Source organism: Pongo pygmaeus, chromosome 16 (assembly GCF_028885625.2).
Source record: "Pongo pygmaeus isolate AG05252 chromosome 16, NHGRI_mPonPyg2-v2.0_pri, whole genome shotgun sequence".
Lineage (NCBI taxonomy): Eukaryota > Metazoa > Chordata > Mammalia > Primates > Hominidae > Pongo > Pongo pygmaeus.
Window position 1 is genome coordinate 2,034,993 of NC_072389.2, and position 72,089 is coordinate 2,107,081.

The 72,089-nt window shown below is 39.9% G+C and overlaps 1 long non-coding RNA gene across 6 annotated transcripts; it reads right to left on the minus strand.

Moving 5' to 3' along the window:
- Positions 1-8,281: 8,281 nt before the first annotated feature.
- Positions 8,282-39,771, minus strand: LOC134738255 (uncharacterized). 6 transcript variants are annotated; one of them, XR_010123863.1, is made up of 5 exons: positions 32,833-39,771; positions 23,547-23,690; positions 22,568-22,643; positions 20,711-20,814; positions 8,282-10,074 (listed from the first exon to the last, which is right to left on the minus strand). It is a non-coding gene; the product is annotated as an uncharacterized LOC134738255 (long non-coding RNA). The 6 variants fall into 6 exon arrangements; XR_010123864.1 differs by lacking the exon at positions 8,282-10,074 and adding an exon at positions 12,437-19,606; XR_010123862.1 differs by lacking the exon at positions 8,282-10,074 and having other exon boundaries at positions 12,437-20,814.
- Positions 39,772-72,089: the final 32,318 nt, after the last annotated feature.

Sequence of the window (72,089 nt, forward strand, 5' to 3'; positions counted from 1 at the left end):
ACTCACCTATTTCTCTTCTCACTTTATGATATCAATTATATTGGCACAGGGAGAGATACCCTTCGATGGGGTCTCTCAGGAGCAATTAGAGGAGCATACTTCTAGAGAAACTGGTAGGACAGGGCAGGAGGACCAGTGACGATCAAAGCTTCTGTCCAAATTTTTGAGCCTAGATGTGTGTGGCAGATGAATCCAGGAAAGATCCCAGATCCCTGGAAGGGATTATTAGGAGAGGGTCCATTAGATTAGAACGCGAGAGTGGGTGTTCATCTGTCACCTTCTGAGTCAGATTTTCAAGGTTAAGTCTGTGGTAGGGCTGCAGAGAAATGCTCGCCTGGGAAAGCCGCTGATCATGTGCAACATAGGTGGCTCCAGCCCAGGGAGAAGTCCTCTATTTGAGGAACATCATACGTGTGTGGATGTATCTGTGCTCTTCCTCAGCAAAGCACCTTTGACTGAATGATCGTTTGAGAATTACGCGTAAAGAGCCCTATATTATTTTGAATTTAGTAAACATTGGAACAGAAACAAACAATATTATCTACTTTCAAATTGAATAACAGCATGAGCAACTTCCACAAAAATGTCACATGAGGAAATTCCGGGGCCTTGCTCATCCCCGGAAACCTGGAACATCGTGATGCAACCTGTAGGGTTAACCTTATCAACACTTAGTTTTTTAGCATATAGATTTTTCTTTATAAAAAAAAATTTCTTTGGACCTTTATTTTGTTATATGTCATGAAGAATAAATAATGTATTTCCTTTGTGATAAGAACATCACATTTTTACACCTCAAGTATTAATGATGCCATCCTCCATGTAGTTTTGTTGCTATGGCCTGAATGTTTATGTCCCCATTCAAATTCATATGTGGATAATTTTAGGCATGTGGCCTTTGGGGAAGTGATGAACCCAAGAGTTCTTCATCTTCATAAATGGAATCAGTGCTCTTTCAAAGGAAGTTGAAGGGAATGCATCCTCTAACAGGACCTCCTGGCCTTTTCCTCCTTGGAGGAGAGTGCCCAAGAATACGGAATACATGGCCTTCACTCTCACCTGACTTGATTGACTGATGAACTGATGTCTGAGGAGGAAAAATATGTAAGGAAAAGCCTGGGTCTTTTGAATCCCTGTTTCCCCAGCTATGATGTCTGTGCAAATGAAGGGAGAATCCCCACGTATTACTGGGTGGTAGACAGACACTACCTAATAAAATTAAGTAAATGTAAGGTGACTTGAAGTGGAATTTATCATATGTCATATACAAAATTTTAGTTAGTGAACTTTATTTGAAAACAGTCACAATTTGTAAGGGCATTCAAATATAATTTTAATAGGAAGCTATGAAAATTATCTGCACTTGCTATGTAAATGAATGAGTTTGGGTTAACTATCTGAAGGTCATGAGGTTGGTATCTGCTGCTTAAATTCATAAGGCATTTACTTGCCAATGGTTGCCATTTTTGCTCTCACTGTATGGAAACTTTTTCTTCCAGAGAGCATTTCTGTGAAAGAGAAACTAGAAATTTTGACAATTTCGGTTATTAAAACGATAAAATTGGTTTGTTTGTTATTCTTAACCAAATGCTCCTACAGATAGCACGTAATACCTATGGTTTGATTGTTTTTGTTTTTTTTTTTTCACCTTAGGTCAATTGCCTTTCATTTTATTCATCAAACTGTATCTACTGTAGATAGATATTGCAGTTGTCATGTGACCTATTGATTTGTACTTTGTTAGAAATATGAATTTTCAGGCCGAATATATAGGCTCATGCCTGTAATCCCAGCACTTTGGGAAGCTGAAGCGGTTGGATCACCTGAGGTTGGATCACATGAGGTGAGGAGTTCAAGGTCAGCCTGGCCAACATGGTGAAACCCCATCTCTCTACTATTTACAGTTCACATTGTACCTTGCAATGAATATACATTTTATCCAAAAAGCCTAAAAAAATGAAATTGGTGGGGGAACGGCTGGAAGTATAAGTGACACAAAAATTACACATGACTAGTAGCTGTTAAAGCTGGGTGACTGGTCTGTTATACTTTTTTTGTATCGTGTATACGTTTTTAATGTTCTGTAATAAAACACTTGTACAAAATGACAAAGTTTATCTGCACTTATCTCTTAAGGTCTTGCTTACCTTTTGGAAGGAGAAAATGTCAAGGGCATGAACAAATCTGATTCTTAGATACACAAGAGTATTTATTTTGTAATAACTCATCAAGTATTCCATAAATGTTTTGTGCTTATATTGCGGTATGCATGTTATACATCAATAAAAATTTAAATTGTACATATTTGCATAACAATCCTAAATTAATATTTTAGAATAATAGTAATGATTTTTTTGTTTTAAAGTGGGGCATGTTCACTCAGGACATCATCAGGTGTATATGAATGTTCCAAGTTATTTATTTATGTTTTAACTTTTGGGTGAGTCCCCTAGGTCTTTTAATTTTAACCTCAACACAGTAAGTAGCATGGTTTTAACTTTTTGGAACGCAGCTTTGTTTTCAGCAAGGTTCTCCCCGAAGAGTGATGCTCACCCAGGCCAGGGCACACAGCACAGTGACCCGTGCACAGGATGCACTGAGCACACACGGCACTCGGTGAATCAGGAACAGATCGAGCAGCACTGCCTGGGTCTGCAAAATATACTTTGTAGGAAAAGCAAGTAAAATTGAAAGGTAACAATTCAGCAGCAAACGTTTTTACATTCATTTGAGAAATCATTTCTAACAAAGGTTGCTGGTTAAACCCATGGTTTTGTGGCCTGCCTACACATTGTAATCACCTGCACAACTTTAAACCATATTTTTTTCAGATCCAACTCCAAGGATTCTGATTTAATTGATCGGTTACAACTTGGGTTTAAGGGATTTTGAAAATTTTCCTCCCCGCAGGTGATTCTCTCGTGCCAGGGGTAAGAAGCGCTGGATAGGGGTGAGGGATACTTTAGCTGTGAGAGATATCCATATACACTTCAGGATTTGCCACATCAGAAATCTGGAGTTCGCAGTCCTAGAAAACATTCTTACCCTATTAAAAATTAAAAGATAGCTTCAACACATACTTAGCTGTTTGGCTACATTGAAGAAAAAGAAAATGCCTTTCCAGAGATCAGTTTCTTGAGACAGGGTTTTGCTCTGTCAGTGAGGCTGAAGTGTAGTGGTGTGATCACGGCTCATTGCAGCCTTGACCTCCCAGGCTCAAGCGATCTTCCAGCTCCATCCTTCTGAGTAGCTGGGACTGAAGGCATGCACCACCATGACTGGCTAATTTTTCAATTTTTTTTCTCTTTTTTTTGTAGAGATAGCTTTCTCTATGTTGCCTGGGCTGGTCTCAAACTCCTGGCATCAAGTGATCCTCCTACATCAGTCTCCCTAACAGTTCGACCTACAGGCACAGGCAAGCATGCCTGGTGTATTTACTAAAATGTAGCTACTAGAATATTTAAAATTCACATGTGCCTCACATATTATTTCTTAGAGAATTGCCTCATTTATGAAATCTCAGGCTGCCTGCTTTAAAGCCTGGATGTGCCAGGAAAGTAAAACATCTGAAATTTTAAAATAATTGTCATTATATTGTTTCATGTATGAATAACACATATATATTATTCATAAATAAAAATAATCTTACACACAAATGTAAATGCAACTTTTTTACAGGCAGGGCCAGGTTCCAGTGCATGGAGGAAGTCCTGCCAGAAAAGGACCCAGGAAAAACGGATAATTCTTGCTTTATTCAACCCAGTGTCAAATCACATATGTCATTCGTGGCCTGAGGGGGCGGGATGGGGAATTGAACTCTATCCAATCATGGGTGCTGGAGTGGAAAGTATCTAATCAGGTGCACAGCAGGAGAAGAATGGGCAGCTTTTTGGATCTAGGGAGGTATTTGCCTGTCTCTCCACTAAGAATTCAGGACACTAGAGCCACCTCAATGCAATGACCTGTTTTTTTAGTTGTTTTAATACTCCAAAAGAGAATTAGTTTTCTCATGAATTTTCCAAATGTGTGGCAAGCAGGGCCTCAAGTCTACCACCCTGTTACCCTAGCCTAACTCTGGCTTGCAGTCATATTTTAAATTTCCAGTTCTTTCCTGACACTCACCAACATTAACTAAACTTGAGTAACTCACAACATTATCAACTGTTCTTTATTGTACATTTTAGACACACTATTTTAATTCTTCATTTTTTCAAAAAGCAGTCGAAGACACTTAAAAAAATATTTTTCATTTGTAGACATTTTACAGGAGACGAAAGCAGGTAATAAACCCCTGATGTTCCACAGTAAAAGAAAAAAAAAAGAAAAAGAAAAAGAAAAAACCTTTGTGCCCCTTTCTTTAATCTTACCTTGGCACAGACACCCCATCAGAATGTCTTTGGGTTCAGGTTTCATTTCGGAAACTTCACAGTACAATACATCCTCAGCCATCCTGTTATTTTTTGGTTTTGAGTTTCAAAACTGTTTGAGGATTCCCCAAGATGCCAACAGTGGAAATGACTCTTGATGTGTCTAGTAAATAGCACCCCTTGTGTCATCTCCTCTCAGGGAACAGCCCAAGGTATGGGAATGCAGTCTCTCTGTGGAGTGGTTGGATGCACTGTACCTGGAAGGAATCTCCAGGTATACCCTTGTGCTAAAAGCAAACCCCTTAGGACATTAAGATTTTCTTACCCCAATGCTTAGTTTCCATTCCTTAGAGACACATTGCAGTCCAGGCAACTGCAAGCTGATACTGAGGAAAAAATGTTCTCAGATTGGTGAAGGGAGAGAAAATATCTCAAAAGACAAAGAGACCCAACCCAGTGAGGCAGTGCAAAAACCCGCAAAGTAAAATCCACCTCACAGACACAGTGGAGCACAGCGTCGCGGCTCCTGGTGGGACGCTCATGACCCACTTCACTGAACAACATAGGAGCAGGGAAAATATCCCAAGTCATAGAATGGCTTGACTTGACCCTTGGGTCAGATATGTCTGCGTTTCAATTGGCATTGTCACCTTCTAATTTTGTCACTTTGAAAATATTATTGTATTTATTTTAACTTCTCTTTTTCATTAACTATAAATTATGTTTTGTCAGTGGAGCTTCAAAGGCATGAAAACATTTATAAATGCATTAATTTGGTGGATTTTGAATACAATTAAGTAGTAATATATTTCATTTGCTAAAAATTATTACTTACCAAATTCTTCAGCAGAATGAGTGTAGCACATTTCCCAAGTCTGTTTTTTATTTGTTTGAGAGGTGATTTCAAGCAGACTCTCACAGCTTACTGTTGGAAATGCTACCGGGTGTAAAGACAGGGATAGTCTCTCTTCCACTACAGTGGTAGGAAATGAAAACATATCCACAAGCAAGTGAGGTAGATTAATTGTAAAATTACATAAATTTATCACATCAGTTATTCTTTTTTTCAAAACAGAGAACTTGTGCAAGTGAATATCTCTGTTCCATATGCTGCCATCTGGGTGTCTGAGGGTAATGCTAAGTTTTAGGAGCTGAGACTTGGCACCCCCTGGAAGTGTTCACATATGATTAATTGTTTACTAAATGATTTGTTATGAACATAATTAAATTACATATTTATTTTCTGAAAGCGATAGACACTTTGGCTTTTCTTGATGAGTTATAAGATGTAAGCCCCTTATAATGTTCTTTTTTATTTTATTTTATTTTTTACATGTAGTTTCACTCTTGTTGCCCAGGCTGGAGTGCAATGGCACGACCTCGGCTCACTGCAACCTCCACTTCCCGGGTTCAAGCGATTCTCCTGCCTCGGCCTCCCGAGTAGCTGGGATTACAGGCATACACCAACACACCCGGCTAATTTTGTATTTTTAGTAGAGACGGGGTTTCTTCATGTTATTCAGGCTGGTCTCAAACTCCTGACCTCATGTCATCTGCCCGCCTCGGCCTCCCAAAATGCAGGGATTACAGGCATGAGTCACCATGCCCGGCCATAATTTCCTCTCATTTATACCTTAGTTTTGAATAATTTTTGCTGGATTCTTCACACATGAAGTATTTTTTAAATTGAAAACTAACTGAATGACTCTAACTGGTAAGTAGAGGTCTTAGACCATTGACTAAAAGCTAAGGCCCACCTTGATCCAGCAAAAGGGGACCACTTAAGGCCCAGTTGATTATTCCTGGGTGTCTGTCCTGCAGGTGTCCAAGCCTGCTCACACCAACCATGGAAGGAGCCTTTGTCACTGCCAGAAGATATATAGCCTTGGTAAGCTGGAAGTTCACAGGCAGATGCAGTTGAGGTTGAGATAGAAGAAATGTTGGGAGATTCTTTCTAGAATGGAATTGTTATTGTCCTAAGACTGTTTCTAGACTTGGTCTAAGAAGATACCTAAGAAGCATTGCAACAAAGAAAAACTACAAATGATTAGATCTTTGAGAATCTCAAAGGTTAGGTGGAAAAGGGCTTTATTTCATAGGGAGGAGAAAACAAGTTTACAAAGAAGGTAGGAAGGGAAGCACAGGATGGAGGGTAGCAAAATCTGATCCCAGATAGAAGTCAGCCTGTTCTTAGGAAGGGTATGTATAAATAAGGGTTGTAGGTTTGCTGAGGCTGTGGGTGAGTCAAAGTTCACGGGCTGGTTGGAAGAAGAGAAACAAGCAAAATTTTTGTAACGAGTACTTTGTTTTGACCACTGAAGACTAAATTACTGAATGATTGTTCATTTTTAAAAATAGGAATTTGCAATCTGTGTCCATCTTCATGAGAGTTTAGAAAAAACAGCGGGGAGCATCCCCAAAGTCATAATGGGAAGCACGTTTCTCTTCACTAGGCTGTTCTTTGAGAATACAAAGAATGGGGGAATTTCTTTGAATATAGCTATTTCCAGGATTACCTTCACACACAACTGTTCCTTGCCCTAGACATCTCTTCCATTTGGCTGTTTCTGAGTTATATTTTTATAACAAAGTGGTAAATATAATTAGAGTTATTTGTTGTTTTTTTTAAGTAATTCTGTCAAATTATTTATCTTGAAAAGGGGTTTATGGGAGTCTCAGATTCATAGGAGGTAGCTCAGAAATATAGATGGGCTTCCGGGATATGTGACTGTCCTCAGCGGTGATGTGAGACTGAGCCCTGAATTTGTGGGGTCTGTGCGAACTCTAACTTGTGTCAGAATTAAATTTTGGGGCAACAAATGGGTGTTGGAGAATCAGTGGGTTTTCAGGGAACTTTACACCTTCAGGATCAAAAGTGTTGTAAGAAGAAAGACAATGTGGGGGCCTCTGCTGGAGAGAGACTCCAGGTGTCTCGGGGAAGGTAGGCTCTGCTCTGCACACAGCCTGCTACACCATGCACTGCCCTGTGGTTCCAGGCATCCTCCCAGGGTGAGAAGGACCAAGGACTCTGAGGGAAGAATTTCTGAGAACAGATGCCCTCTTCCCTCCTGCCAACCTTAGGCCACCACATGTTTTTCACCCACCGAAAATACGCACTGCGTGTTGATGTGTTCAAGCCCCTCCCAGGACAGGGCTTCGGCATCAAGATTGTTGCCACGCTACCTTTCCTCATAAACTTTCCCACCAAAAACCCACACACGTGCCTACAAGACTCCTGGCATATGCTCTACCTCAGACACCGTATCTGCAGTGGCAACCTGGTTTTTTCACCATCCCAGGTTTCTGTGCCACCTGATCACAATCTCACCTTCCTGCATGAACATAGAAATAAATCAGAACAAAGTTTCACCTGGGTCAGTATCTGTACCATGAACCAGTCCTTCCACCAACCCTGTACTGTCTCCCAATTGTGGGTTCTTAATAGCACTTTCCCCTCTTTTACCTTCTAGTTCACCTCAAACCTTTTTTTAATATGCACAGAGTGTGCCCAAGGCCACCCTTCAGTTGCCTGAATCCAGCACCTACTAAAATTCAGATGTCCAATAGTTCAAGACCATGGACCTAGACCAACTTTCTGCAGACGGAAATACAAGTTAGAAATGAGAGGCTCTATTCTCCCATTTGAAAATAAAAACAATATAGTTTTTCCTTTTCCCTTTTCTTAAACAATGTAATTTAGAAAACTTTTATTATTAATTTTTTGAGACAGAATCTTACTCTTTTACTTAGTCTAAAGTGCAATGGCGTAATCACAGCTCACTATAACCTTAACCTTTTGGGTTTGAGCAGTCCTCCTGCTTCAACCTCTTAATTACCTAGGACTATAGGCATGCACTACCATGCCTGGCTAACTTTATTTATTTTTTTTTTTTTTCAAGACAGTGTCTTGCTCTGTGGGCCAGGCTAGAGTGTAGTGGCATGATCTTAGCTCGATGCAACTTCCGCCTCCCGGGTTCAAGCAATTCTCCTGCCTCAACCTTTTGAGTAGCTGGGATTACAGGTGCAAACCACCATGCCTGGTTTACTTTTTATTGTTATTATTTTTAGGAGAGAAAGGGTTTCACCATTTTGGCCAGGCTGGTCTCTAACCCCTGACCTCATTATCCACCTGCTTCCGACTCCCAAAGTGCTGGGATTACAGACGTGAGCCAACATGCCCAGCCATATTTATTTTAGTTTATTTTTTTATGGTGACAGAATTTCACCATATTGCCTGCACTGGACTCAAACATTTGGCTTCAAGAGATCCTCCTGCCTTGGCCTCCCCAAATGTTGGGATTACAGGCATGAACCACCTTGTCTGGCCTGGTAAACTTTTATATGTACCTTTTTTTCTCTGCTTTTTGAAATATAAGCAAATCATTTTAACAGCTAAATAAGCCTTTTGCCATTCTTCGTGACACAGAATTGTCTTTATCTAAGACCTGGAAACTATTGTTTTATTTTTTAATTTGGCAAGGATTTATCTATTTTTTTATTTTCTGTCTTTTGAAGTAGGCACAGCTCAGTACAGTGGCTCATGTTTTTATTCCCAGTGCTTTGGGAGGCTGAGATGAGGGAATTGCTTGGGCCAAGGAGTTTGAGACCAGCCTGGGCAGCATAATGAGATTCCTTCTTTATAAATAATTAAAATAAACTAGCAGGCCATGGTGGCACAGGAGGCTCAGGTGAGAGAATCACTAGAGCCTAGGAGTTGGAGGCTTCAATGAGCCATGATCACACCACTCTACCACTATGCTCCAGCTTGGGTGACAGAGGGAGACCTTGTCTCTAAATAAATAAGTATATTAAAAAATGTGTTTTTCCATACATATAAATAAGTAAACAGATAAATAAAATAGACATGGATTTGCTTAGAATAAAGCTAATTATAAGATAACAGAAAAGTGAGCACCAAAGATGGGCTTCACCCTAGCAAATGATTCCAGCCTATTAGGACACTCACAGAATATTCCCTGCAGCATGACGGACATGAAAGTAGAATGTCATCATGTCAGGCTGCACCAGCATCGGAAGACTAAACGCTGTGGGGAAGAACCTCCCTTATAGAATATTATCAAAAGGTGAGAGCCCAGCTCCTGCCCTGATGGGCTACAGAGATGAGTTCTTGAGATAATACATTGCAGAAACATGCATAGAGTAGTTTAACCTTTGTTGTATGTAACACTTTCTCCATTTTCCTGCGAAATCCTCCCTAGTAATACTGTTAGCTTTTAAGTTTTGAGGGTCTGGTAGGACAGAAGCTGCATTCTGCAGGAGATACCTGGGGCAGGAAACTAATACAAACTGCAGCCACAGGAGTAAATACTCATGGCCTAATGTAAAATGAAAACAACACAAAAGTCTTTACTGTTATTCACACAAGAGTGTGAACAGAAACTTTCCACATAACCAATTGCCACTGAGACTGATGAAGGCCAGATCCCACTGAAACAAGACTATGAGTTACTCATGGGAAGGCCGTAGGACAAAGCCCAGAAATTTTCATATTTGAGTCTGGGTCCTGGGTCTGTCCCGGTCTTCTCGGGTTTCTGTCTGTAGAGACTCCTATGTGGCTTCTCTCAGCACAGCCCGGTGCTGGCTGTGGTTGTTGGTTTAGTGCACCTGATCTTTTTCCAAAGAGAGGGAGGAGTTGGCCACATCAAACAGCTCCTCATCAATCTGAATGCATCTTTGTAAAAAGTGCCTAGAAACAACGCAAAGAAAAGTCAGTGGTCTGCCTTGTTTTCACCATATGTGACACCTCCATTAGAAATTCTGCTTTTCTCTACACTCCAGCCAGGGTGACAGAAGGAGAATTCATCAAAAGAAAGAGTGAGAGAGAGAAGGAAAGAAAGAAAGGGAAAGAAAGAAAGAGAAAGAAAGAAAGAAGAAAGAAAGAAAGAGAAAGAAAGAAAGAAAAAGAGAAGAGAAGAAAGGAGAAAAGAAAAGGAAAGAAAAGAAAAGGAAAGAAAAAAGAAAAGGAAAGAAAAGAAAAGAAATTCTGCTCTTCAGATTAGGCACTTAAGGAGAATCTGTATAAATCTCCATCAAGGAAGGAAACCAGAGGACAAGTTAAAGTCTTGGAATTCACATCTGAGTACACAGACTCGTTCTCCAACGCTCTTCTATTTATTCTGCCAGCTATGGCCTGGGTATGAACACGACAGATACACAAGGGTTCCAACACCTGACAATCTGCTTCAGTCCAAGAAGAGTGCCCGCCCTCTTGTTCCCCCTACAACTCATGGTACCAAGAAGTGGTGTGGGACTGCCCAGATGAGTTGACAAGAGAGGCCTGGTGTGGAGGGGCCTGTCTTGGGCTGCCCTGTGTTATTTGTAGGTGCACCCGGCCAATAGCCAGGGGCATGAGGGATGAAGGCTGACTTGACATCCATGCTATCAGATAAGACTTTTACCTTGAGCCTTTGTAAGGCCAAAACTCAGAAATTTCAGGGCACAGTGAAAGAACATCTCACACTCTTGAGCATCTCTCACCACCAGAGGTGGATACAGAGCTGTCTCAAGAATGTGGATTCCTGGTTTCTTAACTGCTGTTGGGTTCTGTCACCAAGAAAGTGTGTTAAACTCTTCAAGATTCCATCTACTGGGCCCCTTGTTTCTGTAAGACCTACCGAAAGGCCCCACTCTGCTACTGATGGCTCAGTCTCCTCTTACATGGCAACTCTTTATTTGTACACAATTAGGCAAACACAACTTCCCCTTAATTCCCTGGAAAGAACTAAATGCAGCCTGGGTTCCAGGATAGAAGACATAGCGGGAAAATAACCTTGTTTATCTTACCATCTCTGGGACCCAATAAAAGTCACTGTGTATTCGAGGCTTCCCCAGCCTCCTAGCATGCACAGTGGGGATGATGCTAACATGTACTTCGTATGCAATGTATTAGGTGTATATAAGATAAGACATAAAAATAATGATGTGGTGTCACCTGTAGATGATGCACACACTTAGAGATGGAAGCATTAGGAGAATAGGTGGGAGGTAGCATGGGCCACAACTCAAACAGGCTTGGGGTCTGGCAGGGTGATCCTGGGAATGTCACTTCTCCACTGGCCATCAGTTTCATTCTGCTCCAGTATGAAGTTGAAATTAAATGTAGATATTGTCCTCTGGTATTCATATGGTTTAGCTGCTTGTCCCCACCCAAACCTCATTGTGTATTATAACCCCCAGGTGTTAAGGGAAAAACCTGAGGGGAGTTGATTGGATTATGGGGACGGGTTTTCCTCGTGCTGTTCTTGTGATAGTGAGTTCTCACGAGATCTGATAGTTTCATAAGCATCTGCTATATCCCCTGCTCTCACTCACTTCACTTGTCAGCCACTGTAATTGGAAGGTTTCTGAGGTGCCCCCCCAATTATGTGGAACAGTGAGTCAACTAAATTCTTTTTTATGTTACCCAGTCTCAGGTACTTCATCATTGCAGTATGAGAATGGACTAATACAGGAATTCAACTTTACAGTGCTTTCTCTTTATATTTAGAATCATATCCATGTGCCTTATCACGCCTATGACAGGGGAAGTCTTCACAAAGTCTCCCAGTACTAGATGGTTAGTGACTCAGTTTTTTATCGAATAAAATGGCCTACTGCCTCATGCCAGTAGTATGGCCCTTCGGTTTTGAGGAAAATATCATCTTGTAGGTTGGCCAACAAGGAGACAGGAGTCCAGATCAAATTTGTTTTGTTATACTGGCTTTAAGGCAGTGATTAGAAAAGGCCTAAGAAGTGGGTTCTGTAGGGGATTGCTGGAAGGGAAGCAGGAATATGGAAAGTCATGAGACATACACAGTCATCTCTTCTTGCTTCCTCACAGGTCACATGCAAATTCAGGGAGAGTTAGTATGAAACACACAACGGAAATTTGGGCTCTAACATCTACAAACTGATTCTTCATGGACTTCTGTTGGCCATATTGGTTCCAACAATTTCAGCCAATGTTTAAAACCTCATAAGCAGATACAATGTTAGTGTTTCAACAAGACTTTTCCTATCTTTCATTCTGAAGATCCGTTTTTTAAGTCATTTTTTTAACAGTGTAGGGAGCACAAATTCATCTTCTGTCCAATGAAATACAGAAAAGGATTTCACTTTTGTATCAGTTCAGGCTGCTATGCCAAAGAACCATAGATAGGCAGCTTATAGACAACAGGACTTAATTTCTCATACTTCCAGAGGTTCAAATTTGAGATCAGGGTGTCAGCATGGTTGAGCTCTGGTGATGACTCGCTTCTGAATTTCAGACTGCACACTTCAGGTTTTATCCTCATTTTGTAGAAGGAGGATGAGAGCCCTCTACAGTTTCTTGTATAAAGCCAGTAATCTCTATACGAGGGTCCCACCCTCAGGGGTTAATTACATCCTACTTCCTTATAGCATTACACCGGGGGTTACAATTTTAACACAAATATAGAGGAAAAATTATTGTAACTCTCAAGTCTTTTTTTCTCTCTTTTTTTTTTTTGTATTTGTTTTTGTTTTTGAGACACAGTTTCGCTCTTGTATCCCAGGCTGGAGTGCAGTTGTGCAATCTCGGCTTATTGGAACCTTCTCCTCTCAGGTTCAAGTGATTCTCCTGCCTCAGTCTCCCAAGTAGCTGGGATTACAGGCATGTGCCACCACACCTGGCTCATTTTGTATTTTTAGAAGAGACGGTGGTTTCACCATGTTGTCCAGCCTGGTTTCAAACAGCTGACCTCAGGCGATCCGCCCGTCTCAGCATCCCAAAGTGCTGGGATTACAGGTGTGAGCCACGGCACGCTGTCAAGATTTTTTTAAAGCTCTCATTTTTCTCCTACTGGGTTTTTCCTGTTTGCGCCCTCGATCTTTCTCTCTGTCTCTTTTTGTGTAAACCTTTTTGTCTAATTCTCTGTCTCTATTGTATTCCTCAAACACAGAAAGCAAGCTCCAATGTTATGAGATGCTCCATGTAGAGACCCACATAACAAAGAGCTTAGGGGGTGCTCAGACCAGTAGAGAGAAGGAAAGTCAGGCTGTCTGTCCACACTAAACCCTGCCAATTTTCACACGAGTCAGCTTAAAGGCTCATACTTTCCCAGTCCAGCTTCAGTTAAGACCACAGCCCCAGTCTCATAAAAGACCTGAAGGCAGAGGTAGCCAGCTGAACTGTGTCCAGATTCTGGTCCACACAAATTATGAGATATTATATGTCGTTGAAAAGTCCCGAGTTTTAGGGCAATGTTGTCAGAAAGGAGCAGATATCTAACCTCATCTCCCAGGTCCTAGGATTCCCCATTCCTCTGCTTATATCTTCCTCAGGCTGTCTGAAGCCAAACTAGTTCCTTTGTAACCTCTGTCAAAGTCACACCTATGAGTCTCTTCACTAAGGGTGGCTTCTCCCTGACACATGCTTGTGCAGATGCCTTCCTGTTGTCATCCTCATCATGGATTAAAAGTCACCCCAGTGAGGCCTGAGGTCCTCCCATGCAATAATTTTCCAGCTGTTCTTCTCAACAATCTACTTTATATTATAGCCCTTGCTCTTTTCTTTCACATATACTTGCTTTAGTGCTTTTGTCCAGCTGTCCTCAGACTGTTTGGTCCTGGGTTGGGGGGTGCAGGCATGATGTAATAATTTTCTCTACCACATGTTGGACCCACCAGGTTAGCTGGCAAAGGGTGAGTGCAAGGGAAAACAGACTGGCTGTGGTTATATGGGGGATCTCTCATATCCCTTCCTCTTTTCACCACATGATAATGTGGAGATCACTCATAACAACATGAGGTGTGTGACTCTTACTTGTTCCAGCTGCTCCAGCAAAGCTCAGTGGGCACCAGAAACAGCAGGCTGTAACCACCTCCAGACCATCACTAACACTACAGCCCCATGAAGGAGCACTATGGAACAAATCAGGTACGTTGATTTTTCTGTCCTCAAGACACTGGTTCTTCAATGTCCTAGGGGAAAAAGTAGCAGGATCTGAAGGTCCCAAGTATAATGAGTGACCTAGGAATCCCCTTTTGCCCTCTCTTTGCCTCCACCTTTTCGGTTGTGCTATTTACTCATGAGGTATCCTCCCCTTATCCAGTGAAATCATTTTCTACCACTTTCAAATGAGGACCTTAAGAACCCAACAGTAGCTGGGAATTTCGTGGACTTCAGCCTCGGAGTCCAATGCTCTGGCACATTTAACTCTGTCTCATCTTCATCTACCCAAGAAGCCTCTCAAATGGCCATGCTTCCCTCTGATTTGAAGGACCTGCAGAGAGTGGATGCATTTTTTCAGTCTCAGAGCAAGAATTCTGGCAGGCAGACACTTATGAGTATGTGAAATCGTCGAGGTCACCCACTTCAGGCACTCCTTTTTATGAGGAAGAAAACAGGCTTTCCTGTAGGCATTGTCTACATTAGGCTGAGGTGGAGCATAGCTCATTTTACTTCCAGGTGCCCTCAGAGCTGGATGCAGAACCCCAGTCCTGTCATCTTGAAACTGACATGGAGAGGTCCCCATGTGAAAAGAACCCTGGATTTGCTCATTTTTTGTGCCCTTGAATGTGTAGCTACAGACTCTAATTTCCAAAACAAACCTGATAGGTGGGATGGAGCCAAGGCCTAGGAAGCTGGAGCCCTCCCTAATGCTCTGGAGCCTGCCTACCTCCTGAGATCTGGACAAGTCCCTGCCCCTTTTGGGACCTCAATTTCCCAATTGTAATGAGAAATTAAATGTAAAACTGCATAAGCATATGCTCTGTGAGAATTTGGTGTCAGAGTCCTCAAAACTGGATGATATATTGGGATGGGGTGGGTTTGGGCCCCATGGGTTCTCAGGCCTCCTGTCATACCCAGTGCAGTAGGTGTAGAGCTCTGGACAGCCAGGTCTTCTTTCCTGAGCCAGCTGATTACAATACGATGGACCAAGGGCTCTCATCTTAAATATGGTTTCACAGGATAACCCACATTCAGCCACCACCTGCTCTGTGCTTCCTATATTTTGGGGAGTTGATGAAAACCCCCAGAATATTGAGGGAGCCCTAGAAACTAGAATTGTGGGCTTGGAGAAAAGAAAAAAAACGCTTTTCTGTTTCTACCATACTGTAGAATCTTTTGTGAAATATTTAATTTTGATTATATCTGAACTTGATAATATGTTCATGGTTTAACAGCTGCTTAAATTTATTTTTTCTGTGAAGTGTGGTATAATGTATTTGCCATGTTTTAAATGAACTTCTAAAAGCTCTCTTCAGAGTGGAAATATGAGCATCTTTGTGATATAAACTGCACAAATTTGTTGCCAGTTTGTTATTTTTGTTTTTGTTAAAATGTTTTGTTTTATTCTGGTTTGGATGTCTTTTGGGGTTTTGTTTTGTGGCTATTTATTACTACAATGTAATTTCTCCTCTAATTGACTGACAGGTTTGTACATTCTCAATAAAATATTTTGGTAAAATCTTTGTAAATACTGTGTAGTCAATTTTACATTACAGAAACATAAAACAGTCAAGACTATCATGATGAAAAAGAAAGACTGAGGACTTAAAAATAAAATATGACACAGCTAAAGTAGTGTGTAAAGGGAAACTTATAGCACTAAATGCCCACAAGTGAAAGCAGACAAGGTCTAAAATAGACACCATAACATCACAATTAAAAATACTAGGGAAACAAGAGCAAACAAATTCAAAAGATAGCAGAAGACAAGATTTAAGATCAGAGCAGAATTGAAGGAGATAGAGACACAAAAAGCCCATCAAAAAAATCAATGAATCCAGGAGCTGGTTTTTTGAAAAGATCAAGAAAATAAATAAACTTCTAGCCAGACTAATAAGGAAGAAGAGAATAATCAAATACATGATAAAGGGGATATAACCATTGATCTCACAGAAATAAAAAGTATCATTAAAGAATATTATAAATACCTCTTTGCAAATTAACTAGAAAATCTAGACGAAATGGATAAATTCCTGGACACGTATACCCTCTCAAGTCCAAACCAGTAAGAAGTCGAATCCCTGAATAGGCCAATAACAAGTTCTAAATTTGAGACAGTAATTACTAGCCTACCAACCAAAAGAAGTCCAGGACCAGACGGATTCACACCCGAATTCCACCAAAGGTACAAGGAGGAGCTGGTACCATTCCTTCTGAAACTATTTCAAACAATAGAAAAAGGGGTACTCCTCCCTCACTCATTTTATGTGGCCAGCATCATCCTGAAACCAAAACCTGGCAAAGGCACAACAAAAAAAGAAAATTTCAGGCCTGTATCCCTCATGAACACCGACGCGAAAATCCTCAATAAAATACTGACAAACAGAATCCAGCAGCACATCAAAAAGGTTATCCACCACGATCTAGTCAGCTTAATCCCTGGGATGCAAAGCTGATTCAACATATGCAAATCAATAAATGTAATCCATTACATAAACAGAACAAATGACAAAAACCTCATGATTATCGCAATAGATGCAAAAAAGACCTTCAATAAAATTCCACACCTCTTCATGGTAAAAACTCTCAATGAATTATGTATTGATGGAACGTATCTCAACATAATAAGAGTTATTCATGACAAATGCAGAGCCAATATCATACTGAATGGGCAAAAACTGGAAGCATTCCCTTTGAAAACCTGCACAAGACAAGAACACCTGCTCTCCCCACTCCTATTCAATAAAGTACTGAAACTTCTGGCAACCAGCCAAAGAAAGAAAGAAATAAAGCATATTCAAATAGGAAGTCAAATTGTCTCTGTTTGCAGATGACAGGATTGTATATCTAGAAAACCCCATCATCTCAGCCCAAAATCTCCTTAAACTCATAAGCAACTTCAGCAAAGTCTCAGGATACAAAATCAATGTTCAAAAATCACAAGCATTCCTATACGCAATAATAGGCAAACAGAGAGCCAAATCATGTGTGAACTCTCATTCGCAGTTGCTACAAAGGGAATAAAATACCTAGGAATCCAACTTAAAAGGGATGTAACGGACTTCTTCAAGGAGAACTACAAACCGCTGCTCAAGGAAATGAAAGAGGACACAAACAAACGGAAAACAATCCGTGCTCATGGATAGGAAGAATCAATATTGTGAAAATGGCCATATTGCACAAAGAAATTTATAAATTCAGTGCTATCCCCATTAAGCTGCTGTTGACTTTCTTTACAGAATTAGAAAAAAAAAAATACTTTAAATTTCATATGGAATCAAAAAAGATCCTGCATAGACAAGACAACCCTAAGTAAAAAGAACAAAGTTGGAGGCATCATGCTAGCTGTCTTCAAACTATACTAAAAGGCCACAGTAACCAAGACAGGATGGTACTAGTGACAAAACACAGGATCTTACTCTATCTCCTGGGACAGAGTGCAGTGGTGCAATCACAGCTCACTGTATCCTCAAATTTCTGAAGTCAAGCAGTCATGCCACCTATGTATCCTGAGTAAATATGACCACAGTTGTGCACACTACCACTCCTGTATAGTTTCTTTAAAAAAAATTTGTACAAACAGAATGTTGCTATATTGCTTCGGCTGGTCTGAAACTCATGGCCTCAGGCAATCCTATTGCCTCGGCTTGTCTCAAACTCGTGGTCTCAGGCAATCCTACTGCCTCAGTCTGAAAGTGCTGGCATGAGCCACCATACCTGGAATTTCTTCTCTTTTAAGAAAAAAGGACTTTAAATAATTAATAGTAAAATAAAACAAAGAAAAATATTGCATAACAATAAAGAGTTCTATTCAACAAGAAGTCTTATTTATCCTAAATGTAGATGCACCCAACTTTGGGGAACATAGAGTTATACAACAAGTACTGCTAGACCTACAATAAGACTCAAGTAGACACACAATAATAGTAGGGGAATGCAACTCGCCACTAAGTGTTTGACAGATTATCTAGGCAGAAACTTAACGAAGAAATTCTGGAGTTTGATTTGACACATGATCAATTGAAACTAATAGACATTTAGAGTATACGCCACACATCATCTATGGAAAGTAAATTCTTCTCATCTGCTCACAGAATATAAGCTAGGATTGACCACTTCCTAGCCATAAAGCAATTATCCATACATTTTTTAAAAATTAAAATTATGCCAACCATACTGTCAGGCCACAATGGAACAAAGATAAAAATCAATGCCAAGAAAGTCTCACAAAATCACAGAATGATATTGAAATTAAACAACTTGCTCCTGAATGAATTTTGGGTAAACAAGAAAATTGAGGCAGAAAATTAAAAAAATTTTGAAATAGATGAAGAGACACAATATAACAAAATGTCTGGGATGTAGGAAAAGCACTGTTAAGAGGAAAGTTGAGAGTGCTAAATACCTACATCAAGAAGTTAGGAAGATCTCAAACTAACAATTTAAAATCACACTTAGAGAAACTAGAAAACTAAAATCAAACTAACCCCAAAGCTAGCAGAACGGGAAAAATATTCACAACCTATGAACCTGACAAAATCTAATACTCAGAACCTATAAGAAACTTAAAGAATTCACAAGCAAAAAATTATCCCATAAAAAAGTGGGCAAAAACAGACACTGTTGAAAAGAATACATACAAGTGGCCAAATAACATGAAAAATGCTCATCATCACTAACCATCAAGGAAATGTAAATAAAAACCACAATAAGACACCATCGTACACCAGTTAGAATGGCTTTTGTTAAAACGTAAGATGATAATAGATGTTGAAGAGGTTTTAGAGGGAAAAAAATCACTTATACACTGTTTATAGGAATACAAATTAGTTCAGCCACTGTGGAGAGCAGCTTGGAGCCTTTCCAAATAACTGAGAGTTAAACTATGATTCAACCCAGCAATTTCACCGCTGGGTATATACCCAGAAGAGAATAAATTCTTCTACCAAAATAGCACATGCACTTGTTTGTTCATCACTACACTATTTATAAGAGGAAAGACATGAATCAACCTAGGTGCCTATTAATGGTAATTTTTTTTTTTTTTGAGATGAAATCTCACTCTGTTGCCCAGGCTGGAGTGCAGTGGCACGATCACAGCTCTCTACAAACTTCGTCTCCCAGGTTCAAGCAATTCTTCTGCCTCAGCCACCCGAGTAGCTGGGACTATAGGCCCATGCCACCACGCCCGGCTAACTTTTATATTTTCAGTAGAGACGGGGTTTCATTATGTTGTCCAGGATGGTCTCGATCTCCTGACCTCATGATCCACCTACATCAGCCTCCCAAAGTGCTGGGATTACAGGCGTCAGCCACCGTGTCCAGCCTATTAATGGTAAATTGAATATAAAAAGTGTCACATGTACACCAATACTACTTAGCAAAAAAAAAAAAACAAAAAACAAACAAAAAAAAACTTGTACTTTGCAGCAACGTTAATAGAACTAAAGGCCATTATACACAGCAAATGAATGCAGAAATGGAAAACGAAAATACTGCATGTTCTCACTTATAAATGGAAATTAACACCAGGTACAAATGGATATATAAAAAAAATAATAGACAACTCTTAGAGGGTGGAGAGAGGGAGGAACCAAGAACTGAAAAACTGTATACTTAGTACTATGTTCACTGCCTGGGTGATGGAATTCCTCACATTTCAAACCTCAGCATTATAAAAAATACCCATGTAAAAAACCTGTGTAGGTACCTCCTAAATCTAAAATAAATTTGAAATTCTAAAAAGAGGTCTTACTCTCTCACCCAGACAGGAATACAATACCATGATTATAGCTCAATGCTGTCTCATATTCCTGGGGAACTCAAGCAATAGTCTTACATCAGCCTTCAACTTTCTGAGACTACAGGAACATTCCGCCATGCATGACTAATCTGTAGAAATATTTTTTACATACAGCTTCTCACAATATTGCCCAGGGTGGTCTCAAACTCCTGGCCTTAAGTAATTGATATTGTTTGGCTCTGTGTCCCCGACCAAATCTCACCTTGAATTGTAATAATCCCCACATGTCCTGGGAGGGACCCAGTAGGAGGCAATTGAATCATGGGGGTGGGATTTTCCCGTGCTGTCCTTTCAATAATGGTGAGACCTCCCTAACCATGTGAAACTGGAGACCATTAAACCTTTTTTCATGATAAATTACCTAGTCTTGTTTTTGTCCTTATTAGCAGCATGAGAATGGTTTAATACAGTAGTCCTCTTGCCTTAGCTTTCAAAGTAGCTGGAATTACATGCACATGTCACTGTGCCTGGCTAAAACACCTAGCTTAAAGATGCTCAGTCAGCTAAAGAAGGACATAGAAAACTAAACAGAAAAATAAAACAATGCATGAAGATAATGAGATTATCAGCGAAGTGATTAAAAGTACAAAATAGAAACATAAAGTGTAGAGCTGAAAAGTAAAATACCTGAATTTAGAGATTCATTAGAAGGTCCAGCAACAGGTTTGATCTAGCAGGAAAAAATCCTTCATGCTTGATAAGAAGTCATTTGAAATTATAGGCTGTGGAGGCTAAAAATAATTTTAAAAATTAAGAGAGCCTAAGGGACTTATGGGATACCATTAAAATGGCCAATATACTTATAATGGGAATTCTAAAATAAAAAGAGAGAAAAGAGAGCAGCAAAGTTATTTCAAGAAACAAACAGTGGCCGAGAACTCTCAAAATTTGAGGGAGAAAATGACCTAAAATTTAATGAAACTTTACCAACTCTAACTATATTCTTTGTTATTATAATGAAGCTGCACAGAATACTTTAATTCTGCTATATATTTGAGATAACAAAGACTTAAAAATGACTGTAAATCTTTGCCAGTAGATTTACAATACAAAACGATATAACTTGTGACACCAAGAAAACACATAGGGAGCCATAAAGAGGCAGGGTTTTGTATGCAATAGTAGTTATTCTTGGTAATAGCTATAGTAACAACAAAGAAAATACCTATAGTACTTAGGGTTTTGAGACTACTCTGGGCAACATGGCAAAACCCTGTCTCTATGAAAAATAACAAAAATTATCAGGAATAGTGGTGCGCCTCTGTGATCCCAGATACTCAGAAGGCTTTGGTGGGAGGATTGTTTGAGTTGAGCCTGAGAGGCAGAGCTTGCAGTAAGCAGAGATTGTGCCACTGCACTCCAGCCTGGGTGACAGAGCAAGACCATGTCAAAAAAAAAAAAAAAGGAAATACCTATAGTATACACGCACGAAGACACACACACACAGAGAGTAGTGAGAAAAGAATTAAAACATGTCACTACAAAAATCAATAATATACTTAGAAAGAGAACAAGAGAGAAAAACAGGAACAAAATAGCTACAGAACCGGCCAGGGGCGGTGGCTCACGCCTGTAATCCTAACAATTTGCGAGGCCGAAGCGGGTGGATCAACGAGGTCAGGAGATCGAGACCATCATGGCTAACACGGTGAAACCCCGTCTCTCCTAAAAATAATAAAAAGAAAAAATAGCCGGGCGTGGTGGCGGGCGCCTGTATTCCCAGCTGCTGGGGAATCTGAGACAGGAGAAAGGCATGAACCAAGGAGACGGAGCTTGCAGTGAGCTAAGATCTCACCACTGCACTCCAACCTAGGCGACAGAGCTTGCAGTGAGCTAAGATCTCACCACTGCACTCCAACCTAGGCGACAGAGTGAGACTGCGTCTCAAAAAAAAAAAAAAGCTAGAGGACCTAAAACAAAAAAGAAACAAAATGCAATAGGAAATCATTCCCTTTTAGTAATTTTTTTATATAAATAAATTACATCAATCAAAAACATACTTTCACTAAATAAATTCATGAAACAAGGTTCAACTCTCTGCTTCCTAGAAAAAAACAAATTATGATCTGGAACACATATAACCCGTACATGAAAGAAAAAAAAATTAAATGCAAAATCAAATATTGTCATGGTAGACAAAATACATATTATATCAAAAACTTCCTCAAGAGACGAGAGGAAATGGACAATAAAAACAACAATAAATGCAACAACAATAAACCGACATACAACAATAAAAGCAACAACATTGAAACAACAAACAACAATAAAAGCAACAACAGCAACATATGTGCCTTACATCACGGTTCCCAAATATATGAAGCAACATTTTACAGAACTGAAACATGAAGTAGCCAGCACCTGATAACTGTAGATGACTTTTATATCTGACTTTTAGTAATGTAAATTAAAAAAAAAACATAAGATGAATAAGTAAACAGAGGATTTCAACAATACAATAGAACAATCAGACCTAACACTCACATTTATATCTCTCCACTCAACAGCAGAATATGCAGTACTTTTAATCACACATGCCACAATATTCCAGATAGACCACCTGTTAAGTTAAAAAACAAATCTTAGTAAATTTAAACGGATGGAATTACACAAATTATTGCTACCTATGATACAATAAAACAAGAAGTTAAAAACACCAGCATGTCAAAGAATAAGTAAAAATTAAACAACAAATTCTCAAACACTCTTGTTCAAGAGGTTGTAGGCTTAATATTGTTAACATGTCACTACTAAAGAAAGTGGTCTACAGATTCAATGTTCTTTCTTTTCTTTTCTTTCTTTTTATCTTGAGATGGAGTTTTGCTCTTGTTGCCCAGGTTGGAGTGCAATGGTGTGATCTCAGTTCACTGCAACCTCCACCTCCTGGGTTCAAGCAATTCTCCTGCCTCAGCCTCCTGAGAAGCTGGGATTACAGGCCTGTGCCACCACACCCGGCTAATTTTGTATTTTTAGTAAAGACGGTGTTTTTCCATGGCTGGTCTCAAACCCCTGACCTCAGTTGATCCACCTTCCTCAGCGTCCCAAAGTGCTGGGATTACAGGAATGAGTCACCACCCTCAACTGATTCAGTATACTTTCTATCAAAATACCAATGAAACTTTTTGCAGAAGTTTTAAAATATTCTACAATTTTTATGGAATTTCAAGGGATCACAAACAGCCAAACAATATTGGGGAAAAAAATGTAAAGATAGAGGCATCATACTGTCTAATTTCAAAATATACTACAAAGGTATAGTAACCAAAACACTTTGGGACTGACATAAAGACAAATGAATGATGAAACAGATGAGAGAGTCCAGATATAAGACCTCATGGGTTTAGTAAACATATTTTTAAAAAGTATTCCAGGAATTCACAATAAGGAAAGAACAGTCTCTTCAACAAACAGTATTGGGAATAATAAAAATTCATAGGGAAAAAATAACAAAGTTAGACCTTACCTTGCACCAAATAAAAACATAAACTCAAGGCTGGGTGTGTTGGCTCACACCTGTAATCCCAGCACTTTGGGAGGCTGAGGCAAGTGAATCACAAGGTCAGGAGATCAAGACCATCCTGGCCAACATGGGGAAACCACGTCTCTACTAAAAATACAAACAAAAATTAGTTTTCAGTGGTGGCACATGCCTGTAGCTCCAGACACTCGGAAGGCTGAGGCAGGAGAATCTCTGGAACCTGGGAGGCAAGAGTTTCAGTGGGCCGAGATCATGCCACTGCCGTCTAGCCTGGCGACAGATAAAGACTCCATCTCAAATAAAGAAATAAACTCAAAATAACAAATTTTTTGTAGTTATTAAAATGGAATTTTTAACTTTATTTTTCAGATCGTTTGCTATAAGCATACAGAAAGCTAATATTTTGTTGATTTTCTGCAATGTTATTGAATTTGTTTAGTAGCTCTAATAGTTTTTGGTGTAGTGTTTAGAGTTTTTCACATATAAGATTATTTTGTCCACAATCAGAGACCATTTGACTTCGTCCTTTCCAATTAGTATGAGTTTTATTTCTTCCTCTTGCCTAATGTCCTTGGCTAGGACTTCCCGTACTATGTTGAATAAGAGGGCTGAAAGTGGGGGTGATTTGTGTTGTTCCACATGTCAGAGAGAAAGCTTTCAGCTTTTCCTTGCTCAGTATAATGTTAGCATTGCTTTGTCATAAATGAACTTTATTGTGTTGAGGCACATACCTTCTATTCCTAATTTGTTAAGAGTTTTCATCATAATGAATATTGAATTTCATCCAACGCTTCTTCTGCATACGCAAAAGTTACAAAAATTAAAATACTTAATGTGATGGTCAATACAGGGTGTCAAATTGATTGGATTGGAGGATAGAAAGCATTGATCCTGGGTGTGTCTGTTAGGGTGTTGACAAACGAGATTAACATTTGAGTCAGTGGGCTGGGAAAGGGAGACCCACTCTTAATTGGGTGAGCACCATCTAAGTGAATAGAAAGCAGGCAGTGAATAGAAAGCAGGCAGAAAAATGTAAAAAGGAGAGACCGGCCTAGGTTGCCAGCCTACATCTTTCTCCTGTGCTGGACGCTTCCAGCCCCCAAAAACAAGACTCCAAGTTCTTCAGCTTTGGTACATGGACCGCCTCTCCTTGCTCCTCAAACTTGCAGACAACCTATGGTGGGATCTTGTGATCTCTCCAGGGAAGCCCGACTAATACACCTAGCAAAAAACTTAACTAAAAAGGTAAAGGATCTCTATTCTGAGAACAACAAAACATGGATAAAAAATATAAAATACAAATGAATACATGAAAAAATCTTGTGTTTATACACCGGAAGACTACTGTTAATATAGCTACCCAAAGTGATCTACAGACGTCACGTGATTCTTATCAAAATATCAATGACATTTTTTCAAAGAAGTAGAAAAAATATTTTAAATTTATGTGGATCCACAAAAAACTCTGAATAGACAAACAACTTTGAGCAAAATAAGCAAAGCTAAAGGCATCACTTTATCAAACTTCAAAACTTCCTATAAAGCTATAGTAACCAAAACAGCACTGTACTGCCATAAAAACAAACAAATAGACTAATGTGCCCAATAAGCCCAGAAGTCAATTTACGCACCTAAAGCCAACTGATTGTCAACAAAATTGCCAAGCACACACTTTAGGGAAAAGCTAATCTCGTCAATAAATGGTGCAGGGCCATTTAAATATTTATATTCAGAAAAGTTATACTAGACCATTGGGCCTTGCCATATATGAAAATCAACTCAAAATAAGACTTAAATGTAATGCCATAAATTATGAAACTATTAGAGAAAAACATAAAAAAAGCTTTATAACATTGGACTGGGAAAGGATTATTAAAATAAGATGTCAAAACATACGCAACAAAATCAAAAGTAAGCAAACAACATTATGTCAAACTAAAATGCTTTTTCATATTAAAAAAACAACTAAAAGATTGAAGAGACAGCTTAGGCAATGAAACAAAACGTTTTCAGGCTATACATATGACAAAACGCTAATATTCAGAATATAAAAGAAACTTTAAAATCTCAAAATAAATACACTTATAATCTAATTTAAAAAATGCAAAAGATCTTAACAGACGTTTGTCAAAAAGAGATACAAAAATGGCTAACTGGAACATAAAAAGATGTTCTACATTACTAATCACCAAAGAAATGCAAATCCAAACCGCAATGAGCTACCACCTCATTCCCATTAGAATGGCTATAATAAAAATAAATAAATAAATAATTAAAAAGTACTAATGAGTATATAAAAACTAGTGAATGTATGCATTGTTGGTGGAATTGTAAATTAGTATGGCCATTATAGAAAATAGTATGGAGGTTTCAGAAAGAAATTGAAAATAAATCTATTATATGATTCAGCAATTTTACTCCTGGCTGTATATCCAAAAGAAAGGATATCACTGTGTCGAAAAGGTATTTGCATTCTCATGTTAATTACAGAACTATTTATAATAGCTTACATATGGAATCAATTCAAATGTACAGCAACAGATAAATGGATAAGGAAAATGTAATTTATATACACAGTGAAATCCTATTCAGCCATAAGAAGGGATAAAATTCTGTCAGTTAATAGAGCATGGATGAACCTTGAGCATAGCATGTTAAGTAAAATAAGCCGCAGAGAGAAACACAAGTACTTTATGATCTTATTATCTCACTCATTTGTGTAACCTGAAAAAAAGGGTTGATATAAGCAAAGAGTACAACGCGGGTTGTACTGAATAGGAGGACTGAAATAGGAGGATGGGAAAAGGCTGCTTAACAAGTATTGTGTTACAATTAGACAGGAGAAAGAAGTCTTTGTTTTTTATTACACGGTAGAATAATAATAATTAATGAAAAGGTATCGCATATTAAAAAATACCTAAAAGAGACCAGTTGTGGTGGCACATTGCTGCAATCCATACATTTTGGGAGACTGAGGTGGGAGAATCACTTGAAGACAGAAGTTCAAGATGAGCCTGGACAACATAATGTGACCCTGTCTCTGTGAAAAATTAAAACATTATCCAGGCATGGTGGCAGGTTCCTGTAGTCCCAGCTAATTGGGAAGCTGAGGTTAGAAGATTGTTTGAGGTTACTGTGAGCTAGGATTGCACCACTGCACTCCAGTCTGGGTGTTAGAGCAAGATCCTGTCCCTAAAAAAAGTTAATACATAAAGATAAAATAAAATAGCTAGAGAAGAAGCTTTTGAATGTTCTCACCACAAAAATAACACAAGCATGAGGCAATAAATATACTAAGTACTCTGATTTTTATTGCTATACAACATACATACATAATTGTTTCCCCCAAATATGTACAATTAAATGTGTCAATTTTAAAAAATGAAGACTATAATGTAAAACCTATAGCTGTAAAATTCCTAGCACAATACAGAAGGGTGAAGCTTCATGACAATTGGTCTTGGCAATAATTTGGGGGATGTAACATCAACGGATCAGACAACAAAAGCAAGGGAATACACATGGTACTAAATCAGTGTGAGAAAAATATCCCAAACAGGCAAAGCAGAACATGGAATAGATATATGCACAATTATGTACATTGTAGTATTACTCACAAACATACTACCTGGAAGCAAATGTACCTTTAAGGATGAGTAGATTCAACAAACAAGGCACGTATATTCACTGGGATAGCATTCAGCCTTAAATATAAGGAAATCTTGAAAAGTACTACAATAAGGACAAATCTTGAAAACATTCGGTAAAGTAAAACAAGACAGTCAAAAAGGAAAACCGTATAATTACATTTATATAAAATATTTAGTCAGTCAAACTCATAGAAACGAAGTGTTGTAGTCTCAGCAGTGCACCAAGATGTAACAGTATCTCTAGTCTGAGATCACACCCAGAGTTCTTTTTTCTACCTCTAAGGAGATTAAGGAGTGTGAACACAAAGGTGAGGTTGGAGTGAAAGTTTGATAAGCAAGAGAAAAAAGCTCTTTGCCAGCAGAGATAGGTGTCTGAACGGGGTGCCCTCTACGAGGCTGGGGTCCAGGGTTTTTATGGACTGGGAAGTGAAGGGAAGGGAATGTGCCTAATTCACAGACTGTCTTGAAAAACGTGTGGCTCCGCTTGGTCCATGACTTTGGCCCGGTACCAATCAGGGGCTGAAGGGATGATTCACAGATGCTACTTAGCTTGGCCCAGGACTTATCAGAAGATAAGGTGAAAGATCGGCCAAGCAGCTTGGCCCGGGAGCAATTAGGGGCTGAAGTAATTATTCGTAGAGATGAGACTTACAGTTCAAATAAAGGAGAGTATCGACGGGAATGCACCAGAGACCACTGTACTTATGCCCACAAAAGGAGAAGAAACATTTTCCTGGGAGCCCACTGACTGTACAAAGGGCAAAGGAGTTTCTTTTTTTCTTTTTCTGTTCTTTATTTCATTTTTTTTCTTTTTGAGACTTACTTTCTTCTTCTTATTTATTTATTTATTTATTTATTTATTTATTTATTTTGAGATGTAGTTTTGCTCTTGTTGCCCAGGCTGGAGTGCAATGGTGCGATCTCGGCTCACAGCAACCTCCGCCATCTGGGTTCAAGCGATTCTCCTGCCTCAGCTTCCCAAGTAGCTGGGATTACAGGCATGCGACAGCATGCCCGGCTAATTTTGTATTCTTAGTAGAGAGGGAGTTTCTCCATGTTGGTCACGCTGGTCTCGAACTCCCGACCTCAGGTGATCCGCCCGCCTCTGCCTCCCAAATTGCTGGGATTACAGGCATGAGCCAACGTGCCTGGACAAACAAAGGCATTTCTATGCCAGTTCGGTCTTGTTCCCTTAACTAAGTGGGCTGGAGGTTTGTACAAGTTTCTATCCAAATGGGCCAGAGGTTTTTCTATCTGTGCAGCCATGGGCAGGTCTGCATGCACAACACTAAGTGCTAGTTCCCTTGTTGGTGTCTGCAGCTTGATTTTTTCCAGGATTCATTTTATATTATGCAGGGATGAGACACTGACCCAAGGTCCAGGGACTTTCCAGGGACCCTTCTGTTGCTACCTACATAAAGCAAGCTAACTAACTTCTTTCACAAGTAATGAGTATTCACTTTTACTTTTGTAAGACAAAAATTATCTAAAACCTACTGCAAAACAATAGAACTATACTTACCACTTCTAAACCATATACTTAAAATGTTAGAAAGTGACAATGGCATGATTTTAACGACAATTAGAAACTTAAGACTACCTAAAACGCACAGTTACAAAATCTTCAAACATCCCCTTCAAATAATAAAGGGTTCTTCTCTCATAATTGCTTAGATTTAACTATAAGTTGATTGTGAATTTACGATTATTTTTCCCTGACTACTCACCAAGATAGAATAAAATAATCACTAGAAACCAAGAAAAGAGGGAAATTTATAGCAGTAGTGTCCACATCAAAAAGCTAGAAAGGGCCGGGCATGGTACCTCATGCCTGTAATTCCAGCACTTTGGGAGGCTGGGGCAGACAGATCACTCGAGGCCAGGTGTTCAAGACCTGCCTGGCCAACACAGCAATACCCCATCTCTACAAAAAAATACAAAAATTAACTGAGCATGATGATGCACATCTCTAATCCCAGCTACTCAGGAGGCTGAGACAGCAGAAATGACTTAAAACTGAGAAGTGGAGGTTGCAGTGAGCCGAGATCATGCCACTGTACTCCAGCCTGGGCAACAGAGTGAGACTCTCCCACAAGAAAAAAAAAAAAAATCCTAGAAAGATCTAAAGTTAACAGACTAACATCTTGATTAAAAGAACAAGAAGACCAAGTGAAAAAGAAACTGAAAGCTAGCAGAAAACAAGAAATAACCAAGATCAGAGTAGAGCTGAAGGAGATAGAGACACTGAAAAGTCTTCCAAAAAAAATAAACTCAACCAATCCAGGAGCTGTTTTTATCAAAAAAATTTATAAACTAGATGGAACACTAGCTAGACAAATAAATAAGAAAAGAAAGAACCAAACACAATGAGAAATAACAAGGCAGACATCATCACTGATCCCATGGAATTAAGAACAACCAAAAGAGAATACTGTAAACACCTCTATGCACATAAACCAGAAAATCTAGAAGAAATGGACAATTTATTGCAAAAAAAAACCCTCCACAAGACTGAACCCTGAATAGATCAATAATGTGTTCTGAAATTGAGGCAGTAACAACTAGCCTACCAAGCAAGCTGAATTTGACCAGAGGTACAAAGAGGACGTGGTACCTTTTCCCCTAAAACTACCAAAAAAAAATTGAAGACAAAGACGTTCTCTCTAACTCATTCTATTAGACCAGCATCATCCTGATACCAAATCCTAATATAGATACAACATCAACAACAACAAAACATCATGCTAACAGCTTTGATGAACACTGTGCAAAAATTCTCAATAAAATACTTGCAAACCAAATCCAGCAGCATGTTAAAAAGTGCATCCAACACAATGGAATTGGCTTTGTCCCCAGGATGCAAGGTTGGTTCAAAATATGCAAATCAATAAATGTGACACGTCACATAAAGAGAACTAAATACAAAAACCACATGATTATCTCAATAGATGCAGAAAAAGTATGCAATAAAATTCAACATTCCTTCACGTTTAAAATTCTCAATAAACTAGGAACTGAAGAAACATACCTCAAAATAATAAGCGCCATATACAACAAACCCACAGACAATATCATACTGAATGTGCAAAACCTGGAAACATTCCCCCTGAAAACTGGCACAAGAAAAGTATGTCTTCTCTCACCACTCTCATTCGACACAGTATCGGAAAACTTGGCCAGGAAAATCAGGACAGAGGAAGAAATAAAGAGTATTCTAATAGAAAGAGAGGAAGTCAAATTATCTTTGTTTGCAGATGACCTGATCATATATCTAGAAAGCCTCATCTTCTTAGCCCCAAAGCTTCTTAAGGTGATAAGCAACAGTAGCAAAATCTCAGGATATAAAATCAATGTGCAAAAGTAGCTAGCATTCCCATACACAAACAACAGGCAAGAAGGGAGACAAATAATGAATGAACTTTCATTCACGTTTGCTACAAAGAGAAAAAAATACCTAGGAATACAGCTAAGAAGGAAAGTGAAGGATCTCTTCAAGGAGAACTACAAACAACTGCTTAAAGAAACCAGAGTGGACACAAAACAAATGTAGAAACATTTCATGCTCATGGAGAGGAAGAATAAGTACCATGAATATGAGTGCATTGCCCTAAGTAATTTATAGATTCAATGCTATTCCCATTGGACTACTGACATTCTTCAGAGAATTAGAAAAAAAAAACTTTTAAAATTCATATGGAACCAAAAAAGAGACCAAACAGCCAAGCCAACCTTAAGGAAAAAAAAAAAAAAAAAAAAAAAAAAAAAAAAAAAGCTGAAAGCGTCACTGCCTAACTTCAAACTATACTAGAAGAGTACAGTAACCAAAACAGCATGGTACTGGTATAGAAACAGACACATAGACAAATGAAACAAAATAGAGAGCCTAGAAATAAAGCCAAAAACCTACAACAACCTGATCTTTGACAAAGTCAACAAAAACAAGGAATTAGGGAAAGATCTCCCTATTCAATAAATTGTGCTAGGAGAACTGGCTAGTCATATGCAGAAAATTAAAACTGGAACCCTTCCTAACACCATAGACAAAAATTAACTCAATATGGATTAAAGACTTAAATGTACAACTTAAAACTATAAAAACCTTAGAAGAAAAAATCTAGATAATACCACTCAAGATATAGGCAGGAGGAAAGATTTGATGACAAAAAGGCCAAAAGCAATAGCAACAAAAACAAAAATTGACTAATGGGGTCTAATTAAATTAACAGCTTCCGCAGAGCCAAAAAACTCTCATCAGAGCAGAGAACCTAGAGAATGGGAGAAAAATTTTGCAACCTATCCATCTGACAAACATCCAATACCAAGAATCTACGAGGGACTTGAAATTTACAAGAGAAAAACAAACAACCCCATTAAAAAGTGGTCAAAGGACATGAACAGACATATCTCAAAAGAAGACATACATGTGCCCAACAAACATGAAAAGCTCAACGTCACTGATAACTGGATAAATACACATCAAAACAACAATGAGATACCATATCACACCAATTACAATGGCTATTAATAAAAAGTAAAAAAAAATAAAAACAGATGCTGGTGAGGTTGTGGAGAAAAGGGAACACTTTTACACCGTTGGTGAGAGTGTAAATTATTTCAAGCATTGTGGCAGAGAGTGTGGAGACTCCTCAAAGACCTAGAAGCAGAAATACCGTTTGACCCAGCAATGCTATTACTGGGTATACACCCAAAGGAATAGAAATCTATTTTAAATATACATTTATGCGTATGTTCATTGCAGCACTATTTATAATAGCAACGTCATGTAATCAATCTACATGCCCATCAATGATTGATAGACTGGATAAAGAAAATGTGGTACACCTACACCATGGAACACTATAAAGCCATAAAATGTAATGAGATGGTGTCCCTTGCAGGGACATGGTTGGAGTTTGAAGCCATTAATCCCAGCAAACTAATGCAGGAACTGAAAACCAAACACCACCTATTATTATTCTAACTTACTAGCGGAAGCAGATCAATTAGAACACATGGACACACTAGGAAGAACAACACACACTGGACACCTGTTTCATGGCATGGGGGAGGGGAAGGAGAGCATCAGGAAGAATAGCTGCGGATGCTGGCCTTAGTACCTCGGTGATGAGATGATCTGAGCAGTAAAGCACAATGGCACACGTTTATCTATGAAAGAGACCTGCATATCATGCACATGGACCCCTAAACTTAAAATAAATGTTGAAAAAAATGTTTATCACATATGGACCCCTGAACTTAAAATAAAAGTTGAAAAAAATGCGTATCTGGTGGATTCTCTATGTTAGAAACAAACTGAGGATCCTGAAGCTCCCGCTGGGAGAATCGGGGCTGGGGGCACCCTGGGGAGCCGCTGCCAAGGCCGTCCACCATCCCTACAGGCCGCCTCCCTTCCCGGCCAGTGATGGAAAGAATAGGTATGTGAACAGCTGTGGAAGTCAGACTCTCGGGAACTGAATCAGGCCCCTGGCCATGACCCCCAACCCTGTCCAGCCAGCGTGCCCACCAGTCTTCCCACCCAGTCAGCCCAGCCTTCAGGATTGTTAGATGGAACAAGTCTCCATCATCACCCAGGCATGGAGGGAAGATGCCCTGGTCCTTACCAAGCAAGTCCTGGTTTCCAAAGTGCTCTCCGAAGAGGTCTCATGATTGTCACACCTTAGAAGGCCCCTTTCTGCTCTTCTTGCACCCAGCATGTTGGCCAGTCACGTTCCCCTGCTGAGCTCTCCACACATAAGGAGGTAGTCAACACCATTGCTAAGTCAATTCAGCTCCAGAGTCTCCAGTATCAGTTTTATCAGATCCCAGGAACCTGCCTGCTCCCAGAGGTGACAGAGAAAAATCAAGGAAGGATCTGTATGGGCACTGACTTGGATGAAACCCTTGTGCCTAGCTCCTTGAAGGCATTCAGCAATGCTGACTGCCTAATGCCTGTAGAGATTGAGGAGACCAGGCACCAGATCCATTTGCTCATGAGGCCTTATATGGATGAGTTCCTGAGATGACAGGAGGAACTGCTTAAATGTGTTTTTTTCATTGCTGTATTCATTCCAGCCTGAACAAGTACGCAGATCCTGTTAAGAGGTGACAGTGTGCTGGCAGTCCTCACAGCCCTCGCTCGCTCTCAGGGCCTCCTCTGCCAGGGCTCCCACTTTGGCGGCACTTGAGGAGCCCTTCAGCACACTGCTGCAGTGTGGGAACCACTTTCTGGGCTGGCCAAGGCCAGAGCTGGCTCCCTCAGTTTGCGAGGAGTTGTGGACGGAGAGGTGCGGGCGGGAACCGGGGCTGCACACAGTGCTTGTGGGCCAGCGCGAGTTCCGGGTGGGTGTGGGCTCGGTGGACCCCGCACTTAGAGTGGCCGGCCTGCCCCACCGGCCCTAGACAGTGAGGGGCTTAGAACCTGGGCCAGCAGTTGGTGTGCTCAATTTCTCACTGGGCCTTAGTTGCCTTCCCACGGGGCAGGGCTCTGGACCTGCAGCCCGCCATGCCTGACCCTCCCCCCACCTCCTTCGGCTCCTGTGCGACTGGAGCCTCCCCGACAAGCCCCACTCCCTGCTCCACAGCACCCAATCCCATCAACCACCCAAGGGCTGAGGAGTGCAGGCACACGGCACAGGACTGGCAGGCAGCTCCACCTGCAGACCTGGTGCAGGATCCAGTGGGTGAAGCCAGCTAGGCTCCTGAGTCTGGTGGGGATGTGGAGAACCTTTATGTCTAGCTAAGGGATTGTAAATACACCAATCAGCACTGTGTATCTAGCTCAAGGTTTGTAAACACACCAATCAGCACCCTGTGTCTAGCTCAGGGTTTGTGAATGAACCAATCAACAATCTGTATCTAGGTACTCTGATGGGGATATGGAGAACCTTTGTCTAGCTCAGGGATTGTAAAAACACCAATCAACGCCCTGCCAAAACAGACCACTTGGCTCTACCAATCAGCAGGATGTGGGTGGGGCCAGATAAGGGAATAAAAGCAGGCTGCCCGAGCCAGCAGTGGCAACCCACTCGAGTCCCCTTCCACATTGTGGAAGCTTTGTTCTTTTGCTCTTTGCAATAAATCTTGCTGCTGCTCACTCTTTGGGTCCACAATGCCTTTATGAACTGTAACACTCACCGTGAAGGTCTGCAACTTCACTCCTGAAGCCAGAGAGACCACGAACCCACTGGGAGGAATGAGCAACTCCAGACGCGCCGCCTTAAGAGCTGTAACACTCACCACGAACATCTGCAGCTTCATTCCTGAGCCAGTGAGACCATGAACCCACCAGAAGGAAGAAACTCTGAACACATCCGAATGTCAGAAGGAACAAACTCCGGACATGCCCCCTTTAAGAACTGTAACACTCACCGTGAGGGTCTGCAGCTTCATTCTTGAAGTCAGTGAGAACAAGAACCCACCAATTCCAAACACAGTGTGAAGGGTGTGCTGGACCAGTGTGGGGTGTTCTGGGGTGGCCTAGCCCATGAGTCATGTTTGTTCCACCAGGGCTGCTATGTCAAGGACCTCAGCCATCTGGGCACGGACCTGAGGAAAACTCTCATCCTGGACAACTTGCCTGCTGCTTACATCTTCCACACAGAGAATGCAGTGCCTGTGCAGTCCTGGTTTGATAACATTCCAGACAGCAGCTGCTGCACCTGATATCAATCTTTGAGGAGACGAGTGGAGCAGATGGTGTCTACACTAGCCTTGGGCAGCAGTGGGCCGTTAGCCTTCCCTGCTTCCCAGCAATGGCCACCGCAGTAGGGGATTTTCCCACACTGTGCCTTTATGATCAGCCTGAAAGAGTGAAGGCTGGAACACCTACCCACATGGGCCTGGAAAGAGTAAGAAATGATTGAAAAGAGCTTTAGGACAGCTTAGATGCCCAGTGAGGGAATGCCAGACCAAGGATACCCAGAGCTACCTGCCATCAAGTTGTTGGGTTCCCCAGATGTAGGTGTGAGAGAAAGAAAGAGAGCATGTATGTTTTGCCATGAACTGTGGCCCCAATATATAGTGTTTCAGTGGGGGAGAAGCTGAAGGACAAATACTTCCCAAGTTAGCTTGTCTCCTCTCCTGTCACCCTATGAGCCCCTGAGCTCCATAGGGATGAAGACTCTTGAAGGCTCCATTGTAAACCTGGTGTTTCCTCAGTGCTGCAAGGCCTATGCCGAGGAGAAAGGAAAGGTATACCTTTGGGTGTTCCAGACACACATCTTTCTGAAATATTTCTCCAGCCAGTTGTTGCAGACAAAAGACTACATTTCTGGGAAGATGGGGACTTATGTCCAGACCAGTACCCAAGCCATCAGGTCTTGTGGCCCAAAGGCTGTGCTTACTTAAGTCCAGCCAAGTGCCTGGGATGGATCTTTTCTGCATCTCCCCAAGACTCACCACTTAGCCTAGCCTCAAACCTGTGGGGAAGGAAGTTATCTCCCCACTCTGCAAGAGGAGAAATAACTGATTTTGGTTCTTTTGACTCTGTTTTAAAATTCTCTTTTAAAAAAAAGCCTATCTGAAACTGAAAAAAAAAAAAACAAACAAGGAAAAAAGATGTCAGACTTAAATAGGTGAAAAACACACAGATATATCTATAAGCAACAAACACAGCTAATTCACACATATATTAAACATCACTTTGAGATAAAGTGTACTGAGCTAAAAATTATCATTCAACTCATGATATCAAGCTTTAAAAGCAAGAATACAATTAACTGATCTGAGAAAACATACCCAAGAAAAGAAACGCAATAACACGCAATTGATCATAAGAAAAGAGATTTTAATACATAAAATCCTGAATACATCATAGATTTAAAAGAAAAAAATTTTTTTTTTTTTTTTTTTTTTTTTTTTAGGACAGAGTCTTGCTCTGTCGCCCAGGCTGGAGTGCAGTGGCGTGATCTTGGCTCTGCCCAGTGGGTTCACGCCATTGTCGTGCCTCAGCCTCCCGAGTTACTGTGAATACAGGCGCCCGCCACGATGCCCAGCTAATTTTTTGTGTATTTAGTAGAGACGGGGTTTCACCATGTTAGTCAGGATTGTCTTGATCTCCTGACCTCGTGATCCACCCTCCTCGGCCTCCCAAAGTGCTGGGAATACAGGCATGAGTGATCACACCCGGCCAAAAAATGACTCTTTAGATATCTACACCATTCAACTGCGTGCACTCATGAAAAGCAGACATTTTAAGTCATTGGAATTTAATAAATTGCAGTAAAATTATACAGAAAATACATTACAATCATTAATAACAGGCTCTAAAGAGATGAATTTAATTAATAATCATTAAAAAGATAGGAGAATTTAATTATGTCCTCAATATATTTCTGCTCTTCTTACCACAAAATATAATAAAACTATATGACTATAATATAGCTTTCAGGAGCTAAAAAAGCCTTATGTTTCGAAATAAAAGAACAACAAAAATTTTGCAAAATACGCTGAGCATTACTGAAGTATAAAGTAAATATCTGGAATGAAAATATACCATCATTTAGATACAGACTAAAAAAAAAATATAAATGTTAATGATTCCTTTCTGCCTGCAGTGAGCTTGAAATTACAACCAAAAATTTTAATAAATATGTTGCACCTACAAGAAATTTTATTAATAGCTTACATAATGTGTAAATTTGAGCAATTTATTTTAGAATTTTTGAATCTAAAAATCACCAGCTTGACATTCATTTCAAAAAGTGAAATATAAACGAGAGTAACATAAGCAGCATGACAGAATGGGTGGTTCTGCGTGCACATCCCCCACAACATAATGCAGCTGCCACAGCAAACATAAGTGCTTTCATGAAAGCTTTGGAATCCAGTTCATAGTATGTGACACCCAGCTGGAGGCAAAGACCAAGGAACACATCTTCAGAGGGTAACCACTTGACCAAGTGGCAAGCTTGCCAATCATGGTCCCGGCTTCAAAACCGAATACTGCCACATCTTACTGTAGACTTGCCTATAACTCCTTTGACCTTGGTCCTGCCACTGCAACTATCTGCCAAAAACACAAGAGAATTTATACTCACCTGAGACAGCTGACAGGCCGGCAGAACTTGGTTCTCTCTATAGTCCCTGAATCAGGCAAAACCTACCTTCTTTACTTCTCCAGCCATGGTCTAGAAGAAATCTTCACATTGATAAGATGAAATGCTAACTAACACTATGAGAAATACTAAAGTATAAATGTCACTAAAAATGCTAAATACATACCGAAATTCAGAATACTCTAAATTGTTATCATCTTAAACCAGACTATTAAAATACAAGATGTTTTATATAAGTCTCTTGATAACCACTAGGAAAAAACTGTAATAAAAAAAGAGAAAGTAATTAAAGCATATACAAACAACAAAAATTACACATTGGACATGGTGGCTCCTGCTTATAATTCCAACACTTTGGGAGGCCAAGGTGGAAGAATCATAAGCTCCTTGGGTGTTGTGGTGTGTGTCTGTAGTCCAAGCTACTTGGGCGGCTAAGTTGGGAGGATTGCTTGAGCCCAGGAGTTTGAGGCTACAGTGAGCTGTGATATGCAACTGCACTTCAGTCTGAGCAAGAAAGCGTAACTTTGTCTCAACAAAAATTAACAGTACCACAGGAAAGACAGAACCAGAAAAAAAAGAAGCAAATTTAAAATGGACAGAAAACCACAAATTTACAATGGTAACTGCTTACCTATCACTACCTTACAAATAAAAAGATTAAATTATCTACTAAACAGATACTGCTGTAGACTGAATGTCATCTCCAAAATTTAGGATAAAATTTAATAGCCAATGTGTTAGAATTAAGAGGTGGAACCTTTAAAAATTAATTAAGCTATAAGAACTCTGCCCTCATGAATGGACTAATGTTCTTATTATGGGAATGGGCTAAATATAACAAGAATGGATCTGTTATATATTTAAAAAAAAGCTCTCTCTCCCTCACATCTTTGGCCAAGTTATTATCCAGCAACTAGACCTTCAACAGATACCAGTATCATGTTTCTTGCCTTCCCAGCCTCCAGAATTATGAGTCAAACAAAATTCTATTCTTTATTACCAGTCTGTGATATTCTGTTACAGCAGCCAAAAGACACTAAAGCAGACAGAGTAGATAAATGAATCTTTTAAACCTGGTAATATGCTGCTTACAGGAGACTCAATTATGAATTAAGAGCATAGGCTAAAAGTGAAAGGATAGAAAATGATATTACATGCAAATAATAATCAAAGGAGTGCAATGGTAGTTATGCTTAAATTAGACAAAATAGACTTTCTAGCAATGTCTCTCATATGCATGAAATGAGTTTACCATACTATAATAATAGAGGTTAATTTGTCAAGAGAATATAGCGATATATATTTATGTGCCCAAAAGGGAGGCTTCTAAATATAAAAAGCAAATATTGCCAGAACTGTAGGGAGAAGTAGAAAGAAATCCAATAATAGAAAACTTTAATGAAATGTATAGTAAAGGACAAATAGTTAATAGCATTGTAAATTGGCAAGGGAAAGCTGGTCTCATGTGTTGCATTTGAGAATGCAGCAAAGAAAGTAGGACCTTATAATTTTACTGCAAGTCTGAGTTAGGCTGAAAAACAGGGTGGTCGATTAGAGGCTCCATTTGCCATACATTAAAAAAACAGGAGGAAACCAGTCCTCTTCTGGAGTGTTCAAATAATTAAAGAGCAGAAAACTAGACTAAAGTGGCTCTAGTGCCCTGTGTTCATAGGTTAAAAAAAAAAATTTAAAACCTAACTCAAATACATTTCCTATAAACCATTATCTTAGCCTGAAACAAAATGCAGATTTAACCAATGACAAACATACAATTAACCTCTGAATATGTAACTAGGAAATTTCCATCTGGATAGTTCAAATAAGGCGATTACATAACTGGAAACAATTTATGAATTTGGGTTGCTTTCTCATGCATCTTATAAAAGCCTTTCCTTTATGCCCCTCTGGTGGACCACAAATCATGGCTGGGTGCTTTCCATTTCAGCAATCACCGTTTGTTCAGATAAACTGGTTAACGTTTTAACATAGACTCCCGTTAATTTTTAACAAGAGAGACTGTGGACCCCACAGGCCGCAGCTCCTCCCACGCAAACACCCAGTCGTGGTTTTTCCCTGATGACCTACCTGGCATCCCTGAACAATCTGGGAAATAGTCATGGCTGTGGGCGCAGAGCAGGGCGCTGCCCAGGGACAGGACCGAATGGGCCGGGCCGGACGTGGGGGTCCTCGCTGCTGGCCCAGCGGCCATCTTGCAGCCGCAGGGGATTGAGGGCCAAGCTGCGGGAGACTGGGAGCTAACCGTGGGGAGGCCGGTCCTGCCGGTTTCTCAGGCTGCTCTCCCCTCTCAGGATGCCGAACCCCGCATACTCACCATTTCCCAGCTTCCATGATGTCCTGGCACCTTAACTGTGCGTCCCCAAGGACCTACACAGCACAGAGCAACAGGCTGTGAGAGAGTAGCCCGGGGCTCCCAAGGTGGAGGAGACGAAAGAGGAGACGGATCCCAAGCTCCTGTGCCAGCGCCAGCGAGAGACAAAGACCCCGCCAAACGCCGGAAGCCACGCCCTCATTTCCTCTCCTCTCCCACTGCGCGCCTGATTGGGCGGTTCCCACATCAGTGTCACTGATTGGATAAAACTCCAGGACTCACCCACCCCCGCCTGACTCCTGCCCCTACCTCAACTCCCCCTCAGCGTTAGTGCATTTTTGTTAGTTTGTTTTACTTTAAGTTCTGGAATACATGTGCAGAACGTGCAGGTTTGTTACATAGTTTTACATGTGCCATGGTGGTTTGCTGCATCTATCAACCTGCCATCTAGGTTTTAAGCCCCACATGCATTGGGGATTTGTCCTAATTTTCTCACTCCTCTTGACCTCAATCCCCTAACAGGCCCCAGTGTGTAATGTTTCATTCCCGGTGTCCATGTGTTCTCATTGTTCAACTCCCACATATGAGTGTGAACATATGGTGTTTGGTTTCATGTTCCCGTGTTACGTTGCAAAGATAATGGTTTCCAGCGTCATTCACGTCCCTACAAAGGACATGAACTCATTCTTTTTATGGCTTAATATTACTTCATGGTGTATATGTGCCACATTTTCTTTTTCCAGTCTATCAATGATGGGCATTAGGGTTGGCTCCAAGTCTTTGCTGTTGTAAACAGTGCTACAATAGACATATGAGTGCATGTGTCTTTATGCTACAATGATTTATATTCCTTTGGGTATATACCCAGTCATGAGATTGCTCGGTCAAATGGTATTTCTGGTTCTAGATCCTTGAGGAATCACCACACTGTCTTCCATAATGTTTGAACTAATTTACACTCCCTCCTGCAGTGTAAAAGCGTTTCTATTTCTCCACTGCCTCACCAGCATCTGTTGTTTCCCGACTTTTTAATAACTTCCATTTCAAATGGTGTGAGATGGTATCCCATTGTGGTTTTGATTTGCATTTCTGTAATCATCAGTGATGATGAGCTTTTTTCTTTTTTCTTTTTGTGTGCTTGTGGACCACATAAATGTCTTCTTCTTCTTCCTCTTCTTCTTCTTTTCTTTTTATTTATTTTATTTATTATTATTGTTTTTAAGATGGAATCTTGCTCTGTTAGCCAGGCTGGAGTGCAGTGGCAGGATCTCGGCTCACTGCAACATCTGCCACCCAGGTTCAAGTGATTCTCCCGCCTTAGCCTCCCGAGAAGTTGGGATTACAGGCCACCTGCCAATACACCCCGCTGATTTTTTGTGTTTTTAGTAGAAACGCAGTTTCACCATGTTTCCCAGGCTGGACTTGAACACCTGATCTCATGATCCACCTGTCTCCACGGCTGAACGTGCTGGGATTACAGGTTTCATCAATCACGCCCAGCGAAATGTCTTCTTTTGAGAAGAGTCTGTTCATATTCTTTACTCACTTTTTGATGGTATTTGTGTGTGTGTCAATTTGTTTAAGTTGCTTGTAGATTCTGCATATTAGACCTCTGACACATGGTTAGATTGCAAAAATTTTCTCTCATTCTGTAGGTTGCCTGGTCACTCTGATGATAGCTTCTTTTGCTGTGCAGAATCTCGTTAGTTTAATTATATCTCATTTGTCAATTTTAGCTTTTGCAATTTAGCGATTGCTTTTGGTATTTTATTCATGAAGTCTTTGGTCATGCCTATGTCTTGAATGGTTTTGCCTAGGTTTTCTTCTAGGGTTTTTATGGTTTGGTGTTTTACATTTAAGACTTTAATCCATCTTGATGTAATGTTTGTATAAGGTGTAAGGAAGGAGTCCAGTTTATGTTTTCTGAATGTGGCTAGCCAGTTCTTTCAGAGCAATTTGTTAAGTAGGAAATGTTTCCCCATTGCTTGTTTTTGTCAGGTTTGTCGGAGATCAGATGGCTGTAGATGCACGATGTTATTTCTGAGATCTCTGTTCTGTTCCGTTGGTCTATATATCTGTTTTGGTATCAGTACTGTGCTGTTTTGGTTACTGTGGCCTTGTAGTGTAGTTTGAAGTCTGGCAGCAGGATGCCTCAAGCCTTGTTGTTTTTGCTTAGGATTATTTTGGGTTGACAGGCAAACAGGCTCGTATAGTTGGGGTCACATGCCCAGAGTATCACAGCTAATTAAGATGTGAGCTGAGAATTGAAATGCAGTTGTTCCTTCCCTTACCTGGGTCTGTTGTATAATGCATCTTAGCAGCTATTTAAGGGTAGGAATTAGAACATTTGGACTTCTTTTTGACTACTTTTTAACCTGCATTTTGATAATGCAGGAAAGACCTTCATCCTATCCCTGAGCCCCTCTCTCAGAAGGCTGAACCCCACTGCTGACCACATTGTGGGGTGGCCATTAGGAATCAGGCAGGGAGCGGGGGCCGGGAATTAATACGCATGAATTATGTTGCCCAAATTTGCCCATCTTAGAAAGTCTCCTCCACTATTCTGTGTGAAGTGATTATTCCAGGGTAATTGTGCCCTGATGTGCTGCACCTCAGTCTGACTTGTCTTTTTGAAAATCACTGGATTACTTTCATGAATGGGGATATTTCTCTTTCTATTTGAAAACGGCCAACTGTCCTCTGCAGGTGTCCTGATTTGCTAGTTTAGACCCTGAAGATAGCGGTGAGAAAATATTTGGGCCACATCAGAATACCTATTCTCAGCTGGAGCATATATAGAAATTTCTTAATAATATCTAACCATTTTCTCAATAAATATTATATTTAACATTGATAGCTTGGAGGGCAGGGAAGGACACAGATAACACAATCTTGAAAGTTTAATTTGTTTATAAGGTTTTTTTGGTCCTTGTTTAGTTTTGGGATACAAGGTCTTGCTCTGGTGCCCAGGCTGGAGGGCAGTGGCATAATCATAACTCATAATTTGGTTGTAATGGTTCTTTAAAACATATTTTCGCTGAGAGTGGTAGCTCACACCTGTAATCTAAACACTTTGGGTGGCCAAGGTGGGACGATCGCCTGATCCCAGGAGTTCAAGAGGAGTCTGGGCAACATAAGTAGGCTCAGTCTCTAGAAAAAAATTAAAAATTGGCTGGGTGTAGCTTTGCATGCCTGTAGTCCCAGCTATTTGAGAGGCTGAGGTGAAAGCATCACTGGAGCCTAAGAGTTTGAGGCTGCAATGACCCATGATTCAGCCACTGCACTGACAGAGTGAGACAAGTGTGTGCGTGTGTGTGTGGGTGTGTGTGTATAAAAAATTTGTATGTGAAAAAAATTCAACCACGGGAGAAAAATGAAAGCCCATGTTGGAGGATGTGGAGAAATGTGAGTATGGCTCCAGCAACTCAGTGAGACTTGCTTTTCCATCTTGAAGAATTACCCATCCACACTCAAACCATAGCCTAACAAATGCCCGTTCTCACACTATGCCTGCTGGGATACCAGTATGTAGCCTTTTGAAAGAAATAAAATCTTTCACCTAAGAGAAGGACAAGAGAAAAAGAGAGTTTCACATCTAAAGCCTTCATTTTCTTTATGAATCAAGAGCAACTTGTCATTTGAGTTGTCCAAAGGCGACTGACAGCACTAATACACTTAATGAATACACCAGGAAAAATGGGCCTCTCAGATGAGGAGGAGGCACAATGGTAAAAAAAACTCAATCCATTCTCAGCTTTGCATGGTGCTCGCATCTCAAGAAGGGGTGTCAACCATATGAACCGTTTTCACTGGACAAGGCCAGAGGAAAGATTAGTACAACACAACTATGAGGCCACAAATCAAACTGGTAGTGGGAGCATGCATGAGGCTTCAGTGGCCGAGACACTGGTGGCTACCCTTGGGTGTCACTTAAACCTTCGAGGTGAAGGACCTTTTTTTTCCCAATTGGCTCAGAGAAACTAATAAACATTAAAATTGTGATTTGTTTTTCTTTTCAAAATTTCTAACACATAGAGGACTCTCTAACACTGCAAAAGACATTCAGCTATTCATGCAGCTGAGGACCTGCCTGCTCTGTAGAGGGATGGCAGAGCAGCAGCTACCAGCTTTAGTAGCTTTAAGCTCCTCCTCTCATAGGGACAGGCCACCCCCACACAACCCCCCTAACTTCATAGGCTCTGGCTGTCAGCTGCACCTGGGGTACTGTCTTCCTCCCATCTCACTATCTCTCCAAGACAGTCCAGCTCAATCTAAAACCAACCCTAGCATGGCGAGTTGTAGACTCTCTTCCATTCTCGTAGCACAGTGTGACTTCTGGAGAGTGCTCCCCCGTCTTCTTACCTCAACTGATGTGAAAAGAGCCGGTTCCCAGGCAGTTAGATGTTCAGTGACATAAGAGGCCCAGCATGAGCAGGGCCTGCCCACAGCGTGGCACCTCTCCCCTACCTGGCCTTCACGCCGGCCTTTTCTCTTCTGTCACCAATGTCAGGTGATGGTCACCTGTGCCACACCCTCATGAGGTTGGTAAGTAGCAGGGGTGTAAACCCCAACAGATTTCCTGTGACTCTACCGTCTTACCTCCCACTCAAGTAACATTATAAGCATAATTTTACATTTGATCTAATTTATGCATAACTTTTTTATAACATTTCTGACAACAGCCCTCACAACCAAATGAGTCTGGGTTACAGAACACACGGGTGAGGCTGGGGTAGCAGGTTTCACTTAACTTTATTCCAATGTGAAATGAAGATTGATGATTTAAACCCAAAACAAAGTTGTTTATCAGCTGTGGGGTTGCTACACTTGCTAGCTCATGCTCACTTCCTTTGAAACAAGGTACTGGACAGACCATATTCATAAGTAGCTCTTCGCAAAACCCCAGACAGAAGTCCCAGTCAGACACAGCTCCCTCAGGCTCACAGGGCGGCAACCTCCTCCTCCTCCATGTTGGGCTCTGACAGCAGGCAAGGGAAGCAGCACAGGCAGCAGGGGACAGGGAAGGCCCGGGACTGTAGGGATCCCCAAATGCCCCAGAGCTATTTTCTGTAGAAGGGCGCACTCACGTCTCACTCTTTCAGTGCAGTGGCTGAATCATGGGTCACTGCAGCCTCAAACTCTTAGCCTCCAGTGACGCTTTCACCTCAGCCTCTCAAGTAGCTGTGTGGCAAAGCCTCCTATTTTTTGACTTAAAACCTGGACTTTAAGCCAGGTTGGGCCTGGGAATAGTGGCAGCCAAAGCAGCAGCCAAATATACACACTCTAGATGTCTACACTCATGGACACAGGCATATTCCACACTTGCTGGAGCACGAGAGGCGTGAGAGGCACCTGTTTTCCAGCTGCTAACTGATGTCCACACACCCCATTCACTTGTCTTCATTTAGGTCTCTGCATCGTATATTCGCTCAGCCAGTGCAAACACATCTTCTGGGGGGCATCATGAATTGCAGCACCAGCCCCACTTGTTCGGGGAGGGAGTCAGGAGGAATCTGGTCAGCTCCTAATCCCCCAGGACAAAGGTGATGCCCTCTTTTCAGGACTTACATCCAGCAGCGCCATCTCGGGATGGGTTTTTGAAACACAAGCAGCATGAGGTAGCAAGAATGTTGTGACAGGCTAAGGGCCATGGGCAGCTGGCTGCTGGAGAAGCAGCACAGGACAGGCACATCTGCGGGTGGCACCATGAAAAGCCAAGGTAGACACAGCCTCTACCCCCAACAGCCCCAGCCCAGATGGCATTCAAATCTTCCCGGATAGTATTTGGGTACCCGATGCCCATCACTCGCGGGCTCATTAGCACGGTCTTGTTGGTTACTCAGGGACTAAGGGGGTGGGGGATGTAGATCCAGGGTGGGCGCCGCCTCACGGCCAGAGTCCACCTGACTGCAGGCCAGCAAGCCAGCCCAAGCAGCTCAGCTCTAGTCACCTCTGGCGGCACTTTCTATGTATACTTTACACAAAGGTAGAAAAAGAGGTCAACATTTGCTGTTGTGACGTGAAAGTCTATACCCCATTAAGACCTTAAAATGCTATTGTCTTAAGCCCTCTTTAATAAAATGTACACAAATAAACACATACAAGCTGAAACTACTATAAATGAAATATTAGGATTTTTTAAACCCATAAACAGACACGAAAACTGTCACTGTTTGATTGCAGAGAAAGTGGGATTCTGAAGCAGCTGACCACAAAACAGCCCCGCCATATCCCAGGCAGGCCAGGCAGTCTAACACTACAATGCCACGTGATGGTCACAGAGGACGACAGCTCCCATGAGTATTCTAAGGCACTGTGTTAGCTTCTCACTCACAGTCTCAGAATACCCTGTGAGGGGAGGCCCCGCCTCACTAGAGCACAGGAGTTTCCTGAGTTCTTCCCAGAAAACGGTCATCAAAGGGAGGAGCAGGGGAAGCTCACACAGAACAAGTGAGTCCCTAGGGTCTCCTTAACCTCCCTGAGCTCCTCCACATGGGTCCCTCAGGGAAAGTGAGCAGCCTCCTAACCCCCTTAATAGGGTTCCAGTCCTGCAGGTCTGGACTCTCTCATTTTGTGCTACCATAGGGGGTGACAATGCAAACACAGGCCCCCTCATTTGCCATCCCTCAATGCCAGGCCAGGCCCAGAGCCCTTTGCTGACACAGACCAGGGGATGCTCAAGGCTCACCTCCGCACAGTCACCTGTAGTGTACTGAGATGAGCAAGCAGGTGCAAGTAGACACAAATCCCCATGGGCATGGCCTCAGGCATGTTCCACAGGCTCAGGGCCTCACTGATGAGCTCACAGCCCTCCTTCAGGGATCCTGCAGATCACACCCTCAGGAAGCAGTGCTCAGATGAGCAGGCAGGCCCCACATCCTCCACCCCATGATGCTCTGTTCCACTTTGCAGGTTTCTGCATTGGCCAGTCCGCACTGCTTTCTGGTGAGATGTCCGAGTTGAAATGAATGTTGAAGGCCACACAGCTGATGGAGCTCACTGCCTTGCCCATGTTGTACATCACCTCCTGGCTCCAAGGGTCAGCTGTGGAGACACAGCTTGATGGGAAGTAGCCGCACTCCACCATCAATGGTGCTGTGTTGCCCTGATCTGCGCCTCACAGGTCCTTGCTGAGATGTCTGCATGCTTCTCTAAGGGACTGGGTCACGAGGCACCCTTGGCAAGGACCAGCTGGCAGAACAGGCTGGACACTCCCTCAGCCTCCCCAGCAGCCCCGCCTGTGCTGTCATCTGTGCTGATGATCTCCGTGGTAAGATTATGGGAAATTTTTTAAAGCATCATTTCCCCATTCACTTACTTATCTTAATAACAGCACTGATAACTTTTAAGCCCTAGCAAGCTGAAACTGCAAGACACATGATCTTCTGCCTTAGAAGGGCCATGTTAGGGCAGTGTGTGCCCAGGTGAGAGTCCCATGGTTGTTAGTGGAAGTGGGGAGATGTATGGGCCTGGCCCCATAGCCTAGTGAAAAGTAGGACCCCCTCTTTCCAGAATATGAAAGTCTCAGAGGCCGTGAAATGGTGCTTGGGTGGACTGCCAAGAAGCAGAAGGCTAGAAGGCCTGGAATGAACCCCAACAGCCTTCAAGATGCCTGAGAGGGCTGGGTTCATTCCAGCTTTCTTTGCTTTCATCCTGTTAGCAAGAAAACCTGCTCGCAGATGGCAGGCGGGCCTGAGGCTGCCATTCCCTCATCAGGGGCTATAGGCACATTTAATGTGGCTCTTTCTTGAAGCAGCTGCTCAGGCCGGTTCTTGCAAAGCAGTTCCCTTATCCACAGGTCCTTTTTCCATCCAGTGTCTGCAGAGGGATTAGGGAGGGAGACAAGGGCTCAGCCTGGGCGTCACAACCTGCTCTGAGATATCTCTTTTGTTACTTCCTCACAGATAGACTCAAACTTCCAAATGAACACACCAGCATGGAGGCTCCAGGAAAGTGCACAGAATTCTGTCTAGTACCCAGGAGGAAGGGGGTTCCCAGTGAGGGCAGGGCCAGGCTGCATGTACCTCTTCAGGAATGTTCTCCTCATGGTCCAACTTCAAGGTGTCCATCCTCTGTGTGCATGCAGTCCATGGAAGGCTCTGCCTGGGGAGCCGTCCAGCTGCACACCTGCAATGTGTTGATGACCCTCTTGAATGGGTGGTTGTGGGCCCCATGGCAGGTAGCAGAGAGGGAGATGCTCAGCCCACAAAGCCCAGAGCCCTGCCACAGGCTACTGTGAAGCCTCCACCTGCTCTAGGTTCTTGCCCTGAGAGGCTGCCCTGAAGTCAAACAGAAGCAGGTGGGCCTCTCTCCAGGGCTGCTCTCTCCCCCACTGACAGCTCCCTAGAGGGGGACTCAGATGGCGGCGACAGATTCCTCAGGCAGAAGGACTGGAGTTTAGGCTGACCGATTCATTCCATACCCCCACGTGACATGACACAAGGCAGGGGATGTGGGACAAAGGCATTGCCTTTTCTTCTGGCATGAAGAATGGCTTAGGAAGCAGGGTCTGGTGAGGCTGGGGTTGAGCGATAGGCTGTGGGCCACAAGGAGTGGTCGAACACTGAGTAAGTGTTCTGGTTAACTGTCCGCAGTCCCAGAACAGGTGGCATCCCAGGAGCCTGGGAGGGGCTGGCAGAGACTTACTGGTTCCAGCAAAAGCCCCATGTGGATGCAGTAATGCTGCCTGCTTGTTGGCTGTAATTACAAACAGGTACGTGAGGTCCCCATGCATCTTGCAGCTCTCAGAGAGTGGGTTCCAGCTGCTCATGGTAGGCACTTTTAGTCACTGAACGTGCTTCAAAAATGGCCAAGCTTGACTAAGCCAGGCATCTTGCTGTGAGATCCTCCACCCAACTGAGGACCCTTTTTCTTTTTCCCTCTGGCAGTTTCACCTTCCAATTCTGGTTCTGGAGACACGATGGCCCCTCTTGGACTCCCGGGAGAATGTGCTCAGGTGACACACAGTCGACAGGGCCCATTTCTATGCCATTCTTCCATTTCCCACTGTTTGAGGGGCCGAGGCCGGTGATCAGCACAGGGCCACACAGGGCCAGCTGTCTGCAGCTAAATGTCATGCTGGTCTGGATGTCTCAGGGCCAGAAACCTCCAGGTGAGATGGCTTGGTCCTCAGCACCTGGCTTCCATGCTCCTTTTTCCTCTGTTCAATCCTGGCCCCAATGCCTCCCGCAACTCTCAGGTCACCATTGGCGAAGATGCTCAGGAAGAACAAGCAGCTGCACTCAAACCTGCTGAAGGTGGCATATGGGTCCTGGCTCTTGAGCTGATCTTGGACATGGTACATGTAGATGCAGGCCTTGAGCAGTGTGTGTAGCTGTTTCCGGAAGGAGGGGAAAAGGATTTTCCAGGGTCCTACACCTTAGGATGACCCATCTAGCACAGAAAATAGTTTGTAAGGTGCTATCACGTGTGATTTTAATTTTCAGCTTTAGGCTTTCATTTTCAAATTCCACAATAAACACATAAGGTGGTGTTCTGATTTCAACACACACACACATTGTCTCCCTCTCCCTCTCTCTTAGAATCTTCCAGTGCATTCACACTGAAAGCCAAAGTCCTCCCAGAATCTTGTGAGAATCTAAATGATCTGAATAGTTTGTCATTGCTCTTGGGGATCTGGGAAAATCTCTGCACATTTCTGGAGACCGCTGTTATGCCATTTTTTATAAATCTGTTGGGTTTCATTTCAGAAGTGTGTGAAGGGAGTTGTGGAGGAATTGGCATTTGGTTTAGAAATTCCAGGAACGCCAGAGACAGATGATACTTGTTTTCTGCGTCATAATGTCAAGTCTTATGAAGGCTAAAACCTAATTCTACAAAAAAAATTAGACTGAAAAACTTTATAGGCAAAAATTATCTTATTAAAAAGGAAAATCGAATTATTTTATTTAAAAATTTTCTTTTTCTTGGTAGGACCTAATCATAGAAATTTGAACTCTGTATGCCAACAGCCTCTACTGTAGGATGGCTTATTGTATGTACTCATTTTACAGATTTCTTACAAAAACTTTTTCCTTAAGGGAAATTATAATACTGTTCGACATATATTGAATTCCCAATTATTACCTTATTTCTCACTTATTATTTTATGATTCTGTCTTCTTTAATATGAAGATTACTATGACTGTGTGTTCACTTTCTGAATTATCATGTGTCAAATTTGTCTGTAATTTCAGTTTGAAAAGTTCTAAGATAGCATATATATTCAATATATTCAATATATTGCTAATATATTCAAATGAATATATTATGTATAAATTATATAATTAATAATTTATTAATATATTTAGCTTTATGTTTAACTGACTCTAGGCACTATGTTACTATTAGCATTTTCTTCCAGTTTTTCCAACTTTTATTTGACTAATAGTACAATTTATTTCCAATTTTTATTTTATATATCAATGTTTTATATTGTGTTTACAATATTTATATTTTTACCATATATAAAAATGTAAGACTTTTCTATTAAAGGCTAGATTACAGCCTTACCATTTTGTGTAAGAAAAGCAGCAATGCATCAAGTAGCATAATATAAAACTTTCTCTACTATTACTTAAAGGCTTATTCCTTAAAACTTTCACATCACATCTCTTTGTAATAATTATAATGTGTTTCCTCTGAATTGTTGTTGCCCCAAATGTATCCAAATAATTCAAAATTTATACTTTTCATGGATTCACAGGAAGAGTTGAAAATTGTAGTTACGTAGGATTCTTTTTCAGTTGGACACTCTGTTCATTCAGGATTTTATGGATTAAAGTTTTCCTTAATTAGGTTTTATAATTTTATGTTTCTGCATTTTTTAGAGTAGGCTGACTCACATCAGTTAATTGTGTTTTTAGTTTCTACCTGTTTATTATGATTTTGAATTACATTATTCAAATAAGAATTTGGGGGTTAATGTTTCTTTTAACTTTGTTTTGCAATTTTACATTTCTGTGTTTCATGTTTTAGGGTAGGGCAACTTACATCAGTTTATTGTTTTTAGTTTTAATTTATATAATGTAATTTTGTATGGCAATATTCAACTTTGTACACCTTAGGACAGTGTGGTGCAAAATTCAAATATTAACCATCTCTATGTCTTTTGTTAATATAATGATTTAAGTGTTTGTTTGCTTGTATAAATATGGCTCCTATTTTGTTTATGACTTGTATATTTTCTTCTTGTTTGATGGCCAATAATTGATTCTGTCTAAGTGAGTAATCATGGAAATTGTCTTAATTTCAACATCTATTGTTTATATTACCTTAGTGTGAAAGAAAGATTTATGCGATTTGAACATAATTTTTCAAAAACTTTGTAACTCTGTCTCTTCGAGTGTCTCTTTTTTTTTTATTTTCAGTTTTTGACAGATTCTTACCCTGTCGCCAAAGTGCAGTGGCACAATCTTGGATCACTGCAACTTCCACCTCCCAGGTTAAAGCAATTCTCCTGCTGCTGCCTCTTGAGTGGCTGGCATTAAAGGTGTTCACCGCCACACCTGGCTAATTTTTGTATTTTTCATAGAGCTGGGTCTTCACCATGTTGTCCAGGCTGGTCTTGAACTCATGGCCTCAAGTAATCTGTATGCCCCAGCCTCCCAGAGTGCTGGGATTACAGCCATGAGCCATCACTCTTCGCCCTTGGGTGTCGTTTTTAATTTCGATTGTGGAAAAAATACATAACATAAAATTTATAATCTTTAACATTTTTTCTTATCTAGTTCAATCATGTAAAGTGTATTTACATTGTTACGCTACATATTTGTAAAATTTTTTCTTTTACAAAACTAAAACTCAGTACATATGAAATGACAGCTACTCATTTTCCTTACCACCTGGCTCCTGATAAAAATCGTTCTACTTTCTGTTTCTAAGTTTCAATACTTTAGATATTACATATAAGTAGAATCATAGAGCATCTGTTTTATTGTGACTAATTTTACGTAGCATCATGTTCTCAAGATTTCTCTTTATTGTGGATGGTACAAGATTTTCTGCCTCTAAAGCTGAGTAATAATCCATTACTTTTATACTACACATTGTATTTATTTATTTATTCTATCAGGAAAGTTTGTGTTGCTTTCACTTATTGGCCTCTGTGAATAATGCTGCAATGAATATGGGTGTGCAAATAACTATTTGCTCATATGTGCGAGGTTTACATCTGTGCTATCTTCTGTTTTATTGGAAAAAGTGTCTGTCTTTATGCCAGGAACAAACTGTTTTCATTACTGTTGCTTTGTAATGTGCTATGAAATCAAAAAAGGTGAGGCCACTAAGATTGTTGTTTTTTTAAAACATTTTTGAGCTCTTTATGGTCACTTGAGATTCCATATAATTTGTTGGTTCCTTTTTCTATTTCTAAAAAAAAAAGTTGTTAATTTAAAAGGGATTGCATTGAATCTGTAACTCGCTTTAGGCATCATGAGCATTCTTCATAATATTAAGTCTTACAACCCTTAAACATGAGCATGCTCAAAAGTGAGCTAATTTCCATATATATGTTGCTGTCTTTGTTTTCTTCTGTTATTGATTTCTAGTTTTATTCCATTTTGATCAGAAATAATAGTCATTGAAAGGCTAAACCACTCTGGGAAGTGACCTCCATTACAGAACATTACAAAGATATGTGAGGGCACCTCTTCTGCCCTGATGGGCTACAGGGATGAGTTGTCTGGGATGACATATTGCAGACAAATGCAGGGAACAGTATAATCCCCTTTTCATGTAAGCTCTTCCCTATTTTTCTAGAGTACTAGTGATAGTGATGACTTTTAAGTCTTGGAGAAGGTCTGGCAGTACCGTGAAGTTGCCTGCTACAGATGAAACCAAAGGTGAATAATTAAAACTATACAAACTGTAGTAACATGAATAAATACAGCCTAGTGTAAAGTAAAAACAACAAAAAGTCCTCCTCTGCTATTTCTACAAGAATGTAGAAAGGGACTTTACTCTTAACCGAGTTCCCATTGGGACTAGTTCAGGCTAGATTTTTGGGGGGCAGATCTTTGGGTCACTCATGGAAACCCCCTACGAGAAGGCCCAGAGAAATTCCATATTTGGGTCTGGATCCTGGGCCCATCCTGGTTTTGTCAGGCCCCTCTCTGTAGAGACCCCCACGTGCCTGCTCTCACCGTAACTCACTGTATGCCATGCTTGGGGGTATGGTGAACCTGCCAGTTGTCCAAGGTTATGGAGGAGTGGAACGCATCAAATATCTGCTCACTGATTTTAATGCAGCTCTACAAAGTGTGTTCCCGGCAGCGAAGCCAGAAAAAAAAAAAAAAAAGAAAAAAGAAAAAAAATAGAAGTCAATTATCTGCTTTTTTTTTTACCACCAGGTGACATCTCCATTAGAAATTCTGTTTCCTAGATCAGGAACATAGGATTATCCGCATAGACCTCCAGCCAATGAGGAAACCAGACGACAGCTTAAGGCCTTAGGATTCACATCTGAGTAGACACACTTGGTCCGCAAAGCTCAACTTTTTATTCCACCAGCCATGACCTGGGTATGAACATGACAGACCCAGCAGGGTTCCAATGCCTTACAACCTGCCCCTGTGAGGAAGAGCCCCTCATTTCCTGCTCCCCCTGCAACAAATTGTAATGGTAGGCAGGGTCGTGTTGCCCAGATTGGATGACAAGAGTGGCCTGCCATGGACGGACCCGCCCTGGGCCACAATGTGTTACCTGTGTGTGCCTCTTGTCGAATGGCCAGTGGTACCAAGGATGTGGGCTGAACCAATATGTATATTGCCAGAAAAGGCCCTCACTTTGAGCCTTTCTCAGGCAACAGCTTAGGAATATAGCATACAATGAGAACACAGTGCTCTCTCAAGCATCTCCCATGAAATTAGCGAGATACAGGGCTGCTCTAGAATATCGGTGTCTGGTTCCCAAAGTTCTAAATTCTGTTAGGTTCTGTCACAAAAGAAGTCTGCTAACTTCTTCAAGGTTTTATTCCCTGAGCCCTTTTACTCCATAAATCTATGTGAAGGCCCTGCTGGGCTGCTGATTTCTCACCCTCCTCTCCCATGTCATCTCTTTACCTGTAAACAGTTATGCAAACACAATTATGCCCCTTACTGCCCCAAAAAGATTTAAATGCAGCCAGGGCCCCAGGTTTGAGAGAACAGAGTTGGGTTAAAATCTTCTTTTCCTTTTCATTTCTGTGACCATATAAAAATCACTGTATGCTTTAGGTCTCCCCAGCCGTGAAGTATGCATAATGGGATTATGCTAGCATCAACTTCCAGAAAGAGTCATTGGCGATATGTGAGATAGAATGAATAAAACTCGGTTGGAAGCAGTGACTCTTGCCTGTAATCTTAGCAGATTGGTAGACCAAGGCGGGTGGAACACTTAAGGCCAGGGGTTTGAAACCAGCCATGACCAGCATGGCAAAAACCCTTCCCTACTAAAAATGCAAAAATTAGCCAGATGTGTTGATGCATGCCTGTAATCCCAGCCACTCAGGAGGCTGAGGTGTAAGAATCACTTGAGCCCGGGAAGCACAGATTATATTGAGTCAGGATCGTGACACTGCACTCTAGCCTGGGTGACAGAGCGAGACTCTGTCTCAAAAATATATATATAAATATAAAGTGTATATATATTTATATTCATACATTATATATAACTGTATAATATATAAACTTATATTTATATATCTTTATATATAAAAGACATATATTTTATATATATAGCCTTATTTTTACATTCTACAGCAGAAGAAGTTGAAATCAAAAGAAAATCAAATACTGTCTTCTGGCATTAAATATTCCAGTGCTGTCAATTATATTTAGAATCTTATGTGTATGCCTCATCTCAGCCTATGTGGTGGGCGCCCCCAACACACTAAGTTGTGAGTGACTCTGTTATGTAAAAACGCAGCTCACCGCTCAGTGCCTCAGAAGCCGGTACTATAACGCCGGGTTTCCAACAAAGAGATGAGATTCCAGCTCAAGTCTGTTTCCCTGTGCTTACTTAAAGGTAGTAATATTCTCAGAAAAGTTTAGGAGGTGGGTTCTGGGTTAGTAGGGAATTGCTGAAAGGAAAAATGTATGGAAAGTCAATGGGCATCAACAGTCATCTTTTCCTGCTACACACAGGTCACATGTGCAAATTTGGGGAGAGTTAGTATAAAACATATGATGGAAATTTGGGCTCTGACATCAGTGAGCTGATTTCACACAGACTCCAGTTGACCATATTGGTTCTGACCAATTTTAGCCAGTTTTTAGAAGTCTCATAAGTGGAATAAATTTCAGTCTTTCAACAAGTTGTATCTTTTCTTATCTGTCATTCAGCAAACTGAAGTAATTTCTCCTAGTCACTGGTTTAACTATTTGGGGACCTGGTTCTAGTTTCTGTCAAAGAGAATACAACAAATGTGATAGGTTATCACTTCTGACTTAGTTCAGGCTTCTATACCAAAAAACATAGACTAGGCAACTTATAAACAAAAGACTTTAGTTCCGGAGGCTAGAAATTTGAGATTCGGCTTCCAGCATGGTTGGGGTCTGGTAAGGACTCTCTTCTGAGTTTCAACCTCCAGACTTCAGGTTGTATTCTCATTTAGCAGAGAGAGGGAGAGACAGCCTTCTGTGGTTTCTTTTACAAAGCTAGTAATCTCTATCATGAGGGCCTCATGCTTAGGACTTAATTACCTCTGACCTGCTAAGGCCATTACGCTGGGGATTAAGGTTCTGGAATGTGAATATGGTGGGGAATCACATAGTCTATTGCAACTTCCAAAGTTATATTTCTAAAACAGCTATTATTTTCCTCCTGCTTGCTCTATCCTGTGCTTCCTCTCTCAATCTCTCTGTCTCCCTTTCTCTCTTTTTCTGTGCATATGTCTGTCTATCTCTTTCATCTTCCATCTCTCTATTATATTCCTCAAGATGAGGAAACGATCTCCAGTGTCCTAAGATGCTCTAGGCACAGACCCACATGATAGAAAACTGAGGAGATTCTCAGGCCAATCGAGAGTAAGAAACCTGGGCTCTCAGTTGACACTGAATCGTGCCAATTTCCCTGAGGAAGATTGGAGGCTGATCTCTCCCCAAATCCAGCTTCAGTTGAAATCACATCCCCAGCCTCGTAAGAGACCTTGAGGCAGAGGCACCCAACAAAGCTATATCGAGATTCTGCTTCACAAAAACTGTGAGATAGTATTTGTTGTCAAAAAGTGCTAAAATTCAAGGCAATGTTGTCAGAGAGGGGCAAATGACTAACCTCCTCTTTCAGGCCCCAGGATCCTCCCGCCCCTCTCTTCCTGTCTTTGTCAGGCTGCCTGCAGCCACACTTGTCCCGTTATAACCTCCTCTGCTGAACTCACTTGTGCCTTAGAGTCTCTTCACAAAGAGTGGCTTTTCCCTGTCACACTTTCCACATCTGCGCAGGACTGGCTCTCTGTTGTCATTCCAGTCACAGCATAATGTCACCTTAGCGAGACATTCATGTCCCCTCCACGCAACCTCTCCCCAGCCCTCCCTCACAACATTCTACTTTATTTCCGTTATAAAATGCTCTTTCCTTTCGCATGTACTTGCTTTAGTGTTTTTGTCCAGCAGTCCTCAGACTGTGAGCTCCCCGCGGAGAGGCAGGGATAACATAATCATTTTTGGTGCCACATGGTGAACCTCCCAAGGTAGCTCCCAGAGGGTGGGTGCTAGGGAAAGAGTCGGTGAGTAAAATAACATGGAAAATCACAAAGCCCTTCTTCCTGCTTTTGGCCACCCAATAATGTGGAGATCAAGAATGACAACAGGAGGTGCAGGACCTCAGAGTCTTAAAAATTCTTGTAGTCATTGGAATGACAAATTTTGGTGCAGGGTCAACATAACAATCTTTGGAGTTTTTGAATATTGTAAGTATTCAAATCGCGGCCATGTTTAAAAATATATGCCATATATTTTTATGGCATCCACCCCTGTGTGCCTGTGTCCCGCATCCACCTCTCTGTTCCTGCCGGCTCAGGAGACAAGTTTCTTCCTCCTTCCGCACACTCGGATCAGGCCGTCCTCTCTCCGGCGCCTGAGGCGGGCATGGGGCCAGCCTGTCCGCGAATAGCCCGAGAACGCCCGGCCTGTGCCCTGTGCTCGGCGTGGTGTCCCGGCTGGTGCCCCTCAGAGCCCCGAACAAAGCAGCGCCGCAGGTGTGCAAGGACCCAGCACCAGGCAGCGGTGAGCGGATGGATGCTCCAGGGATGTGGGGCTGCTGGCAGTCAAGAACCCATTGCCAAATTCAACGGCATAATGTTGGATTTTTTCCTCTGTATTTTTGTGTAGGAGTTTTACAGCTTTCAGCCTTACATTTAGGTCTTTAATCCATTTTGAGTTTTTTAAAAAATATGGTATAAACTACAATTCTGATCTCTGTATTTTACGTGTTGATACCAAGTCTTCCCACCATTGTTTGTTAAAGGAGTCTATTCCTTCTCCACAGTTTGGCCTTTACACTCTTTTTGAAGATCATTTTGACGGCATATACAAGGCTTTTGTGGAGAGGGGTGGTCTCTATTATTTACTATGTGTGCATGTCTTGATTTAATACATTTCTTTTCTGGTTTTCTCCTTTTCATTTTTTGAGACAGGTTCTTTGTCATCCAGGCTGCGGTGCACTGGTGCGACCATCGCTCACTGCAGCCTGATCTCCTAGGCTTAAACAATTATCTCACCTCAGCCTCTGGAATAGCTGAGACTACAAGTTCATGTCACCATGCCTAGCTAATTTTTATTTTTATTTTTATTTTTTGTAGAGATGGAGGTTCTCACTATGATGCCCAGTGTGTTTTGAACTCCTGGGCTCAAGCAATCCTCCTACCTCAGCCTTACAAAATGCTGAGGTTACATGTGTAAGCCATAGAACCTGGCCTCAAAATACCACATTTAAAAAGAGTTCAACAGCACTGCCACTAGTTTTTGATTTAAAAATTGTGACGGCTCCCCACTTGACATTCTGTTGCAAGTTTAATTGCCTATTTTCAGGCTTGAGATTCCATATGTTTTAGAATTTTTTATTTCTGCAAATAAATATTATTGTGATTTATATAGCTATTGTATTTAATCTGTTATTACTTTCATTAGCATAGACAAGAATTTTTCTTCTAATATATGCATATGGGATATCAATTTTCTAATCTATAAATATAGAATATCTTCCCAAATGGTTGTGATTTTCTTCAGCAACATCTTTTAATGTCTATTATACTAGTCTTATATCTCTTTGCTTGTTTATTCCAAAGTACATTCTTTTTAATGCTATTTTCAGTGGAATTTTAAAAACTTAAATTGTGCATTGTAGTGAAGAGAAACACACTTAATTTTGTGTTCTGCAATTTTGCTAAATTCAAGTATTAGTTGTAACAGGTGTTGTGTTCAGCATTCAGGGTTTTTTATATATAACATCATATCATAAGATACAGGTAATTTTACTTCTTCCTTTAGAATGTGGATGTTTTCATTTTGTCATTGCCTAGTTGCTTTTTCCAGGACTTTCACTGCTATTTTTGAATAGATGCATCAAAAGTGAATATCTTGCTTCCTTATTAATCTTAGAGGATAAACTTTCCCCACTTCAGATTTCAGTATAATGTTAGTGATGAGTGTTTTTTTGCTGGGACTATAGGCATGAGGTGCTGCACCCAGTTGGTGATGAGTTTTTACATGTCTTATTATGTTAAAGCAGTTTCCTTTTATTTCTAGTTTATTGAACTATTTTTAATCTTGAAAAGATGCTTAATTTTGTCAGTTGACTTTTCTGCATTATTTGAGATGATTGTGTGTTTTATATCTGTTAGTCTGTTAATGTGGTATATTAAATTGATTGACTTAAACTCCCGTTCCAAGGTGGCCATATAGAGAGAGATCTGGTCTGCAGCTCCCAGTGTAATTAATGCAGAAGATGGTTGATTTCTGCATTTCCAACTGAGGTACCTGATTCATCTCATTGGGACTGGTTGGACTGTGGGTGCATCCCACAGAGGGAGAGCTGAAGCAGAACAGGACATCACCTCACCCAGGAAGTGCAAGAGGTCGGTGGATTTTCCTTTCCTAGCCAAGAGAAGGAATGACAGACTGTACCTGGAAAACCAGGACACTCTCACCAAAATTCTGCACTTTTCCCAGAGTCTTAGCAACCGGCAGACCAGGAAATACTCTCATTTGCCTGGTTTGGCGGGTCCCACACCTATAGTGCCTTGCTCACTGTTAGCGCAGCAGTCTGAGATCAACCTGCGAGGCTGCAGCTGGGCAGGTGGAGGTGCATCTGCCATTATTGAGGTTTGAGTAGGTAAACAAAGTGGCTAGGAAACTTGAGATGGTTGGAGCCACCCACAGCTCAGCAAGGCCTACTGCATGTATAAACTCCACCTCTGTTGGCAGGGCATAGCTGAATAAAAGGCAGCAGAAACTTCTGCAGACTTGAACCTCTCATCTGACAGCTCTGAAGAGAACAGTGGTTCTCATGGTATGGAGTTTGAGCTCTGAAAATGGACCTATGGCCTCCTCAAGTGGGTCCCTGAACCCCACATAGCCTAACTGAGAGACATCTCCTAGTAAGGGCCAACAGACACTTCATGCAGGCAGGAGCCCCTCTTTGACAAAGCTTCCAGGGGAACGATCAGGCGGTAATATTTGCTGTTCTGAAATATTTGCTGATCCACAGCCTCCTCTAGTAATACCCATACAAACAGTGTCTGGAATGGACCTCCAGCAAACTCCAACAGACCTGCAGCTGAGGGACCTGACTGTTGTAAAGAAAACTAACAAACAGAAGAAAATACCATCAACATAAACGAAAAGGACATCCACACCAAAACCCCATCTGTAGGTTACCAACAACAAAGACTAAAGGTAGATAAAACCACAAAGATTGGAAGAAACCAGTGCAGAAAAGCGGAAAATCCTAAAAACAGGAGCACCTCTTTTCCTCCGAAGGATTGCAGATCCTCACCAGCAATGCAACAATCCTGGGCAGAGAATGACTTTAACGAGTTGACAGAAAGAGGCTTCAGAAGGTCAGTAATAACAAACTTCACTAATCTAAAGGAGCATGTTCGAACCTATCTCAAGGAAGCTAAAAACCTTGAAAAAAGGTTAAACGAATGGCTAACTATAATAAACAGTGTAGAGAATACCTTAAAAGACCTGACGGAGCTGATAACCAAGGCACCAGAACTTTGTGACACATGCACAAGTTTCAATAGCTGATTCAATCCACTAGAAGAAAAGATACCAGTGATTGAAGATCAAATTAATAAAATAAAATGAGAAGACAAATTTAGAGTAAAAAGAGTGAAAAGAAATGAACAAAGCCTCCAAGACATATGAGACTATGTGAAAAGAACAAATCTACCTTTGTTTGGTGTACTTAAGTGTGACGTGGAGAATAGAACCCAAGTTGGAAAACACTCTTCAGGATATTATGCAGGAGAACTTCCCGAATACAGAAAGGCAGGCCAATATTCAAATTCGGGAAATACAGAGAATATCACAAAGATACTCCTCAAGAAGGGCAACTCTAAGACACATAATTATCAAAATCACCAAGGTTGAGATGAAGGAAAAAATATTAAGGGCAGCCAGAAAGAAAGGTCGGGTTACCGGCAAGAGCAAGCTCATCAGACTAACAGCAGATCTCTCAGTAGAAAACCTACAAGCCAGAAGAGGGTGGGGACCAAGATTCAACATTCTTAAAGAAAACAATTTTCAGCCCAGAATTTCACATCCAGCCAAACTATGTTTCATAGGTGAAGGAGAAATAAGATCCTTTACAGACAAGCAAATGCTAAAAGATATTGTCACCACCAGGCCTGCCTTACAAGAGCTCCTGAAGGTAGTACAAAACATGCAGAGGAACAACCAGTACCAACCACTGCAAAAATGTCAAACTGTAAACACCATCGATGCTAGGAAGAAACTGTATCAACTAACGAGCAAAATAACCAGCTAACTTCATAATGACAGGATCAAATTCACACATAACAATGTTAACCTTAAATGTAAATGGGCTAAATGCCCCAATTAAAAGACACAGACTGGCAATTTGGATAGAGAGTCAAGGCCTATCACTGTGCTGTATTCAGGAGATGCATCTCACGTGCAGAGACACACATTGGCTCAAAATCAAGCGATGGAGGAAGATCTACCCAGCAAATGGAAAACAAACAAACAAAGCAGGGGTTGCAATCCTAGTCTCTGATAAAACAGGCTTTAAACCAACAAAGATCAAAAGAGACAAAAAAGGCCATTACATAATAGCAAAGGGATCAATTCAACGAGAAGAGCTAACTACCCTAAAAATATATGCACCCAATACAGTAGCACCCAGATTCATAAAGTAAGTCCTTAGATACCTACAAACAGACTTACACTCCCACACAATAATAATGGGAGACTTTAAAACCCCACTGTCAATATTACACAGATCAATGAGACAGGTTAACAAGGATATCCGTGACTTGAACTCAGCTCTGCACCAAGCAGACCTAATAGACTTCTAGAGAACTCTCCACCCCGTATCAACAGAATATACATTCTTTTCAGCAACACATCACACTTATTCTAAAATTGACCACATAATTGGAGGCAAAGCACTCCTCAGCAAATCTAAAATAACAGATATCAAAACAAACTGTCCCTCAGATCACAGTGCAATCAAATTAGAACTCAGGATTAATCAACTCACTCAAAACAGCACAAATACAGGGAAACTGAACAACCTTCTCTTGAGTGACTACTGGGTAAATAAGGAAATGAAGACAAAAATAAAGATGTTTTTGAAACCAATGAGAACAAAGACACAAAATACCAGAATCTCTGGGAAACACTTAAAGCACTGTGTAGAGTCAGTTTAACACCCGAATCTTACCAGAGGTACAAAAAGGAGCTAGTACCATTCCTTTTGAAACTATTCCAATCAATAGAAAAAGAGGAAATCATCCCTAACTTATTTTATGGGGCCAATATCATCCTGATGCCAAAGCCTGGGAGGGACACAACAAAAAAATAATTTTAGACCAAACTCCCTGATAAACATGGATGTGAAAATCCTCAGTAAAATACTGGCAAACAGAATCTAGCAGCACATCAAAAAGCTTATCCACCACGATCAAGTAGGCTTCATCCCTGGAATGTAAAGCTGGTTCAACATACACAAATCAATAAACATAATCCATCACATAAACAGAACCGACAACAAAAACCACTTGATTATCTCCATAGATGTGGAAAAGGCCTTTGAAAAAACTCAACAGTCTTTCATGCTAAAAACTCTCAATAAACTATGTATTGATTAAATGTGTCTCAAAATAATAAGAGCTATCTATGAAAAACCCACAGCCAATATCATACTAAATTGGTAAAAACTGGAAGCATTCTCTTTGAAAACCGGCACAAGACAAGAATGCCCTCTCTCACCTCTCCTATTCAACATAGTGTTGGAAGTTCTGGCCAGGGCAATCAGGCAAGAGAAAAAAAGGTATACCATTAGGAAAAGAGGAAGTCAAGTTTTCTCTGTTTGCCGATGACCTGATGTATATTTAGAAAAGCTCATTGTCTCAGTCCAAAATCTCCTTAAGTTGATAAGCAACTTTAGCAAAGTCTCAGGATATGAAATCAACGTGCAAAAATCAAAAGCATTTCTATACACCAATAACAGAAAAACAGAGAGCCAAATCATAAGTGAACTGCCATTCACAATTGCTACAAAGAGAATAAAATACCTAGGAATAAAACTGACAAGGAATGTGAAGGACCTCTTCAAGAAAAACTACAAACCAGTGCTCAATGAAATAAAAGAGGACACAAACAAATGGAAGAACATTCCATGTTCATGGATAGGAAGAATCAATATTGTGAGAATGGTGATACTACCCTAGGTAATTTACACATTCAACACCATCCCCATGAAGTTACCAATGACTTTCTACACAGAATTGCAACAATCTACTTTAAAGTTCATATGGAACAAAAAAAGAGCCAGTATTGCCAAGACAATCCTAAGCAAAAAGAACAAAGCTGGAAGCATCATGTTACCTGACTGCAATCTGTACTACAAGGCCATAGTAACCGAACAGCATGGTACTGGTATCAAAACAGATATATAGACCAATGGAACAGAACAGAGCCCTCAGAAATAACACCACACGTCTACAGCCATCTGATCTTTGACAAACCTGACAAAAATAAGCAATGGAGAAAGGATTCCCTATTTAATAAATGGTGCTTGGAAAACCGGCTAGCCACATGTATAAAGCTGAAACAGGATCCCTTCCTTACACCTTATACACAAATTAATTCAAGGTGGATTACAGATTTAAATGTTAGGCCTAAAACCGTAAAAACCCTAGAAGAAATCCTAGGCAATACCTTTCAGGACATAGGCATGGGTAAAGACTTCATGACTAAAACACCAAAAGCAATGGCAACAAAAGTCAAAATAGAGAAATCGGATCTAATTAAACTAAAGCGTTTCTGCACAGCAAAAGAAACTACCATCAGCGTGAACAGCCAATCTACAGAATGGGAGAAAATTGTTTGCAATCTATCCATCTGACAAAGGGCTAATAGCCACAATCTACAAAAAACTCAAACAAATTTACAAGAAAAAAACAATGCCATCAAAAAGTGGCAAAGGAAATTGACAGACACTTCTGAAAAGAAGACATCTATGCAGCCAACAGACAAATGAAAACTGCTCGTCATCACTGGTCATCAGGGAAATGCAAATCAAAACCACAGTGAGATACCATCTCACACCAGTTAGAATGGCGATTATTTGAAAGTCAGGAAACAACAGATGCTGGAGAGGATGTGGAAAAATAGGAAGGAATTTACATTGTTGATGGGATTGCAAATTAGTTCCACCATTGTGGAAGACAATGTGGCCGTTGCTCTAGAATCTAAAACTAGAAATGCCATTTGAGTCAGCCATCCCATTACTGGGTATATACCCAAAGGATTATAAATCATGCCACTATAAAGACATATGCAAACGTATGTTTATTGCAGCACTAGTCACAATAGCAAAGACTTGGAACCAATCCAAAAGTCCATCAATGATAGACTGCATTAAGAAAATGAGGCACATATACAGCGTGGAATACTATGCAGCCATAAAAAAAGATGAGTTTAAGTCCTTTGCAGGGACATAGATGAAGCTGGAAACCATCATTCTCAGCAAACTATCTCAAGGACAGAAAACCAAATACCACATGTTCTCACTCATAAGTTGGAACCGAACAATGAGAATACTTGGACACAGGGTGGGGAACATCACACAGCGGGGCCCGTCAGGGGCTGGGGGGCTGGAGGAGAGATAGCAGTAGGAGAAATATCTAAAATAAATGACGAGTTGATAGGTGCAGCAAAACAACATGGCACATGTATACCTATGTAACAAACCTGCACGTTGTCCAATTGTACCCTAGAACTTAAAGTATAATAAAAAATAAAAAATAAATAATTGATTTACATGTGTTGAACAATACTTATATTGGAGAGATAACTGCCTCTTTGTCATGGTGTGTAACCCTTGCAATGTGTTATTGAATTTGGTGTTCTAATGTTCCGAGGAGAATTTTTACGTCAATAGTCATCAGGAAAATTGAGTTGTGGTTATATTTTAGTGTCTTTGTGGGTTTTGGTGTTGTGTTAATGCTGGGATCATAAAATATGTTGGAAATTATTTTCTCTTTTTCATTTTCCTGAAGTAGTTTAAGAATGGTTGGTGTTAACCCTGCTTTAACATTTTGAAAAAAATTATTGAATGAAGTGAGACGGGCCTGGGCTTTTTGAGGGGAGGTTGTTGTTACTAGTTATATACCTGTTCAGATTTTTTTATGGTTTATTTTTAGTGTAATCTGTATTTCTAGACGTTTGTCTATTCCTTTTAGCTTATCACATTTTTTGGCATATTCTTGGACTTAAGCTTTTATAATCTCTTCTTTTCCTACTTTTGTGGCATCAGTAGTAATAGCTCCTCTTTTATTTCGAATTTAATTATTTGAGATACCTTCTTTTTTTCTTTTAATCTGTTTGTCAGTCTTCTTAATCTTTTCAATAAAACCAAACTTTAATTGATTTGTCTATGGTTTTTAATTGTTATTATTTTAACTGCTGAAATTTTTATTCTTTAATTATGTTTGGTTACATTTAGTAGTTGATTTAGATAGATTTTTTTAAATGTACACATTTACTACTACAATTGAATACAAGCTTTACATGCATTCAATAATTTCGTGATGCTTTTTGTCTCCAGTTATGTTGAAATTTTCACTATGATTTCTTCTTTAACCCATAATGTTTAGTAGCATGTTACTTGAATTTTATGTATTTGCAAATTTTTAAATTTTTCTTCTGGTATTCATTTCTAGTTCCGTTCCATTTTAGTTGCAAATGATACTTTGCATGAATTTAATTTTCTTGAATTGTGGTCCAATTTGTGATATAGTCTCAAGAATGTTCCACGTGCGCACCAGAAGCACGTGCAGTCTGTTGTTGAGAAGATCGTTTCTATATGTGTATTGGATTTGGTTGAATCACTGCTTGCTCAATCCTCTGTCTTCATGTTGGCCTGCCAGTTTGTCCTCTCCATTATTTTAAAGTCTCCTATCATTTTGGTGGTTGTGTGTATTTCTCTCTTTATTTTTGTTTATAATTTTTTTTTTAATATACAGACAAAGTTTTGCTATCTTGCCCAGGTTAATCTCAATTCCTGGGCTCAAGTTATCCTCCTGCCTCAGCCCCCCCCAAAATGCAGGGATTACAAACAGGCATGAGCCACTGTACTCAGCCTATTTCTCCTTTTAATTCTGTCATTATTTGTGTTATAAGTTTGGAATAGTTGCTGATACATGTGCATATTTTAATTATGATATTTTCTTGGAGATTTACTTTTATTATATAATGTCCTTGTTTGTCTTTATGACAGTTTTTTGCTTAAAGTCTAATCATCTAATGTAAATGTGACCAACTTTGTTCTATTCTGGTTGCTATTTAGGATGATTTGGTCACGATATAGAATATAATTTTCCATCCCTGCACTTTCAGTCCATGTTTATCCTTAAATAAAAGGTGAGCCTCTTATAAACAGAATTTATTTGATTTTCTATTTTTATTTTTTCAGTGACCTTGTGTCTGTTACTGGAGAAATTAACATTGTTACATATAAGGTTATTATTTGCAGTTAAGGAGTTACTATTGCCATTTTGTTAATTGTATTGTGTTTCTTTTGTAGTTCTTCTATTTATTTATTTTATTTCTTGCTGTCTTCCTTTTCATCTAATTAATTTTTGTGCTAATATGTTTCTATTTCTTTTTCTTTTCTGTATATTCTATATGTATTATTTTTGTGGCTGCTATACAGATTAAATGAAACGTCTCAAAGTCATAACAATCACTTTTAATGTGATATTATCTCCAGTAGCATATAAAAAATCCATTGTTTTATGTGACTGTCTTTCCCAACACACACTTTGCTCTTGATGTCACAACTTAGTCCTTTTTATATGGTGTATTTAACATACACATATAATATTTTTGTATATTCTCTGTCAAATTCTGTAAAGGAATCAAAATTTCTTACCAACATCACAATAATACAGGATGCTATATTTCTGTATATGTTTACCTTACAACAGTGCTTTATAGTTTTGTATATTTTTTGGTACTCTCATTTTTTAATCTTAAGGGACTTTCTGGCATTTCTTGAAGAACAAACCTAGGGGTCATAAACTCCTTTAGCTTTAGTTTATCTGAAAAAAAATCTTAATTTCACCTTCATGTTTCAATGAGAGTTTTGCCATATATAATGTTCTTGGTTGGTAATTTTTCTTTTTTTTTATACTTTAGTATATCATCCCACATTCTGAACTGCAAAATATCTTTAAACACATCTCTTGATAGTATTAGTAGGACTAAATTGAATGTGTTTATTCTTTTTTCTGTTGAAACTTTTGAAATGTTTTCTATGAGATATTTAACAGTTTTATATTGTGTCTCAATTTGGTTTTCTTTAAATTTATGCTAGTCAAAGTCTATTAAACCTCGTGAGTTTTTTTGTCCATTTCCTTTTTCAAATTTGAGCAGTTTTTGTCCATTTTAAAAATTTATTTACGTATTTTGAGATGGATTCTCACTCTGTTGCCCCGGCTAGAGTGCAGTGGTGTGATCTCAGCTCATTGCAACCTCTGCCCCCCCAGGCTACAGTGATTTTCTTGCTTCAGCCTCCCAAGTAACTGGGACCAAATGTGCGTGCCACCATGATTGCCTAATTTTTTTTTTTGTGAAGACCGGGTTTCACTATATTGCCAGGCTGGTCTTGAACTCTTGACCAGAAGTGATCCAGCTGCCTTTGCTCCCAAAGTGCAGGCATTACAGGTATGAGACACCGTGCATGGCCTACCTTGTTGTTGTTGTTTTTTTAACAACACACTTGGGACCTGTTATTCATTTTTTCTTGCCTTTTTCTCCCTTTGAAAGAGCAATGTCTGTCCTTTGCCTTTCCCACCGTTGTTTTTCAAGAACATGTAACATGTTAGATTTCATGGATTCACAGCTAAATAAAAATTTCCATTTGAAATAATTACACCTTGAATTTCATCCATATGAGGTTTGCACAAGACTTTGAACTTAGATTTTAACATCGGTTCTGGAATGAGCTAAGAATTATAGAACTAGTAGATAGAATGATTGTATTTTGTGTGGAAGAAAAAAATAAATTTGGCACATGAGGTATGGTTTTCTTGTTTTTGTTTCCCTTAAAAATTTATGTTGAAACTTAATCCTCACAGCAACACTATTGAGAGGTGTGGTCTTTCGGGATGTGTTTAGGTCAGGTGTGCTTTATCCTCATCAATAGATGACTGCTCTTATTAAAAAGTTTGATGAAGAAAGTTTGGTCAGTTACACATTATAGCTTCTCCCCACCTCATATTAATTAGCGGAGTGAAAAAATCTGACGAATGGATTGCCTGCTTATCTCCAGTCATTCATCTTTTTGAAAAACATTAACCTAACAGTGTACCAGGTATGCAGATAAAATGTTCATAAGTCATTGTCCATAATCTTGTGGAATTTAAGAGAAGATATACAAATTAACAACTTCTGGGACACTTGGCACTTATAATTGTTCAGAAAGTGTGAAGATAATAAAATCACAAAAAGAGGGGGCTTCAATGGCATCATTGCAGATTTGATGCTTATGGGAAGTGAAGGAAAGAGCAGGCTGGCAGGATGGTGTCCATGGGTTTGCTACGGATGACCCAGGAATTTTTGATTGAGGTAACCATGATAGTCAACACTGAGGAGACTGGTATGACACTTATAATTGTTCAGGAAGTGTGAAGATAATAAAATCACAAAAAGAGGGGTCTTCAATGGCATCATTGCAGATTTGATGCTTATGGGAAGTGAAGGAAAGAGAAGGCTGGCGGGATGATGCCCATGGGCTTGCTAGGAATGACTCAGGACTTTTTGATTGAAGTAAACATGATAGTCAACACTGAGGAGAGTGGTGGTCGTGGTTGACCTAATCACAGAGATTTCCTAAGAAGAGACTTTGTTTGTTCCTCGTTTGTTTTCCAGATATACGTTTATTTTTCTGACGAAGAGCACATATTCAAATAATAATGCCATAAAATTCCTTTTTATTCCATAGCATTGGAACCTATAACATCTTCCTTCCTGTCTTCTGGATTTTTGCATGCTTTTTGGTTGCAGCCCCAGGTCCTGTGACAAGGGCATCAGTAACTTTGTGGTCATGAACTGGGTAGATTTTCTCATCTCATGCTCATTGGCCACATTCAGGATTAATGATTCAATGCTTTTGTTGTTCCAGAAGCTGTGGTCAGTGGCTATGCAGGAGTCAGTCTTTCAGTGCTGACCTTTGCTGAGAAAATAATAGTATTGTTCAAACAGTATATAGGATTTGCACTCAATATTTAAGAATTTAGTGATAGAAATCTCTTAAATACATATTATACTGATATAAAATAAGTTCCTCATTTATTACCAAATTTACTCTTTAGTATAACCCTTGGGATAACATTTTCTTTTCTTCTTCCATAAATATGCTTCACATGGATATATCACACATTGTGTATAATTTGACACAGTGTTAATATGGTTTAGGTCTATTTAGATGTTTGCACATTTATTTTAGCTCAATGTTTGTTCTCAGGAAGAGTATTTTTCTTCATAAACTAAGTTTTCAGAAAATTTTAAATGCAAGTTTTTCCCTCAGATCTTTGAGGACCATAAGCTATTGGATTCTTGATCTTATTCACATATTGAGAAATATGTTTCTTTTCATTGTTTTATAATTAATTTGAATATTATCTTAGATTCCTTTACGTGATTTTCTCTATTTTGGTATTGTGCTTTTAGCTATTGTTTTTCTTTTGATCAGTATGCCTTCAAGCTATTATAATTAATTATTTTAAAAATTATATATTTTATTCCCATTCGACATTCATTCCCTTTTATTTAAACTTGTATTTAAACAATACGACTTACTCTAGATTTTTATGTATTTTAATTTTTCATATTGTTTATTTGTTTTATCCCTATTGGGACTTCTAAATATTCACTTCATCCTATCTTCTAATTCGTAATTTCTTTTTTCATTTATGTAATTTGTCTATGTATTCTATCCTTTACATTTAAAATTTTTACCTAATTATTTTGATAATATAACTTATTTTGATCTTACTTTTATACCTTTCCCCTAATATATTTAAACATTATAACTACTTATATTATTTCTATACTATATATACAATTTTGGGATTTATTAAGATCTAATGGTACAGCCATGTTTTTATTATAATTTTGTTTCTGAATAACTTTGGTCTTGATGTCTTTAACTTTGTATATTTCAGAAAGAATAGTAGACTTCATTTTATTATAAAGGACTGACCTCAATTGATGGGACCATTGAAGATTCTGGGTCGAGGTATTTTATTCCAGTGAAAAGTTATATGTAATGTTAATAATGCTCCCTTTACAGACACCTGAAAAAGATTAAATTTATTTACCTAAATTGTCCTGATTAAAACACAAGGTGTACATATGAACCAGAAACTAATATGAGGATTGGTGTTAATTTCCAAGTCAACCAAAGAAAAGAAATACCACCTCCACTAACTACTGTAACTTATTTTTCTAAACTTTTGAAAACGTAAGGATTCTAGCTTTAGATAGCATAGTCAGATCCAAATACTCCTGCATCTATTCTGCTGTGACATTATATTCACCAATCAGACATGTTGAATTCTAACAAGCTGTGCTTTCATTATTAGCAATTCCCACAGGTAGCATCAACTTCCAGTCTAATTTTTATTCTACAGCTGTGCTTCTTTCTTTCCTGAAAAATTATTTGTGGCGGTACATGCCTTTGAAGGTTCTCAGCATATACGGTTATTTGAGGTTATTAAAAGATAAGATTATTTAAACTTTTGGCAGAAATTCTGATGCCTACATTATATCTTTGAAAGCATTGGTTGTCACACCGCTGCTGACATGTGCATTTAGGAGAAGCATATAAATGTCAATGCTTTGCAGTCTCTGAGGGGTTGAAATAAACAATACCGGCCATCTTGGCCACTGAGGCTCACATGTAGTTTTCATTCCCAATCCAGGCATCTAGATTCAGGGGCACCTTCCTCAGGGGCTTTTGGTCAAGGCCTTCTTCAGAAACCTTTGCTCAGATCCCTGTTTCTGGAGAAGAAATGGAACTTTGATAATAATTTTTATACATTCCTATTAATACTCAATTCTTTTTACTTTTTAATCTTGCTCATACTTTCGCCTCTCGCTCTCCTGCCCCCTTTTGTACAAAATTGCAGGCCTGTTTTTAATGAGGGGTCACCACGGCAGTGAGACAGTGCCCCATGTTTGCGCTGATCCATCTGACCCTTTCCTGGTGCTTCTCCATGAGGAAAAAATGGAACAATGAGGAGTCGGTTCTTCATGTGATGTTGCCTGTTGCTTACCACAATCACAGAAAGGAAGACAAAAAGGCTTAACTATTACTTTGATGTGGGCCTTTTGCTTTAATTTAAAACTCTGATATTAAGCAGTTAAGCTCTTCCCAGCTCAGCTCAGCTCTTGAAATTTCATGGAAGAAATTCTGATTTTATTGGCCTAAATTTTGTGGCATTTATATAGAAAAAATGGTAATAAATTTGCATCATGTATTTAGGAATAGAGTGACTTCTATTTTGCCATTTTACTGAAGAGAAAATTTGTGTAGCCTATTGGAATTATTAACAGTGAAGCTCCAAATACTAATATTCAGAAAAAATAATGAATCAATATCCAACTATTTCTCAGTAGCATTTTCATTTTTATAAACTGTCTATTTTATTATCTGTAATTTAAAAACTTCTGTAGAAAACGGTTTAAAATTTTCAAAGTTAATACAAAATTATTTTTAGAATTTCTTTCTGCATAACGTTGGTTGTAAGTTGCTAATATTAATAAATTTTAATCATCAACTCTTATCTAAGCTGCACATTAAAAAATGTGTTAATATTTGCTGCTGCCTAAAATATATTACATACTTACATAATCTAAGTTACTAAAAATAAATAATTTTGCATAGTAATATACACACATATAAATAATCAACATACACCGGTCATTTTTTTTCTATTTCTTACTTACACTTTATGTTTGATATTTGTATCAGAACAAACTCTTTATATCCTACTATCATAAATGGAAATTTGCCTATTTTGCATCTTGTTATATTAAATAATCAGAAGTATGCTTAACTTCCCCTAGGTTAAATTTTTTACATAATTTTTATTAACATAAATAATCCAGAAATTATTTAAAGTTTGTAGAAAAATTTCCAGTGCCTTCACTGTGCATAATATAATTCTATTTTTTAAAGTGTTAATGCTGTTTGCATTATATAAAAGAACATTTTAGTGTACCAACTAACTACATCCCTGAAAGCATGGCTTATTTTTCATTAGTATATACCTTTGGTTGTACTCCGCTGTTTTTCTAAAAGTGCTTGCAAATCAGTTAAATGCCACAGGGCTTTGTCTTCAACATAAAAAGAATGTCTCAGAAACGCACAGAAATAACTGCGCCAAGTACTCTTATATAAAGGCTTCTGATAGAATGACCTACGTAAATTTGAGACACTATCAGTGGACTAATTATTTCCCTAATTTTAGCAGAGAAGCATCTGTGCTTACAAGATAGAGTAAAACAAATATGAGTAAAATAGGACTAAATTAACTGATGATGAATGATAATAGGTCTTGTTCTGAATGTGAACATAAAACATTTCTGCTATTATTTCCTTGGTATCTAAACATGAGCTAGTGGGTGCCATTGTTACATGTTGTACACCCTTAAGAAGGCTTACAGTTTTTCATCTCATCTATATTCGTAGTTGTCTGTATTTGTGGTTTAGAATCTCAGCTCTTTTCATAGTTGTAGCTATATTTATACTTGCA